The 72,089-nt window shown below is 40.2% G+C and overlaps 2 protein-coding genes across 2 annotated transcripts in view; both read left to right on the top strand.

Moving 5' to 3' along the window:
- Positions 1-22,202: 22,202 nt before the first annotated feature.
- On the top strand, positions 22,203-51,148 carry fetub (fetuin B). The gene is made up of 7 exons (XM_061975567.2): positions 22,203-22,449; positions 36,114-36,224; positions 36,367-36,454; positions 38,202-38,368; positions 44,036-44,146; positions 44,324-44,410; positions 50,249-51,148. Exons 1-7 carry the CDS (start codon positions 22,234-22,236, stop codon positions 50,987-50,989), a joined length of 1,521 nt encoding a protein of 506 aa, XP_061831551.2. The 5' UTR covers positions 22,203-22,233; the 3' UTR covers positions 50,990-51,148.
- Positions 51,149-59,791: 8,643 nt separating this feature from the next.
- Positions 59,792-72,089, top strand: part of LOC133616760 (fetuin-B) — a 20,302-nt gene continuing 8,004 nt past the window's right edge. The window contains exons 1-5 of the mRNA XM_061976348.2: positions 59,792-60,119; positions 60,191-60,304; positions 60,395-60,473; positions 67,856-68,022; positions 68,111-68,224. Coding sequence (XP_061832332.2) covers positions 59,922-60,119; positions 60,191-60,304; positions 60,395-60,473; positions 67,856-68,022; positions 68,111-68,224 — 672 coding nt within the window. The 5' untranslated portion in view covers positions 59,792-59,921. The remainder of the gene's footprint in view (positions 60,120-60,190; positions 60,305-60,394; positions 60,474-67,855; positions 68,023-68,110; positions 68,225-72,089) is intronic.

Below are 72,089 nucleotides of genomic sequence, written 5' to 3'. Positions count from 1 at the left end.
ACTCTTCCGGGACGCCAAAATATACACCCCCTGCCACCCCCTACTCCCCCCACCTCAAACCCCCTTCCCTGCTCATGCTCTCTCAGGGAGAGCATGTCCCAAATTCCAAGCTGCTGTTTTGAGGCATGTTAAAAAAAAATAATGCACTTTGTGACTTCAATAATAAATATGGCAGTGCCATGTTGGCATTTTTTACCATAGCTTGAGTTGATTTATTTTGGAAAACCTTGTTACATTGTTTAATGCATCCAGCGGGGCATCACAACAAAATTAGGCATAATAATGTGTTAATTCCACGACTGTATATATCGGTATCGGTTGATATCGGAATCGGTAATTAAGAGTTTGACAATATCAGATATCGGCAAAAAAGACATTATTGGACATCTCTAATGAAAAGTGAAGATGCAAACATCGACTGAAGATCAGAAGTCTGCGGAAAGTCTGGCATGGAAAGACGGAGACCGTGTGTCACTGTTACCGGACCTCTCATTGTGGACACCCAGGTCAGATTCATTGGTGAAGTTGATGTTCTATGGCTGTGTCATCATTTAAAATGTTTCTTTTCAGGTGAGTGCAAGATGTAACGATATACAAAATGTCCTTATTGTGACCAAAGTCATAATTCTTGTTGAATGTGCTGAAAAAGTCACACACACTTAAATCTTTTGGCTACCGTTGTTTTTCGGACGATAAGGCCCACTTAAAATCCTTTCATTTTCTCAACAGAATCTTGAGACGGAATCTTTTTGGTTGTGCTTACCGACCTCAAAAGCTATTTTATTTGGTACATGGTGTAACGACAAGTGTGACCAGTAGATGGCAGTCACACTATATACACTACAGGTAAAAGCCAGTAAATTAGAATATTTTGAAAAACTAAACATTTGAATGCATCAGTCTGTGTGCAATGAATAAATATAATGTACAAGTTACACCTTTTGAATGCAATTACTGAAATAAATCAAGTTTTTCAAAATATTCTAATTTACTGGCTTTTACCTGTATATTGCCAAAAGTATTTGGCCACCCATCCAAATGATCAGAATCAGGTGTTCTAATCACTTGGCCCGGCCACAGGTGTATAAAATCAAGCACTTAGGCATGGAGACTGTTTCTACAAACATTGTGAAAGAATGGGCCGCTCTCAGGAGCTCAGTGATTTCCAGTGTGCAACAAATCCAGTCGTGAAATGTCCTCGATCCTAAATATTCCAAAGTCAACTGTGTGCTTTATTATAAGAAAATGGAAGAGTTTGGGAACAACAGCAACTCAGCCACCAAGTGGTAGAATACGTTAACTGACAGAGGTCAGCGGCATACTTGCCAACCTTGAGACCTCCGATTTCGGGAGGGGGCGTGGTCGGGGTGGGACGGGGGCGTGGCTAAAAGGGGAGGAGTATATTTACAGCTAGAATTCACCAAGTCAAGTATTTCATATATATATAGATATATATCTATATATTTATAGATATTAATTTAATTTTGATGATTTGAAGTGGCAACAAATGAAAATCCAAAATTCCGTGTGTCACAAAATTAGAATATTACTTAAGGCTAATACAAAAAAGGGATTTTTAGAAATGTTGGCCAACTGAAAAGTATGAAAATGAAAAATATGAGCATGTACAATACTCAATACTTGGTTGGAGCTCCTTTTGCCTCAATTACTGCGTTAATGCGGCGTGGCATGGAGTTGATGAGTTTCTGGCACTGCTCAGGTGTTATGAGAGCCCAGGTTGCTCTGATAGTGGCCTTCAACTCTTCTGCGTTTTTGGGTCTGGCATTCTGCATCTTCCTTTTCACAATACCCCACAGATTTTCTATGGGGCTAAGGTCAGGGGAGTTGGCGGGCCAATTTAGAACAGAAATACCATAGTCCGTAAACCAGGCACGGGTAGATTTTGCGCTGTGTGCAGGCGCCAAGTCCTTTTGGAACTTGAAATCTCCATCTCCATAGAGCAGGTCAGCAGCAGGAAGCATGAAGTGCTCTAAAACTTGCTGGTAGACGGCTGCGTTGACCCTGGATCTCAGGAAACAGAGTGGACCGACACCAGCAGATGACATGGCACCCCAAACCATCACTGATGGTGGAAACTTTACACTAGACTTCAGGCAACGTGGATCCTGTGCCTCTCCTGTCTTCCTCCAGACTCTGGGACCTCGATTTCCAAAGGAAATGCAAAATTTGCATGGTTGGGTGATGCCAGTAAATTAGAATATTTTGAAAAACTTGATTTATTTCAGTAATTGCATTCAAAAGGTGTAACTTGTACATTATATTTATTCATTGCACACAGACTGATGCATTCAAATGTTTATTTCATTTAATTTTGATGATTTGAAGTGGCAACAAATGAAAATCCAAAATTCCGTGTGTCACAAAATTAGTAAAATAAGTGCGCCTTATAATCCGGTGCGCCTTATAGTCCGGAAAATATGGTAAATTATCTTAGAAACACTTAGAAAACCTGCTCTCATGCATGTTTCAATTGCTGCACTGATAGTGATGGCTGAGCTTTTATTGTTTTAAATATTTGTTAGTATGGCAGCACTTGAAGATGTTTTTAAGTGGACAAAATATAACAATATAACAAAATATATTTCTGATGGCAGCCTTTCCATTATTAGTACGCTAGTTTTTAATAGAAATGGCAACAGTGGAGGATGCATGTGAATGTTCAAGCCAGTCTGCCCCACAAGAGGATTGTGGAAAAGGAGCTTATTAACCAAGTCGGACTACAATGGTGGACTCGCGCAAAGTTCTTTGGTTAAAACTTTACCATGTATGGAGATATCCGCTGACCTCACACTTGGGAAAAACCTCACAAATTGGGCAAATTCAAAACAGCTCGTTTAGAGGCAGTATAGAAGAAGGAAATATGGTTTTATAAATATCTCCGCCATGCAGATCCCAAATACACAAAAACAGGGACCAATAGCTAAGAAAAGTGTGTGTTTCATTTAGAAACGATCTTGATTATTTAGTTACTTGACACTGTGGTCCTGTTAACGATGTACACTTTCCGAAACAACTAATGCATCAAAATAATCAATATTTGATTTGAGACTCCATATGAAAGCATGAAAATCTGCTGGGATAGGCTCTAGCTCCTCCACTAGGGACAAGCGGTAGGAAATGGATGGATAGATGGATCTGGTAGACCAGAGGTGTCAAAGTTGTTTTCACTGAGAGCCACATCGCAGTTATGTTTGGCCCCAGAGGGCCGTTTCTAACAGTGAATGCTATTATTACACAGTTTTTCAATGCATTTTTAGTAGGTTTTTTAAAAACTAAAATGTAAAAAAAATATGGTAAGTTGGAATGATTTCACCTCAAAATGTAGTGTATATCACTGTAAATGAAAAAACAATACTGCTGTTTTTATGGCTCAGTTGCCAGATTTTTACTGTAAAATTTACATTTGTTTTTTTACTGTCAATAAATTTTTTTTAATTTTACAGTAAAATTTTGGCACCTGAGCTGCCAGTTTTCTGTTTGTTTTTTTTAACCGCAAATCAACAACTGTAGATTTTTCAGTGTATTACTGTAAATGCCAAAACGGCACTACAGTTTTTTTAATTTAGAGAAAAATTGTCATTTTCCCGAGATGCAAGAGAACTGGAGCGGACATGGCGTGAAGGTAAGGACATGATTTAATTCTAACAAAGTACAAACAAAAGGTGCGCACAAGGCGTAGACACAACTTGTGTAATGAAACAAAAACTAGCACTTGGGCAGACTATGGGCAAGAAACAAAACACTTACTGTGACACGAATAAACAAAAACTCACGTGGCAAGAAAAGAGCAGCATGAAAACTATGGCATGGAATACAAGCATGAACAGAGTGTCATTAACAGTAGCATAAACGGAGTGTCAGGGATAGCAAGGGTAATGTCGCCAGCACGACCAACAGAAAATGGCATGCTTAAATACTAGTGACATGATTAGTGACAGGTGCATGAGTCCAAATGTGCAACAGGTGAAACTAATGGTTTCTATGGTGACAAAACAATGGAGTGAAAACAGGAACCAAAAAAAGAGTCCAAAAACCAAACAGGACATAATTTAAACAGAACATAATCACAGACATGACAAAAATGCTGTAAAAACCACAGTCAATTTCACAGTTTGACCACTATTGCTGCTTTTACATTGCACAATCTGATGGACAACTTGCTTTGAAATCATTATTAGTATTTATTTCTATTTAAAAAATGGTTTGATTGTTTGATAATATATGTTTGCATAATTAGACAATATTTAAGTTGACATAATTTGCGATTACATGGAGGACAAAATAGAAAGAAAGAATACATTCAGTAAGAAAAGTTACAGTACTTTTTTGATACATATTATTTCCAGGCTTTCGAGGGCCAAATAAAATGAAGTGGCAGGCCACATCTGGCCCCCGGGCCTTGAGTTTGACACCTGTGTGGTAGACTGTTTTGATATTTCAGTATAAAATCTGACTTCAAAGTGCAGTTACCAATCACAGTATTTGATAGTTTATTTAAAAACGTTAATAAGAATTGTCAGGAGTTTTACTAGAGTTATCTTAAATACCATTTATCGCAACATCTCTAGTACAATGTAAACAATTATTTTATTATTAGAAAATATGTTCTTTAGTGGCTGAAATGCCGGTTTTATAGTTCCATCTTGTAGCTAAATAATGTGTGTGTGTGTGTGTGTGTGTGTGTGTGTGTGTGTGTGTGTGTGTGTGTGTGTGTGTGTGTGTGTTGTATGTCTACCCTTCATGAGACATCAACAAGGAAAAGTACCTTCCATATGAGGACCGAGTGAACAAGTTAGGACCGTAATCATGGTCCCAATACGGAAACCCATTGCATCCTTTGAAATCCAAATACTAGAGTCTGTGAACATTGCTCCAAAGTCAGGATTTTTTGTTGATTTAATGTGCATACAAAAGTAAACATTGACAGGTGCAAAGGCAGCAATATATGATAAAAAAAGACGACAGCTAAAGAAGGACTTCCCTATTCATCCCCCCAAAAAACCCCGCCAGGCAAACAGCTGATTTTCCGACTTCCGGTGCTCACATAAGACAACCCGCGTCCCATATGTGACCGTAGGATGAACAAATACACAACGGTACTAAGACTATAGTGGCCATGAACAGTTAGCTTCTACAGCTGGGTTGCCCAAAGTGTGGCACAGGGGCCATCTGTGGTCCGTGACTCGTTTGTCATCGGCCTTAAGCACATTACAAAAAACAGAGATCTCATTTGCACCCCTGGTGGTGAAATCCATCAAAATGAGGGTGGTCCCAAAAAGGAGGGTTTTTTTTTTTAAATTGACTGTCGGTTTTAAAAGTGCACCCACTCTGGTCAACATATGAAATAACAAGTGTGTGTAAAAAAATTAAGTGCTCCCCCTCTGGTCAACATATATAATAACAATTGGGTGTAAGAAATTGAAATGCGCCCCCTTTGGCAAAATTAATTAAAACAAATAAAATAAATATGTATTTAGAGACATACTGTAATAACTTGAAGTAAATAATGAAGATTAAAAACCAATTACAAACAAAAAATTCCAAAAAAAACCATAAACACAATGTGTCGATTTTTTCTTATAAAAATGGGAACAATTTCTCATATTCTGTATCTGTAATATCACAATAATTTCTTGTAAAATTATTACTTTTTTATGTAAAATTATTACTTTTTAATGCAAAATGGTGACATTTGTCATATACAATTCAGACTTTTATCACAATATTGCCAATTTTTTTGTTGTTCTTGTAAAATAGTGAAATTTTTTGAGTAAAATTACGACTTTTGTCACAATTTCGCCAAGTAAAAATTCAGATTGTTATAATACTGCCAAAATTATAAAAGTTTTCTCATAAAATTGTGACTTTTGTCGAGTAAAATTACGACTCTTTTCATTGAATTGCCATCTTGTAAAATTCCAACTTTTATCATAACATTGCACAAATGTTCAGTTTTTCTTGTAACATTTTGACTTGCGTTGAGTAAAATTACGACTTTTATTATAATACTGCCAACATTCTAAGTTTTTGGTGAAATTGTGACCTTTTTCTTGTGAAATTCCAACTCATTTCCAAGTTTTTTTATATTTAAATAGTATCCATCCATCCATTTTCTACGGTTTGTCCTTTTCAGGGTCGCGGGGGGTTCTGGAGCCTATCTCAGCTGCATTCGGGCGGAAGGCGGGAATGAATATACAATAATACCTGAATTTACAAGCTCAGTTGCTTCTGGGATGGAGCTCTTATTGTTAAACTTAAACACTCATATCAGTGTCTCCCATTGAAATTAAGTAAAACAATTTTAATTGGTAATGGCAATTCCAAAACAGCACAATTTTATCGTCTTCTAAAAAGAAAAAATAATTTTAAGGTAAGAAATATTGTATAAAAACAATACATTTGAGAGTACCACAAACATTCAGTAGCATTACGAATACTTCGCCATCAAACACACCATCAGCAGCTTTTCCATATTTTCATTAATAAGGATATTGTTTTAACATTCTTGACTGGCAATAGACACGTTGTTCCCCAGTATGATGCAGACCAGCTGTGATACACTCCAATCACTTTGCTAAATTGGTCACACGCCCTGTCAGGTTCAAACACTGATGACATCCATTAAACAAGACAAGAAGCAAGGAATTAAACAGAGACAGAATTAAATTTGGCTCAATGAGGAGAAACGCGTACACCTGTACCCTTGCACAGTGTTCCACGCTCTGACGAAAGATTGTACGCCTCCTCTTTTATTTGGACATTCCCTGATTACATGGCAACAGCTGTTTCTAAGGGAGGGGGGTCGTAAACAGCCACCGCCTTTGGTCACAAAACAGTTAAAAAAAGGTCCCTGGAGCTTGGGCCGGTCCTGCTTCCTCTCCACTTTGTAGATCTCGGGTCAAGAAAAAATCTTTCTGTGGATTACAATACATGAAAGAAACAGAACACCTTCATGTTGCTTCCCATCCTACACAGTGGAGTTATACAAGCCTTCTGCTTGGTAGGATCAAAGACAGCTTTTGTCCTCTCGCAGGGCGAACTGAACTCAATGTAACACAAAGTTTTGTGATGACTTAGATACAATTATTCTGACACGCCCTGTCATGTTTTTGATGATTGCGATTTTTAATTCAATAAATACCATCTGCTTCTTTTTCTCAGCACTGTCCTTCACCCTCACGTTCTACCTTCCCAAGGTTAAAACACAAAACAAAGGTATGCCGTTTTCTAGCTGTAACGAGTAAGACCAGTTCTGGTTCACTGGGACATTTACTACGCCAACTAATGGCGGGGTTGACTTCAACTCGAAGCCCAGAGAGACAGCTCTTACTTCAAAACACTCTTAAATTGAGGTGACATTGTAGAATTCAATGTATTTAGAGCAGCTGGAAATGTCCTGGAAAATCATTTCAGGGAAAGAGTGTTAATAGTAAATAAAAACAGAATACAATGATTTGCAAATCCTTTTCAACTTATATTCAATTGAATAGACTGCAAAGACAAGATATTTAATGTTCCAACTGAGAAACTTCATTTTTTGTTGCAAATAATCATTAACTTTGAATTTAATGGCAGCAACACATTGCAAAAAAGTTGGCACAGGGGCATTTTACCACTGTGTTACATGGCCTTTCATTTTAACAACACTCAGTAAACGTTTGGGAACTGAGGAGACCAATTTTTGAAGCTTTTCAGGTGGAATTATTTCCCATTCTTGCTTGATGTACAGCTTAAGTTGTTCAACAGTCCGGGGGTCTTCGTTGTGGTATTTTAGGCTTCATAATGCGCCACACATTTTCAATGGGAGACAGGTCTGGACTACAGGCAGGCCAGTCTAGTACCTGCACCCTTTTACTACGAAGTCTCGCTGTTGTAACACGTGCAGAATGTGACTTGGCATTGTCTTGCTGAAATAAGCAGGGGCGTCCATGAAAAAGACGTTGCTTGGATGGCAACATATGTTGTTCCAAAACCTGTATGTACCTTTCAGCATTAATGGTGCCTTCACAGATGTATAAGTTACCCATGTCTTGGGCACTAATACACCCCCATACCATCACAGATGCTGGATTTTCAACTTTGCCCCTATAACAATCCGGATGGTTCTTTTCCTCTTTGGTCCGGAGGACACGACGTCCACATTTTCAAAAACAATTTGAAATGTGTAATTGTCAGACCACAGACCACTTTTCCGCTTTGCATCAGTCCATTTTGGATGAGCTCGGGCCCAGCAAAGCCGGCGGCGTTTCTGGGTGTTGTTGATAAATGGCTTTGGGTTTGCATAGTAGAGTTTTAACTTGCACTTACAGATGTCGTGACGAACTGGAGTTACTGATAGTGGTTTTCTGAAGTGTTCCTGAGCCCATGTGGTGATATCCTTTACACACTGATGTCGCTTTTTGATGGAGATTACGTGCAGCAAGTTCTCCAGATTGTGTGAACCTTTTGATGATATTACGAACTGTAGATGGTGAAATCCCTAAATTCCTTGCAACAGCTGGTTGAAAAATGTTGTTCTTAAACTGTTGGACAATTTGCTCACGCATTTGTTAACAAAGTGATGACCCTCGCCCCATCCTTGTTTGTGAATGACTGAGCATTTCATGGAATCGACTTTTATACCCAATCATGGCACCCACCTGTTCCCAATTAGCCTGTTCACCTGTGGGATGTTCCAAATAAGTGTTTGATGAGCAATCCTCAACTTTCTCAGTCTTTTTTGCCACTTTTAAACATGTTGCAGGCATCAAATTCCAAATGAGCTAATATTTGGAAAAAATAACAAAGTTTACCAGTTCGAACATTAAGTATCTTGTCTTTGCAGTCTATTCAATTGAATATAGGGTGAAAAAGATTTGAAAATAATTATATTCTGTTTTTATTTACGATTTACACAACGTGCCAACTTCATGACAAATGGCAATGGCAAATGGTTTTATATAGCGCTTTTCTACCTTCAAGGTACTCGAAGCGCTTTGACACTATTTCCACATTCACCCAATTACACACACATTAACACACTGATGGCGGGAGCTGCCATGCAACCCATCAGGAGCAAGAGTTAAGTGTCTTGCTCAAGGACACAATGAACGTGACTAGGTTGGTAGAAGCTGGGGATCGAACCAGGAACCCTCAGGCACGGCCACTCTCCCCACTTCAGTGGTTTTGGGTTTCCTATGACCAAATAAACAGTCTAGCTGTGATTGATTGAATGCCCTAAGTCAATGTTTTTCAACCTTTTTTGAGCCAAGGCACCTTTTTTGCGTTGAAAAAAAACGGAGGCACACCACCAGCAGAAATCATTAAAAAACTAAACTCAGTTGACAGTAAAAAGTCGTTGTCGCAATTGTTGGATATGACTTTAAACCATAACCAAGCATGCATCACTATAGCTCTTGTCTCAAAGTAGGTGTACTGTCACCACCTGTCACATCACCCCCTGACTTATTTTGACTTTTTTGTTGTTTTCCTGTGTGTAGTGTTTTAGTTCTTGTCTTGCGCTTCTATTTTGGTGGCTTTTTCCCTTTTTTTGGTATTTTCCTGTAGCAGTTTCATGTCTTCCTTTGAGCGATATTTCCCGCATCTACTTTGTTTTAGCAATCAAGAATATTTCAGTTGTTTTTAATCCTTCTTTGTGGGGACATTGTTGATTGTCATGTCATGTTCGGATGAACATTGTGGACGCCGTCTTTGCTCCACAGTAAGTCTTTGCTGTCGTCCAGCATTCTGTTTTTGTTTACTTTGTAGCCAGTTCAGTTTTAGTTTAGTTCCGCATAGCCTTCCCTAAGCTTCAATGCCTTTTCTTAGGGGCACTCACCTTTTGTCTATTTTTGGTTTAAGCATTAGACACCTTTTTACCTGCACGGTGCCTCCCGCTGTTTCCCACATCTACAAAGCAATTAGTTACCGGCTGCCAAATACTGATATGGAAGAGTATTACACGGTTACTCTACCGAGCTCTAGACAGCACCGACACTCAACAACAACACATCATTTGCAGACTATAATTACTGGTTTGCAAAAAATATTTTTAACCCAAATAGGTGAAATTAGATAATCTCCCACGGCACACCAGACTGTATCTCATCAGTGGTTGAAAAACACTGCCCAAAGTGACCTGATTGAATGAGAACATCCAAAGGTATCACTTGTTCATGGGTTTCAGGTGCAGTAGGTCTGTAGGTTCAGAATGAACAAATATACATGCATTTATATTGTTTGGTTCTTTCACTTTTCACAATAAGGGGAAATAAACAACTTTAGTAGAGAGAAACCCTTAGAAAGCATACTCTGAATAGCTATCTGTCAGGACCAGATTAACTCAGAGTAACAGGAGAGGGCAGAGTTCAAGGTAGAGAGTTTCTCTTTGCTTTATTTTTCCACATTGTGAACCCTGTGTGTTGTCGCTCATCAGACCTTTGTTTGTAAATGGTATGAAATCCCGGATAAATGGATTTGGAACAGTATAAAGCAGCTGTGATTGACTAAATGATTGATTCAAGTTAAATGTTGAACTGTTACTTCTTTGTTACCAAAGTTTTAACTTAAGACCCCAACTCTCCATTTGTCATGTTGTTGATTTCACTTATAGAGTAAAGATCAAACAATAGTCTCAAATCTACAGTGAAGGTTTTCTTCAGCTGTTCTCATCCATCTCAATTGAAATTGCTCCACGTGAACTAAAAACCTCCTGTAACATTTTGAAGCAGACACAATATAGTAAGAAAAGTCTCCATAAAAAGGAACTAAATGAAAAGCAAAAAAAATTATAAATACACGTCACAGGAAAACAGATATAAATCAATCAATCAATCAATCAATGTTTATTTATATAGCCCTAAACCACAAGTGTCTCAAAGGGCTGCACAAGCCACAACGACATCCTCGGTTCAGAGCCCACATAAGGGCAAGGAAAAACTCACAACCCAGTGGGACGTCGATGTGAATGACTATGAGAAACCTTGGAGAGGACCGCAGATGTGGGTGACCCCCCTTGCATAGGAGAGTTTTAACTTTCACTTACAGATGTAGCGACCAACTGTAGTTACTGACAGTGGGTTTCTGAAGTGTTCCTGAGCCCATGTGGTGATATCCTTTACACACTGATGTCGTTTGTTGATGCAGTACAGCCTGAGGGATCGAAGGTCACGGGCTTAGCTGCTTACGTGCAGTGATTTCTCCAGATTCTCTGAACCCTTTGATGATATTACGGACCGTAGATGGTGAAATCCCTAAATTCCTTGCAATAGCTGGTTGAGAAAGGTTTTTCTTAAACTGTTCAACAATTTGCTCACGCATTTGTTGACAAAGTGGTGACCCTCGCCCCATCCTTGTTTGTGAATGACTGAGCATTTCATGGAATCTACTTTTATACCCAATCATGGCACCCACCTGTTCCCAATTTGCCTGTTCACCTGTGGGATGTTCCAATTAAGTGTTTGATGAGCATTCCTCAACTTTATCAGTATTTATTGCCACCTTTCCCAACTTCTTTGTCACGTGTTGCTGGCATCAAATTCTAAAGTTAATGATTATTTGCAAAAAAAAAAAATGTTTATCAGTTTGAACATCAAATATGTTGTCTTTGTAGCATATTCAACTGAATATGGGTCGAAAATGATTTGCAAATCATTGTATTCCGTTTATATTTACATGTAACACAATTTCCCAACTCATATGGAAACGGGGTTTGCATATATTGTCCTGGTGGACAACTATCAAAATGCCACCCCTTATTCTTTGATTTGTCAGTCTGTGGCCCTCAAGTGGAAAAAGTTTGGGCTAAATCGTTTGAGCTTAAAACTGCTCTAAATTGTCCAGATGGTTGTTTGGCTATAAAAATGTGACGGCCCAAGCGCAACTCAGTGCGCATTCATGTGTGCGCCGCGCTGCGCTGAGCCCACCTCTGGGAGCGTGCGTCAGTCCGGCTGCAGCAAGCAGCTGCAATTAATCGCCAGCGATCAGCGCACCTGTGGCTGATCAGGAGATCCTGCCTTCATAAGCCTGCACAACCTGCTATCCCGTGCCAGAATCTAGCTACCTGTCCTGTACACAGCCTCCCTCCGTTCCCGCGTTACGAGCTCTGCGTCTCGTCTCCCCGCGTTCTCTCTGCTTCCCTGACCGCCTGTTGGATCGAGACCTCCCGCCTGGACACAGACCTTTGACGCCCCCGCTAATGCCCCGACTTCCTGCCTGCTCACGGACTTCCGACCTCTGCCTGGTCCCTCTTGATCTTCAGCCTCTCGCTCAACACTACAGGTAACATCCATCCATCCATCCATTTTCTACCGCTTGTCCCTTTTGGAGTCACGGGGGGTCGCTGGAGCCTATCTATCTAGGGGCGGCATGGCGTAGTAGGTAGAGAAACCGTGCCAGAAACCTGAGGGTTGCAGGTTCGCTCCCCGCCTCTTACCATCCAAAAATCGCTGCCGTTGTGTCCTTGGGCGGGACACTTCACCCTTTTCCCCCGGTGCCACTCACACCGGTGAATTGAATGGTGGTGGTCGGAGGAGCCGTTGGCGCAAATTGCAGCCACGCTTCCGTCAGTCTACCCCAGGGCAGCTGTGGCTATGAAAGTAGCTTACCACCACAGGGTGTGAATGAATGATGGGTTCTACATGTAAAGCGACTTTGGGTACTTAGAAAAGCGCTATATAAATCCCAGTTATTATTATTATTATTATCTCAGCTGCATTCGGGTGGGAGGCGGTACTCAACAGCTAATCACCACACATTGACTCACACACACTTTGGATTCGTCACACTCCATTTCCCTTGTTTATGTATGTTATTAGTTGTTGGCAACACTAAATTGGCCCTAGTGTGTGAATGTGAGTGTGAATGTTGTCTGTCTATCTGTGTTGGCCCTGTGATGAGGTGGCAACTTGTCCAGGGTGTACCCCGTCCATACTTGCCAACCCTCCTGGATTTTCCGGGAGACTCCCGAAATTCAGCGCCTCTCCCGAAAACCTCCCGGGACAAATTTTTTCCCGAAAATCTTCCGAAATTCAGGCGGACTCAGGTCCGCATGGACCTGAGTCCGCCTGAATTTCCACAATATAAATAGCGTACCTGCCCAATCACGTTATAACTGTAGAAGGATGGAGGGCGAGTTCTTGGTTTCTTATGTGGGTTTATTGTTAGGCAGTTTCATTAAGTCCTCCCAGCGCGGTAACAACACACAACAACAGCAGTCACGTTTTTTTCTACCGTAAAGCAGTTCGTCTGCCGTAAACAGCAATGTTGTGACACTCTTAAACAGGACAATACTGCCATCTAGTGCATTTGATGAAAGCACTTTTGTGCGTGCCACACAGCAATGCATCATCAGAGAGGGTGTTCAGCATGGTTCGAAAAATAGTGACAGAGAATAGAACAAGGATGGACAATTCAACCCTTAACTCAACAATGAGTAGATGAGTGTTATGTGTGTGTATATGTGTAAATAAATGAACACTGAAATTCAAGTATTTATTATATATATATATATATATATATAATAAAATAAATATATATTTATAGCTAGAATTCACTGAAAGTCAAGTATTTCTTATATATATATATATATATATATATATATATATATATATGAAATATTTGACTTAGTATTTCGTCAAGTATTTCTTATATATATATATATATATATATATAATAAAATAAATATATGTTTATAGCTAGAATTCACTGAAAGTCAAGTATTTCTTATATATATATATATGAAATACTTGACTTAGTATTTTGTCAAGTATTTCTTATACATATATATATACAGTATATGAAATACTTGACTTGGTGAATTCTAGCTGTAAATATACTCCTCCACTCTTAACCACGCCCCCAACCACGGCCCCCGCCCCCCACCTCCCGAAATCGGAGGTCTCAAGGTTGGCAAGTATGACCCCGCCTTCCGCCCGATTGTAGCTGAGATAGGCTCCAGCGCCCCCCGCGACCCCGAAGGGAATAAGTGGTACAAAATGGGATGGATGGATGGATGGATATATACATATATAAATAAAACGGAGCTAAATACTGCGCCCCTGTTGTCTGTGCCGTCTCTTCCCCCTGTACACACAACATTATACCTGTTTTTCAACTGGCACCCAAAGTCATCTAAAATTCTCTCCATTTTACCAACAGCGCGAACGTAGAACAGCGTAACTGAAAGTGAACGAAGGAAAACATTTTTAGTAGGAGCGGTCACGTGCTAGCTGTGACTTATGTAAGTGTACTCGGTGTTCATTGCAACACAGCATTTCAAAAAGAAGTATCGATTTTTACTTTGGACTTTGAGGGGGCTCCAATGTTTGCTTAAGATTAAAGACTAAAGCCATCGATATCGTACAGCTTTTGCGCTGATAGAAAACACATGGCCTTCCAAAGATTTTCCATAAATTGAAACGTATCCAAAACTGACCAAGTAAGAGTATTTGTACATGTTTATGTGCTGCTCCTGAAGACCTAAACCGTGTATCCACCTCACAGGTGCAGCATGTTAAGGTTGGCTTCTTTTGGTGTGGCCTTTTACTTGGGGCGGCCTGAGGCACACCTGTGCAATAATCACGCTGTCCTAATTAACATCTTGATGCGCCACACCTGCGAGGTGGAGGGATCATCTCAACATAAAAGGAGCACAGCTAATTTTGTGTCACCATACAGTTTGGTGCTAGTAATCATCACGTCGATTACAGCGAGTAAACTACATATCTTTCATTATCAAACATCATTTTCAAGTATTCGGACGAGGCTAAAGCGATTACACACCGAGGGCAAGTGGGAGCATACATGCTAATGGCTAAGCTAGCATCTAAGCAAGCTAGAAGCAACAGAAAAAAAGGTGCTTAGTAAACTTTTAAGAGGTCTAGATCGGGGGTCAGCAACCCTTTAGCTCTTTAGCGCCGCCCTAGTGGCTCCCTGGACCTCTTTCAGAGATGTGTGAAAATGGAAAATTGTATTAATTAGAGATGTCCGATAATGGCTTTTTTGACGATATCCGATATTTCGATATTGTCCAACTCTTAATTACCGATTCCGATATCAACCGATACCGATATATACAGTTGTGGAATTAACACATTATTATGCCTAATTTTGTTGTGATGCCCCGCTGGATGCATTAAACAATGTAACAAGGTTTTCCAAAATAAATCAACTCAAGTTATGGAAAAAAATGCCAACATGGCACTGCCATATTTATTATTGAAGTCACAAAGTGCATTATTTTTTTTTTAACGGGCCTCAAAACAGCAGCTTGGAATTTGGGACATGTTCTCCCTAAAAAGAGCATGAGGAGGTTGAGGTGGGCGGGGTTGGAGGTGGACGGGGTTAGGGGATAGCGGGGGTGTATATTGTAGCGTCCCGGAAGAGTTACCGCTGCAAGGGGTTCTGGGCAGAGGTGTGGACTCGAGTCACATGACTTGGACTCGAGTCAGACTCGAGTCATGAATTTGATGACTTTAGACTCGACTTGACAAAATGTAAAGAGACTTGCAACTCGACTTAGACTTTAACATCAATGATTTGTGATTTCACTTGGACTTGAGCCTTTTGACTTGACATGACTTGCTACTTTCCCCAAAACCCAACAATTAAAAAGTTATTTGGGAGCGCTCTGTATTTTTCATTTTCTTCGTCTGTGTCTATCAGCGTGTTGTTCCTGTCAGCTGGTGTGCTCTCAGTACAACAGCCAATCAAATTAGATCTACGTTGTTTTCATCACACATCATTCATCCAATCAAATTGCAGGACAACCACCGAACAAGAGTTGTCCAACAACGTGCCAGTGATAAACAATTATGCCAAAGTTGGTTTCGTTCGGGTATAAAAACTACGACTTGGTCAACAAAAACGAATTGCCCTATGCAAATCACGCAGTTCGAATATTACAGACGGAGACGCAACAACTTCCAACTTCGTTCGACATTTGAAGTTGCACAAAGAAGGGTAAGTTTTGAATGTAAGATAACTTTTATTGGCTAAGTAACGTAACTTTTATTTGCTGTGTAGTTAAATCAGTCAGGCTGTAAACTCACTGCTAACGTTATAACCATAGACATCTTATAAGGGTAAGCAGCATCGAGCGCTAGTGCCTACTGGCGTAGACGAGACGTGGGGCCGCCATCTTGGAGAGGTGATCCGCTCCACTCAGTGCAATTCATTTGGCAGGAGCAATGAACTGTCAGCGCATTTAATTCATTTTACCTCACTGAATACCACTGATTTTCATGCGATTTTTTTGTCATACGTGTAGCTATGATAAAGGACACATGTTTTGGTGTGTTTTATTATTCATAGTTTGCTTAACAGTAATAGAATATTCTTATACGCTATAAATGACCAGACGTCCGAGATCAAAACTGGGAATATAATCCCAGAGAAGGGGGAAAAACCGGTCAGCTATTTTTAAAGTGAAGAAACAATATGATTAGGTTATATATACATGCGTATATCCTACATAAACAATGTATGAATACATTAGATATCTATATATCTTAGGGACCTATAGACTGTATCTCTGTTGCTGCAGCAGCAGAGAGTTTATTCTGTCTTGACACTTTGTATTGATATTTTATATTACATTCTTCCCTTAAATGATCATGTTTACAGTGATTGTTTTATATGTATTTTTTATGTATGTCGCTTTGGATAAAAGAGTCTGCCAAATACTTAAACATAAACATATATAAACACCTGAAAGTCTTTATAACAGCTAAAACCACCAATCTGTTTCACTGGATCCAAATTCTGTTTTACCCAACAATGTTAGTATTTGAATATTGTTACTTGAAGACTTATTCCTGGTTACAATTATACTGTTAAGAAAGTATTGTCTTATACTTTGCCTAAAATGAGAACGCATCATAATCAGTGGCGGCTGGTGAATTTTGTTTTAGGTGGGGCTGAAAGTTTGTAAACCAAACCCCTGTAGGGGGGTCATCCTCCCCCAGAAGATTTCTTTGTGATTTTCACATACAAATATTGAAGATCTTTGCTCCTTCTCAACTCTGTGGTAATATTATTTTCATAAAATACAACCAATAGTACGTTAATTTTAAATCTTACTTGTGAAAAGTAATCCCCCGATTCCTATTTTCAACAGTCCGCTCATTTGAGCAGGAAAACGCTGAACACCATCTTTGTTTTCTACCTGTCAACTGTCAGTTTCGGCTGCTTGCCAGCTCCTCATCACCACTTCAAGATGGCGGCCAACTTGCTTGTGTCACAGCAGCCAATTCTGCGTCTACTTATAAGATGTCTATGGTTATAACGTCAATATGTTGCGTCCACTGCAGTTCGCTACCTTATTCATACTTTTTGTCAAGTGATTTTTTTAAGCAGGGTTGCATAAGGTACCAACACATAACGTTACGTTAGTCAATGCATCACACACAGTAACGTAACGTTAGACGGTGGTCAGCAGCACCGCGTATTTTAGCCACCTACAAAAAAGACAGACATAGTCAAATAAAGGTCAGTTAAAATGTATACTATATTAAGAATATGTGTACATATTGCATAGGGCCCTGACATCTAAAAAGTACAACTCTGTTCATTGTTATGTTCATGTATTTGTTATGTTTTACATGTGTACGCACACATCAACACACATACAGTATGAGATGAGATCAATGAGATAAGGTAAGAACAGGATACAAACTGCTGTGGAAGTAGTTACAATGCAATATGCCATGGAAATACAATGTTAACACTTTTGTACAAATAAGTACAGTTGCACTTGTTTTTTCAAATGTGTTTATTCTGTAAAGGAATGAGTTAAATGTTTAAAATGACTGGTTAATAGTGCTATTATGAAGGGCAATGTCAGCACTATTTTTTTTTCTGCAATTTCAAATGCACTTGTTTTAATAAATAAATACAGCGTTTTAAAAGCATACACAATCTGTGTAAATATATTAGTCTGTGGTTAAAAGGACTTGAAAGGACTCGAAACTCAAAATGCAGGACTTGGGACTTGACTTGAGACTTTCCAGTCTTGACTTTGGACTTGACTCGGGACTTGCCTGTCTTGACTCGGGACTTGACTCGAGATTTGAGGGCATAGACTTGAGATTTACTTGTGACTTGCAAAGCAATGACTTGGTCCCACCTCTGGTTCTGGGTATTTGTTCTGTTGTGTTTATGTTGTGTTACGGTGCGGATGTTCTCCCGAAATGTGTTTGTCATTCTTGTTTGGTGTGGGTTCACAGTGTGGCGCATATTTGCAACAGTGTTAAAGTTGTTCTTACGGCCACCCTCAGTGTGACCTGTATGGCTCTTGACTTGTGTGTGTGAAAAGCCGTGGATATTATGTGATTGGGCCGGCACGCAAAGGCGGTGCCTTTAAGGTTTACTGGCGCTCTGTACTTCTCCCTACGTCCGTGTACACAGCGGCGTTTTAAAAAGTCATACATTTTACTTTTTGAAACCGATACTGATAATTTCCAATATTATATTTTAAAGCATTTATCGGCCGATAATATCGACAGCCCGATATTATCGGACATCTCTAAACATGACACAAACCTTCTTAATTGTTAGAAATCCAACTGTTTACGTTATACATGCTTCACTGATGAGAGTATTTGGCGAGAGACCTTGAACGCACCGTTGTTTGTTTACATGCACAACTTTATAGATACAGTCTATAGGTCCCTAAGATATATAAATATCTAATGTATTCATACATTGTTTATGTAGGATATACGCATGTATTTATAACCTAATCATATTGTTTCTTCAACTTAAAAATAGCTGACCGTTTTTTTCCCCTTCTCTGGGATTATATTCCCAGTTTTGATCTCGGACGTCTGGTCACTTATAGCATATAAGAATGTTCTATTACTGTTAAGCAAACTATGAATAATAAAACACGCCAAAACATGTGTCTTTTATAATAATAATAATGATAATAGATTTTATTTGTAGAAAGCACTTTACATTGAGCAAACAACCTCAAAGTGCTACAGTGTATTGAAAAAAAAAAATAATAATAATAATAATAAAAAGATAATAAATAAAAATAAAAATTAGAACAGCCTAATAGCTACAACTAGTATGCATATATCTATAAAAAGGCTTTTTTAAAAAGAAGAGTTTTTAAGCCTTTTTTAAAAGCATCCCCAGTCTGTGGTGCCCTCAGGTGGTCAGGGAGAGCGTTCCACAGACTGGGAGCGGCGGAGCAGAAAGCCCGGTCTCCCATAGTTCGTAGCTTTGTCCTCGGAGGTTGGAGGAGGTTAGTCTGTCCGGAGCGGAGGTGTCGTGTGGAGGATTTGGAGGTGAGTAGTTCTTTGAGATAGAGGGGGCATTACCATGGAGGCACTGGTGGTTTAGTAGGGAGACTTTGTATTCAATCCTGAGTGGAACAGGAAGCCAGTGAAAGGATTTGAGAATTGGTGTGATATGCTCGTATTTCCGCACTCTCATCAGGATCCTAGAAGCACTTATATCATCGTACTTGCCAACCTTGAGACCTCCGAATTCGGAGATGGGGGGGGGGGGTCGGGGTCGGGGTGGGCGGGGACGGGGCGGGGAGGGGTTAAGGAGTATATTTATAGCTATAATTCACTGACATTCAAGTATTTCTTTTTTATATATATATATATATATATATATATATATATATATATATATATATATATATATATATATATATATATATATATATATATATGAATATATATGTATATATATATGTATATATATATATATATGTATATATATATGTATATATATATATATGTATATATATGTATATATATATATATATATATATATATATATATATATATATATATATATATATATATATATATATATATATATATATATATATAAAAGAAATACTTGACTTTCAGTGGATTATATATATATATATATATATATATATATATATATATATATATATATATATATATATATATATATATATATATATATAAAAGAAATACTTTAATGTCAGTGAATTCTGGCTATTATTATTTTATATATACATATAAATAAAATAAATACTTGAATTTCAGTGTTCATTTATTTACACATATACACACACATAACTCTCCTCTACTCATTTTTGTATTTGAAAGTGCAATGCTTTGCAGCCAGTAGCACAGCCTGTGAAATTTAATTTGCAGGAAAGGATTGAGTTTAGGGTTGAATTGTCCATCCTCGTTCTATTCTCTGTCACTATCTTTCTAACCATGCTCAACACCCTCTCTGAAGATGCATTGCTGGTTGAGGTGGGCAGGGTTGGGAAGGGGGAGGGGGGGTATGTATATTGTAGTTCGGAAGAGTTAGGGTTGCAGGGGATTCTGAGTATTTGTTCTGTTGTGTTTATGTTGTGTTACAGTGCAGGTGTTCTCCCGAAATGTGTTTGTCATTCTTGTTTGGTGGGGGTTCACAGTGTGGCGCATATTTGAAACAGTGTTAAAGTTGTTTATACGGCCACCGTCAGTGTGACCGGTATGGCTGTTGAACAAGTATGTCTTGCAGTCACTTACGTGTGTCTGCAAAAGCCGCATACAACATCTGACTCGGCCGGCACGCTGTTTGTTTGTTGATGCAGCGGACGTGACGACAGGTTGTAGAGGACGCTAAAGGCAGTGCCATCACGGCACGCCCTCAATGTTGTTGACCGGGAAAAATCCGGGAGAATGATTTCGGGAGAGGCACTGAAATTCGGGAGTCTCCCGGAAAAATCGGGAGGGTTGGCAAGTATGTTTATCATAGCTACATGTATGACAAAAAAAAAGCGTGAAAATCAGTGGTATTCAGTGAGGTAAGATGAATTAAATGCGCTGACAGTTTATTGCTCCTGCCAAAGGAATTACACTGAGTGGGGACAATCCCCACTCCAAGATGGCGTGCCCGCGTCCCGTCAGTGGCAGTAGACAGTAGCGCTCGATGCCATACTTGCCAACCTTGAGACCTCCGATTCCGGGGGGGGGGGTTGGGGACGTGGCTAAGAGGGGAGGAGTATATTTACAGCTAGCATTCACCAAGTCAAGTATTTCATATATATATATATATATATATATATATATATATATATATATATATATATATGAAATACTTGACTTTCAGTGAATTCTAGCTATATATATATATATATATATATATATATATATATATATATATATATATATATACATATATATGTATATATATATATATATATATATATATATATATATATATATATATATATATATATATATATATATATATATATATAAAAGAAATACTTGAATTTCAGTGTTCATTTATTTACACATATACACACACATAACACTCATCTACTCATTGTTGAGTTAAGGGTTGAATTGTCCATCTTTGTTCTATTCTGTCACTATTTTTCTAACCATGCTGAACACCCTCTCTGATGATGCATTGATGTGTGGCACGCACAAAAGTGCTTTCATCAAATGCACTAGAGTCTGGAATCTTCCATCTCTCCCTAGCATGGCCCAAAACCGGTCAATCTTTGCTTCCTGAGGAAGATCTTCACTGCCAAGCACTTGGTAGTCCACTACTTCTTCCCGGAGGCTATCCAGGTCCAAGAACTCGCCCTCGATCATTCTACAGTTATAACATGATTGGGCAGGCACGCTGTTTATATTGTGGGAAAGCGGACGTGAAAACAGGCTCACTCAGGTCCGCATGGAGCTGGAGGGGGCATGGCCTCCAGCTCCGCCTGAATTTCGGGAGATTTTCGGGAGAAAATTTGTCCCGGGAGGTTTTCGGGAGAGGCGCTGAATTTCGGGAGGGTTGGCAAGTATGCTCGATGCTGCGTACCCTCATAAGATGTCTCTGGTTATAACAGGGACTGACTGTTTCTATTTGATTGATGCTGCCCAGCGGTGACTTGGTGTTCATGATTGAATTACAAAAAAATGTATCATCACATTCGCTGAGCTGTCTTTTTTCTTTTCGACAATCAGTTCCATGAGTGGATCAAGAAGTGACCTGTTTGATCCTACAGACCAGAGACTGATAAGCTCTCTTATGCAAGTCGTTGCTGTAACGGATCACCCGAACAACAGATTGACCAACAGACTGACCCTAATGGAAGTGTGTCAAAGGTCAATGGTTACAGTATACTTACTTGAGAGGCGGCAGTGAATGTGTGTGTGCTGCGTGGTTTCGGTAGGGGTGGCTCTAAGCCTCAGGATATAAAAAGCCCCGCTCTGCCTCCTGGAGAGACATCCGAGGCCTGAAACCATGAAGAACGGTTTGTTGTTTTCCCTGCTGGTGGCACTGGGATGTGTGCACATCCAGACTGCACCAGTGGACCAGGGTGCCGTGGTGGCCGAGTCTTGTGAAGATGCTTTGGCTATGGGCGCCGCCAAGGAAGCTCTCACCAAGATCAACCAAGACCGTAAGGAGGGTTACGTCTTCGAACTTAACCGCCTGTCCAACGCACACTCCGCAAAGCATGTAAGTCCTTAATACCTATAACACATTTTGTGCGGGTTCTCTTTTAGCGTAGTCCAGGGGTCGGCAACCAAAAACGTTGAAAGAGCCATATCGGAACAAAAATACAAAAAACAAGCCGCAAAAAATGAAAAGCCATATATAAGTCTTATAATGAAGGCAACACATGACCTAAGTGTCTATATTAGCTATAATAGCCTACTATCAAAATGACTGTGTGTCGCAAGCTGAAGCAAATCTTCGTTGACAGAAATGTTGAAATGTAATATTTATTCTACACATTTTTACAACATTAGAAACCATTGGTAAATCAGGGACCAGTGACGTGCGGTGAGGTTCATGGCTGGTGAGGCACTGACTTCATCACAGTCAGATTTACAAACTTATGAACCCTAAAGAGTATCTTATTCACCATTTGATTGGCAGCAGTTAACGGGTTATGTTTAAAAGCTCATACCAGCATTCTTCCCTGCTTGGCACTCAGCATCAAGGGTTGGAATTGGGGGTTAAATCACCAAAAATGATTCCCGGGCGCGGCGCCGCTTCTGCCCACTGCTCCCCTCACCTCCCAGGGGGTGAACAAGGGGATGGGTCAAATACAGACGACAAATTTCATTACACCTAGAGTGTGTGTGACAATCATTGGTACTTTAACTTAACAAACTGTAGCACACAAAAAAGCACATTTAATAAAAAAAAACTTTATTATGGTCTTACCTTTACTTACAAATTAAGTCCATGCGCCGCAACTAAAGCCCTCACTTAAACTTTCCATGTGCAAGATTGAATCTATTTAAAAAAGTGTAACCGAGGGTTTATAAATGTCGCCTATACTGTATGAAACTACAAAATAACAAACACGGAGGCTCCAGTTTACACGAGGACCACTTTATTTACCTTCTTTCAAAAACTTCCGCTCCACCCCATGTCATCACTTCCGCTCTTAGCGCCTTCAAAATAAGACCTTGAGTCATATACTGTATAACAGCGCATAACAGGAACTTAACATCACAAAGAGGAAAGCCCATGAAAATAGGTTACAAAAGTTATTTAATAAGAAGCCAAAAAGTGCAAAAACAATAATGTTCGTGTTGGAGGAGTTGTGAATAAGATACACCTGCAGTCTGCAGGTGTACCTAATGTTGTGGCCCTGCAGTCATTCACAACTCCTCCAACACGAACATTATTGTTTTTGCACTTTTTGGCTTCTTATGAAATAACTTTTTTAAATAGATTCAATCTTGCACGTGGAAAGTTTAAGTGTGGGCTTTAGTTGATATAACAATTCTACGGCGGGGGTGCAGGAGGCGGGGCTACTGGAGCCTCAGCCAGTGCGTCTTTTGCAGCCGTTTTATGATCGCTCAGCACAAGAAATACGTTACACACATACAGTTGTTGACAAAATACACTGTACATTATATACCTCAGCTAACTCAACTATGGAAATGTATAATATAATTCATATAGCAATACAGTCTCACTGCACAGCAGGCCAGCAGTTAGCCGAGTCCGTCCATGTTGAGGCACTGAGTGACGTGCCTCAACTGGCTGCTGTTCACCGCACCATCTCTTCTCAATATTTGAACGGCAAATGTGAAAATTCAGCGATTTTAAATAAAAATAATCTAAAACTGGTGAAGTTAAATGGAAAATAACTTTATAGTATAATCACTGGATACATATAACAATTTAGTTAATTTTTTTTCTTTTTACATTTTTTTTCTTTCCATGCTGGCAGGTGAGGCCCCGCCTCACCTGCCTCTAGTGACTGCACGTCACTGTCAGGGACTACCCAGAAAGTGAGATAACTCCTGGAAATGACTGGCTTTTAATGACTAAAGGTATAGATATGTGTGTCCAAGTTAAAGGAAACGGCAGGCTGTCTTCTTCTAATAGATTTATTACAATCTTTGGCAAGCTAGGTAATGTTTGCTGTGGTCTGGAACAACATGGCACACAAACAACTATCTGAAATGTGTCATGAGACATGCACAACTAAATTATATACAAAGAGGATACAAGTAAAGTATATTAAATGAGCTCAAATATATCGTATTTTTTGGAGTATAAGTCGCACCGGCCGAAAATGCATAATAAAGAAGGAAAAAAACATATATAAGTCGCACTGGAGTATAAGTCGCATTTTTTTGGGGACATTTATTTGATAAAATCCAACACCAAGAATAGACATTTGAAAGGCAATTAAAAAAAAAAAAAGAATAGTGAACAACAGGCTGAAAAAGTGTACGTTATATGAGGCATAAATAACCAACTGAGAACGTGCCTGGTATGTTAACGGAACATATTATGGTAAGAGTCATTCAAATAACTATAACAGGGGTCACCAACGCGGTGCCTACGCTCGGCCTGTTCTAAAAATAGCTCAAATAGCAGCACTTACCAGTGAGTTGCCTCTATTTTTTAAATTGTATTTATTTACTAGCAAGCTGGTCTTGCTTTGCTCGACATTTTTAATTCTAAGAGAGACAAAACTCAAATAGAATTTGAAAATCCAAGAAAATATTTTAAAGACTTTGTCTTCACTTGTTTAAATAAATTCATTTGTTTTTTTACTTTGCTTCTTATAGCTTTCAGAAAGACAATTTTAGAGAAAAAAATACAAACTTAAAAATGATTTTAGGATTTTTAAACACATATACCTTTTACCTTTTAAATTCCTTCCTCTTCTTTCCTGACAATTTAAATCAATGTTCAAGTAAATTAATTTTTTTTATTATAAAGAATAATAAATAAATTGTAATTTAATTCTTCATTTTAGCTTCTGTTTTTTCGACGAAGAATATTTGTGAAATATTTCTTCAAACTTATTATGATTAAAATTCAAAAAAAAATATTCTGGCAAATCTAGAAAATCTGTAGAATCAAATTTAAATCTTATTTCAAAGTCTTTTGAATTTATTTTCAAATTTTTGTTCTGGAAAATCTAGAAGAAATAATGATTTGTCTTTATTAGAAATATAGCTTGGTCCAATTTGTTATATATTTTAACAAAGTGCAGATTGGATTTTAACCTATTCAAAACATGTCATCAAAATTCAAAAATTAATCTTAATCAGGAAAAATTACTAATGATGTTCCATAAATTATTTTTTAAATTTTTTCCAAAAGATTCGAATTAGCTAGTTTTTCTCTTTGTTTTTTCGGTTGAATTTTGAATTTTAAAGAGTTGAAGATAAACTATGTTTCAAAATTTAATTTTAATTTTTTTCGTGTTTTCTCCTCTTTTATAAAATGTTAGTGGCTAGCTAGTTAAAATGGGATATTGTTATTTCACAAAACTGTCTTAGAAGTGATCATTTGAAAATGTTCAATTTGAAAAATGTGCACTTAGAGAAAATATAAAAATAAAGTGTTGCATATTGATATCTGTTTCTATATATATTTATTGTGAGAAATCATTAAGATGATCAGTGTTTCCACAAAGATAAATATCATTAATTATTTATAATAACATAGAGTTAAAGGTAAATTGACAAAATTGGCTATTTCTGGCAATTTATTAGTACCCAAGAAGTAGCTCTTGGTTTCAAAAAGGTTGGTGACCCCTGATATAGAACATGCTATACGTTTACCAAACAATCTGTCACTCCTAATCGCTAAATCTGATTAAATCTTATACGTCTAGTCTCTTACGTGAATGAGCTAAATAATATTATTTGATATTTTACGGTAATGTGTTAATAATTTCACACATAAGTCGCGCCTGAGTATAAGTCGCACCCCCAGACCGGCCAAACTATGAAAAAAAACTGTGACTTATAGTCCGAAAAATACGGTACCTACAAATGTGGCATAATGATGCAATATGTACATAGAGCTAGCCTAAATAGCATTTTAGCATTGATTAGCTTGCAGCCATGCACCTACCAAATATGCCTGATTAGCACTGCAACAAGTCAATAACATCAACAAAGCGCACCTTTGTGCATTGAGGCACAGCATAAATTATTTGGTGGACAAAATGAGACAAAGAAGGAGTGGAAGGTTTTACATGTAAACAAACTGTTGCACAACAGTCCACACTATGGTGAGTTCAAGAACCGCCGAAATTAGTAGGACAAAAACAAAATACTGTCGTCAGTGAAGCATACACACAAACATATTAAACAGTGGGCTTTCTAACAATTGGGAAGGTTTGTGTCATGTTTGTCCTCAAACAAAAAACATACTAAAACAAAAACAAAATATTTCCCTCCCATCTTTTTCCATTTTCAATCCTTTTTTAAAAGTACTCCAGGGAGCCAGAGGCACTGCATAAATTATTTGGTGGACAAAATGAGACAAAGAAGGAGTGGAAGGTTTTACATGTAAACAAAGTGTTGCACAACAGTCCAAATTATGGTGAGTTCAAGAACCGCCGAAATTAGTAGGACAAAAACAAAATACTGTCGTCAGTGAAGCATACACACAAATATATTACACAGTGGGCTTTCTAACAATTGGGAAGGTTTGTGTCATAATTGTCCTCAAACAAAAAACATACTAAAACAAAAAAAAATATTTCCATCCATCCATCCATCCATTTTTGTACCGCTTATTCCCTTTTTGGGGTCGCGGGGGGCGCTGGAGCCTATCTCAGCTACAATCGGGCGGAAGGCGGGGTACACTCTGGACAAGTCGCCACCTCATCGCAGAAAAAAAATATTTCCCTCCCATCTTTTTCCATTTTCAATCCTTTTTTAAAAGTACTCCAGGGAGCCTGAGGCACAGCATAAATTATTTGGTGGACAAAATGAGACAAAGAAGGAGTGGAAGGTTTTACATGTAAACAAACTGTTGCACAACAGTCCACACTATAGTGAGTTTAAAAACCGCCGTAATTAGTAGGACAAAAACAAAATACTGTCGTCAGTGAAGCATACACACAAACATATTACACAGTGGGCTTTCTAACAATTAGGAAGGTTTGTGTCATGTTTGTCCTCAAACAAAAAACATACTAAAACAAACAAAAAAAGATTTCCCTCCCATCTTTTTCCATTTTCAATCCTTTTTTAAAAGTACTCCAGGGAGCCTGAGGCACAGCATAAATTGTTTGGTGGACAAAATGAGACAAAGAAGGAGTGGAAGGTTTTACATGTAAACAAACTGTTGCACAACAGTCCACACTATGGTGAGTTCAAGAACCGCCGAAATGAGTAGGACAAAAACAAAATACTGTCGTCAGTGAAGCATACACACAAACATATTACACAGTGGGCTTTCTAACAATTAGGAAGGTTTGTGTCATGTTTGTCCTCAAACAAAAAACATACTAAAACAAACAAAAAAATATTTCCCTCCCATCTAATTCCATTTTCATTCCTTTTTTAAAAGTACTCCAGGGAGCCTGAGGCACAGCATAAATTATTTGGTGGACAAAATGAGACAAAGAAGGAGTGGAAGGTTTTACATGTAAACAAACCGTTGCACAACAGTCCACACTATGGTGAGTTCAAGAACCGCCAAAATTAGTAGGACAAAAACAAAATACTGTCGTCAGTGAAGCATACACACAAACATATTACACAGTGGGCTTTTTAACAATTGGGAAGGTTTGTGTCATGTTTTTCCTCAAACAAAAAACATACTAAAACAAAAAAATATATTTCCCTCCATCTTTTTCCATTTTCAATCCTTTTTTAAAAGTACTCCAGGGAGCCTGAGGCACAGCATAAGTTATTTGGTGGACAAAATGAGACAAAGAAGGAGTGGAAGGTTTTACATGTAAACAAACTGTTGCACAACAGTCCACACTATGGTGAGTTCAAAAACCGCCGTAATTAGTAGGACAAAAACAAAATACTGTCGTCAGTGAAGCATACACACAAACATATTACACAGTGGGCTTTCTAACAATTAGGAAGGTTTGTGTCATGTTTGTCCTCAAACAAAAAACATACTAAAACAAACAAAAAAAAATTTCCCTCCCATCTTTTTCCATTTTCAATCCTTTTTCAAAAGTACTCCAGGGAGCCTGAGGCACAGCATAAATTATTTGGTGGACAAAATGAGACAAAGAAGGAGTGGAAGGTTTTACATGTAAACAAACTGTTGCACAACAGTCCACACTATGGTGAGTTCAAGAACCGCCGACATTAGTAGGACAAAAACAAAATACTGTCGTCAGTGAAGCATACACACAAACATATTACACAGTGGGCTTTCTAACAATTGGAAAGGTTTGTGTCATGTTTGTCCTCAAACAAAAAACATACTAAAACAAAAAAAAATATTTCCCTCCCATCTTTTTCCATTTTCAATCCTTTTTTCCCTCCCATCTTTTTCCATTTTCAATCCTTTTTTAAAAGTACTCCAGGGAGCCACTAGGGCAGCCCTAAAGATCAATCAATCAATCATCCATCCATCCATTTTCTACCGCTTATTCCCTTAGGGGTCGCGGGGGGCGCTGGAGCCTATCTCAGCTACAATTGGGCGGAAGGCGGTGTACACCCTGGACAAGTCGCCACCTCATCGCAGGGCCAACACAGATAGACAGTCAATCAATGCTTATTTATATAGCCCTAAATCACAAGTGTCTCAAAGGGCTGCACAAGCCACAACGACATCCTCGGTACAGAGCCCACATAAGGGCAAGGAAAAACTCACCCCAGTGGGACGTCAATGTGAATGACTATGAGAAACCTTGGAGAGGACAGCATATGTGGGTACCCCCCCCCCCCTCTCTAGGGGAGACCGAATGCAATGGATGTCGAGTGGGTCTGACATAATATTGTGAGAGTCCAGTCCATAGTGGATCCAACATAATAGTAAGAGATCATTAGTCATTTTTGCGAGGGCTGTCTCCGTAGAGTGATTTGCCCTGAAACCGGATTGAAAAGGTTCACAGAGATTGTTAGACACTAAGTGTTCATTTAGCTGCTGTGCGACAATTTTTTCGAGGATTTTCGAAATAAAGGGAAGGTGGGACACCGGTCGGTAGTTTACCATGAGGTCAGGATCGAGGTTAGGTCTTTTGAGCAGAGGATGAATAACCGCTTTCTTGAATGCTAGGGGAACAGTGCCAGACAAAAGTGATACGTTTATAATATTTAGCACTGATGGACCTAATAATACAAAAAGCTCCTTGATAAGTTTCCCAGGAAGTGGGTGAAGTAAACATGTTGTTTGTTTTATCCCACTTACACGCCGTAATAGTTCCTCTAATGTTATTTCATCAAAAAGAGAGAGACTATTTTGTATTGCAGTATCCGTCGTATATACAGTTGTATCTGTGTTAATAGAACCCAGTTGTAGCTGGGATGCGTTGTCTTTAATCTCCTTTCTAATGAGTTCAATTTTCATATTAAAGAAATTCATAAAGTCATCTGCCGAGTGGGTGGAGCTATTGGGAGGAGTCCCTTGTTGGGTTAGCGATGCTACCCAACTAAACAAAAATTTAGGGTCGTTTTTGTTGAGGCGGATGAGATTTGACTAATATTTAGCTTTAGCTAAGGCAGTGGTTCTCAAACTTTTTTTGTCATCCCCCACTTTGGACAAGGGGGAGTTTTCAAGCCCCACCTGCCCCCATCGCCCCAACAGAGCGCTAATGCCAAGCTTTAACATTTTAAAATGTATTGAACATCAAGTTGTATACATTTGAACTCAATAACATAAAATAACATTAAGTTCAATAATAAATAAAATAACTGTGCAGCTGTGGTATAACTTGCATCAAGTTCAATAATAAATAAAATAACTGTGCAGCTGTGGTATAACTTGCATCAAGTTCAATAATAAATAAAATAACTTCCATCAAGTTCAATAATAAATAAAACAAAAGTATTATTACTTGCATCAAGTTCAATAATAAATCAAAAAAAGTGTTATAGCTTGCATCACGTTCAATAATAAATCAAAAAAACTGTTATAACTTGCATCAAGTTCAATAATAAATCAAAAAAAGTGTTATAACTTGCATCACGTTCAATAATAAATCAAAAAAAGTGTTATAACTTGCATCAAGTTCAATAATAAATCAAATAAAAGTGTTATAACTTGCATCAAGTTCAATAATAAATAAAAAAAAGTGTTATAACTTGCATCAAGTTCAATAATAAATCAAAAAAGTGTTATAACTTGCATCAAGTTCAATAATAAATCAAAAAGTGTTATAACTTGCATCAAGTTCAATAATAAATCAAATAACTTGCATCAAGTTCAATAATAAATCAAAAAAAGTGTTATAACTTGCATCAAGTTCAATAACAAATAAAACAAAAGTGTTATAACTTGCATGAAGTTCAATAATAAAAAAAAGTGTTATAACTTGCATCAAGTTCAATAATAAATCAAATAAAAGTGTTATAACTTGCATCAAGTTCAATAATACATCAAATAACTTGCATCAAGTTCAATAATAAGTCAAAAAAAGTGTTATAACTTGCATCAAGTTCAATAATAAATAAAACAAAAGTGTTATAACTTGCATCAAGTTCAATAATAAATCAAAAAAAGTGTTATAACTTGCATCAAGTTCAATAATAAATCAAAAAAAGTGTTATAACTTGCATCAAGTTCAATAATAAATAAAACAAAAGTGTTATAACTTGCATCAAGTTCAATAATAAATTAAAAAAAGTGTTATAACTTGCATCAAGTTCAATAATAAATCAAATAACTTGCATCAAGTTCAATAATAAATACAATAAAAGTGCCACTTTGCAATCTTTGCAAAAAAAAGAGGAGGAGCTATGCATTTGGCAAGACAGGGCAAGTGACAGCACTTTCCCCCAGGAGAGCCACCTTGCTTCACTGTGAAACAGCACGGCTGTATGATCAGCTCCCATTTCCTCACACAGTGCAGAGAACAGTCGCGCTTTCAGTGGTCGTGTTTTGATCAAATTTACCGCGCTCACAACATCTGTTAAAACCTCATTGAGTTCGGGGCTGAGCTGCCTTGACGCGAGTGCTTCCCGGTGAATGACACAGTGTGTGCCCGTCAGATTTTTGTTTCTCTGCAGGCGCTGGCTCTGGCTCGACGACATTTGAGGTGCGAGTCACAAATGTATATATTTGTGTAATTGTGATCCACACATTAGCCTGCTACCCATCCGCGCGAAAGTTTGTTCCGCTTAGCCCCGCCCCCATTAGTTACTGTTGCTATGTCTGTCAAACTTTCGCTCGTACCGAGAAATATAAAGCCTACAGTAAAAATAAGTACCGGTAATTTCCATTTATTTATATAGCGGATTTCACAGACAGAATCACAAAGTGATTTACAGTGTGTATAGAAAATGAAAGCATAGTAAAAAAATAATCTAAGAATATAATAATTAAAAAAAAGAAAGTAAAGTGAATTTTCCTCCCGTTCCTCGCGCCCCACCTGTCATGTCTCTATTCCCCACCAGTGGGGCGCGCCCCACACTTTGAGAAACGCTGAGCTAAGGTAAGCATGCGTTTATACGATATTAAACTATCACTCCATGCTTGATGGAAAACCTCAAGCTTGGTCGCGCGCCATTTGCGTTCCAACTTTCTACATGATAATTTATGAGCTCTAGTTTATTCTGTAAACCATTGGGTGCGCCTTTTAGGGGCCCTTTTTTGTTTTAGCGGTGCTATACTATCAATGGTTTCGCGCAGGGCATTGTCAAAGTTGTTAGTGAGGTTATCAATAGAGCCGATATAATTAGGGAATGGTGCCATTACCGGAAGCAGTAGGTCAGCAAGAGTCATCGTTGTGGCAGCATTAATGTTGCGGCTGCTATAGCAGTTATTATTATTATTAGCTTGTTGACAATGAGTCAGAACTTCGAATTTTATAAGGTAATGATCGGACATTACTTTAGTATACGGGAGTACCATAACTTTGAAGGTGGTGACACCCCTGACCAGCACTAGATCTATCGTATTACCGTTGCGATGCGTAGGTTCATTTATTATTTGTGTAAAGAGCCGTATACGGCTCGAGAGCCGCGGGTTGCTGACCCCCGGCGTAGTCAAAGAGTGCTTATTTTCAGCTTCAGCATTAATGCAATATATCTCAAAAGCAATTATAGGGTTAATTGACTTCTTGAAGCTGAATTAATTAGCACCATACAATATTGATGCATGACTATTATCTTACTATACATTTAAACCATAAGAGCACATACACAGAGCACATTTTTGTGATATATCTTAAAAAATTAAGGTCAAAGATCTGTGATGTTACATGTGTTATGTTTTATATACGAACAAACATGGTGTGCATGCATTTGCTTTTTGAAAACGGCATTAAATGGCTTATTATACATTTTTGTTATTGTGACTAAGACATCCCGCCACGCTTTCCATAGCAATTTCAAGGCTAAAATAATATTCTGTTGAAATAGCAGCTAAATTGTAGTATATACAGAGTACCAGTGACGTGCGGTGAGGTTCATGGCTGGTGAGGCACTGACTTCATCACAGTCAGATTTACAAACATATGAACCCTAAAGAGTATCTTATTCACCATTTGATTGGCAGCAGTTAACGAGTTATGTTTAAAAGCTCATACCAGCATTCTTCCCTGCTTGGCACTCAGCATCAAGGGTTGGAATTGGGGGTTAAATCACCAAAAATGATTCCCGGGCGCAGCGCCGCTGCTGCCCACTGCTCCCCTCACCTCCCAGGGGGTGAACAAGGGGATGGGTCAAATGCAGAGGACAAATTTCACCACACCTAGTGTGTGTGACAATCATTGGTACTTTAACTTAACTTTAACTTTACACATACAAACTGTAGCACACAAAAAAGCACATTTAATAAAAAAACTTTATTATGGTCTTACCTTTACGTATAAATGAAGTCCATGCGCCACTGTTGTGCTGGATTAATGAACCCCCTGACGGGAGTGTTATATCAACTAAAGCCCTCACTTCAACTTTCCACGTGCAAGATTGAATCTATTTAAAAAAGTGTAACCGAGGGTTTATAAATGTCGCCTATACTGTATGAAACTACAAAATAACAAACACGGAGGATCCAGTTTACACGAGGACCACTTTATTTACCTTCTTTCAAAAACCTACGTTCCACTCCAACGTGTCATCACTTCCGCTCTTAGCGCCTTCAAAATAAGAGCTCAAGGCATATACTGTATAACAGCGCATAACAGGAACTTAACATCACAAAGAGGAAAGCCCATAAAAATAGGTTACAAAAGTTATTTAATAAGAAGCCAAAAAGTGCAAAAACAAAAATGTTCGTGTTGGAGGAGTTGTGAATTAGGTACACCTGCAGTCTGCAGGTGTACCTAAATGTAGCGTTCTCCTGGCAACTTCCAAACCCAGACTGGTCCATCAGATTGCCAGATGGAAAAGCGTGACTCATCAGTCCAGAGAAGGCGTCTCCACTGCTCTAGAGTCCAGTGGCGACGTGCTTTACACCACTGCATCCCACGCTTTGCATTGGACTTGGTGATGTATGGCTTAGATGCTGCTGCTCGGCCATGGAAACCCATTCCATGAAGCTCTCTGCGTACTGCACGTGGGCTAATTGGAAGGTCATATGAAGTTTGGCTGTGCAGAAAGTCTTTGCACTATGCGCTTCAGCATCCGCTGACCCCTCTCTGTCAGTTTACGCGGCCTACCACTTCCTGGCTGAGTTGCTGTTGTTCCCAAACTCTTCACTTTTCTTATAATAAAGTTGACTTTGGAATATTTAGGAGCGAGTAAATTTCACGACCGGATTTGTTGCACAGGTGGCTTCCTAGTCAAGTCAAGTCATGTCAACTTTATTTATATAGCACGTTTACGACAACTTTTAAATTGAACCAAAGTGCTTTACAGGTTAAAAAGGCATAGAGAAAAAAAAACAAAGAACGTAAACAATGAATGAGCTGAACAAGATAGTGCAAAAGCAATATGGTAAAAGGGGTCGAATAAAAAGTAAAAATTTGCTAAATAAAAAAAAAATATCCTCAGCCTTCCCGGTAAGGTCTATCCAGGTGTACTGGAGAGGAGACTACGTCGGATAGTCGAACCTCGGATTCAGGAGGAACAGTGTGGTTTTCGTCCTGGTCGTGGAACTGTGGACCAGCTCTATACTCTTGGCAGGATCCTTGAGGGTGCATAGGAGTTTGCCCAACCAGTCTACATGTGCTTTGTGGACTTGGAGAAGGCATTCGACCGTGTACCCCGGGAAGTCCTGTGGGGAGTGCTCAGAGAGTATGGGGTATCGGACTGTCTGATTGTGGCGGTACACTCCCTGTATAATCAGTCTCAGAGCCTGGTCCGCATTGCCGGCAGTAAGTCGAACATGTTTCCAGTGAGGGTTGGACTCCGCCAAGGCTGCCCTTTGTCACCGATTCTGTTCATAACTTTTATGGACAGAATTTCTAGGCGCAGTCAAGGCGTTGAGGGTATCTGGTTTGGTGGCTGCAGGATTAGGTCTCTGCTTTTTGCAGATGATGTGGTCCTGATGGCTTCATCTGGCCAGGATCTTCAGCTCTCACTGGATCGGTTCGCAGCCGAGTGTGAAGCGACTGGGATGGGAATCAGCACCTCCAAATCCGAGTCCATGGTTCTCGCCCGGAAAAGGGTGGAGTGCCATCTCCAAGTTGGGGTGGAGATCTTGCCCCAAGTGGAGGAGTTCAAGTACCTCGGAGTGTTGTTCACAAGTGAGGGAAGAGTGGATCGTGAGATCGACACACGGATCGGTGCGGCGTCTTCAGTAATGCGGACGCTGTATCGATCAGTTGTGGTGAAGAAGGAGCTGAGCCGGAAGGCAAAGCTCTCGATTTACCGGTCGATCTACATTCCCATCCTAACCTATGGTCATGAGCTTTGAGTCATGACTGAAAGGACAAGACCGCGGGTACAAGCGGTCGAAATGAGTTTCCTCCGCCGGGTGGCGGGGCTCTCCCTTAGAGATAGGGTGAGAAGCTCTGTCATCCGGGGGGAGCTCAAAGTAAAGCCGCTGCTCCTCCACATCGAGAGGAGTGGCATCTGGTCAGGATGCCACCCGAACGCCTCCCTAGGGAGGTGTTTAGGGCACGTCCGACCGGTAAGAGGCCACGGGGAAGACCCAGGACACGTTGGGAAGACTATGTCTCCCGGCAGGGCCTGGGAACGCCTCGGGATCCCCCGGGAGGAGCTGGACGAAGTGGCTGGGGAGAGGGAAGTCTGGGCTACCCTGCTTAGGCTGCTGCCCCCGCGACCCGACCTCGGATAAGCGGAAGAAGATGGATGGATGGATGGATGGAAAAATAAAAATAATAATAATAAAAAGTGCGTCAAATTGAAAAATAAAACTAAAGCGAAGGGGTGGGGGGGGGGACAAGAAATGGTGGCCTAATGGGCGGACTCAGCTCAGGTCAAAGGCCAGCGAGAAGAGGTAGGTCTTAGAAGACCCCCAGGCTCTGGGCTGACCTAATGTGGAGGGGAAGGCTGTTCCAGAGCCTAGGGGCGACAACAGAAAAGGCTCTGTCCCCTCTGGTCTTTAGCCTGGCTCTGGGGACCGCCAACGGCATTTGGTCATCTGACCTTAGGGCTCTAGACAAGGTATGCATCCGATGACAGTTTCACGCTGGAAATCACTGAGAGCGGCCCATTCTTTCACAAATGTTTGTAGAAACAGTCTCCATGCCTAAGTGCTTGATTTGATACACCGGGCTAAGTGATTAGGACACCTGATTCTCATCATTTGGATGGGTGGCTGAATACTTTGTGTGTATATTGATTTTTTTTGTGTGATTACAGGGCGAAACTGGCTTTGTGTTCTATCTAACCATGGATGTTGTGGAGACCAACTGTAGCGTCCTCAGAAAGGACTGGAAGGACTGCAAGGCTCGTGAAACGCACAACACTCCCGTGAGTAGCGACACGTACACGCTTCTACTTCCTCTTAGTTCAACTGCTTTTCATCTTTCTGCATCCATGAACCGGTGCATTTCTAAAGCCAAACAATTGAACTAAATAATATCATTTCTTTGCTTATGAATTTTCTTTCCAGATATATGGACAGTGCAAAGCAGCTATCTACATGAACAGAGTGCACAGGGTGGTGCGTCTCTACAAGTACAACTGCGTTATCAGACCAGGTAAAGTGCAGGAATTCATCTCAATTCTGGATCCCGTTCTCTTTTTGTGCATTTTCTATATACAAACCCCGTTTCCATATGAGTTGGGAAATTGTGTTAGATGTAAATATAAACGTAATACAATGATTTTCAAATCATTTTCAACCCATATTCAGTTGAATATGCTACAAAGACAACATATTTGATGTTCAAACTGATTAACTTTTTTTTTTTTTTGCAAATAATCATTAACTTTAGAATTTGATGCCAGCGACACGTGACAAAGAAGTTGGGAAAGGTGGAAATAAATACTGATAAAGTTGAGGAATGCTCATCAAACACTTATTTGGAACATCCCACAGGTAAACAGGCAAATTGGGAACAGGTGGGTGCCATGATTGGGTATAAAAGTAGATTCCATGAAATGCTCAGTCGTTCACAAACAAGGATGGGGCGAGGGTCACCACTTTGTCAACAAATGCGTGAGCAAATTGTTGAACAGTTTAAGAAAAACATTTCTCAACCAGCAATTGCAAGGAATTTAGGGATTTCACCATCTACGGTCCGTAATATCATCAAAGGGTTCAGAGAATCTGGAGAAATCACTGCACTTAAGCAGCTAAGCCCGTGACCTTCGATCCCTCAGGCTGTACTGCATCAACAAGCGACATCAGTGTGTAAAGGATATCACCACATGGGCTCAGGAACACTTCAGAAACCGACTGTCAGTAACTACAGTTGGTCGCTACATCTGTAAGTGCAAATTAAAACTCTCCTATGCAAGGCGGAAAACGTTTATCAACAACACCCAGAAACGCCGTCGGCTTCGCTGGGCCTGAGCTCATCTAAGATGGACTGATACAAAGTGGAAAAGTGTTCTGTGGTCTGACGAGTTCAGATTTCAAATTGTTTTTGGAAACTGTGGATGTCGTGTCCTCCGGACCAAAGAGGAAAAGAACCATCCGGATTGTTATAGGCGCAAAGTTGAAAAGCCAGCATGTGTGATGGTATGGGGGTGTATTAGTGGCCAAGACATGGGTAACTTACACATCTGTGAAGGCGCCATTAATGCTGAAAGGTACATACAGGTTTTGGAGCAACATATGTTGTCATCCAAGCAACGTTACCATGGACACCCCTGCTTATTTCAGCAAGACAATGCCAAGCCACGTGTTACATCAACGTGGCTTCATAGTAAAAGAGTGCGGGTACTAGACTGGCCTGCCTGTAGTCCAGACCTGTCTCCCATTGAAAATGTGTGGCGCATTATGAAGCCTAAAATACCACAACGGAGACCCCCGGACTGTTGAACAACTTAAGCTGTACATCAAGCAAGAATGGGAAAGACTTCCATCTGAGAAGCTTAAAAAATGTGTCTCCTCAGTTCCCAAACGTTTACTGAGTGTAGTTAAAAGGAAAGGCCATGTAACACAGTGGTAAAAATACCCCTGTGCCAACTTTTTTGCAATGTGTTGCTGCCATTAAATTCTAAGTTAATGATTATTTGCAAAAAAAAAAATAAGTTTATGAGTTTGAACATCAAATATCTTGTCTTTGTAGTGCATTCAATTGAATATGGGTTGAAAAGGATTTGCAAATCATTGTATTCCGTTTATATTTACAGTACATCTAACACAATTTCCCAACTCATATGGAAACGGGGTTTGTACTATATATATATATATATATATATATATATATATATATATATATATATATATATATATATATATATATATATATATATATATCATTTGTCTTTATTTAGTTCCTGCTGCAAGGGTGATTGCAATCTGCCCTGACTGCTCATCACACCTGAAGTTTGATAATGCTGCGGTTCAAGAGACCGTGAATAAATCTTTGGAGAAGTTCAACAAGGAGAGTGGACTGACCAATACCTTCTCTCTGTTGAAAATTGCCAGAGCCACTGCAGGGGTAAGACCCACACTTGCCAATAACACCTGCACTTTTTGCTCATATTTTGCAAACTTCACATTGTGCACACATACTGTATTTTCCGGACTATAAGGGGCACTTAAAATCCTCTTTTTTTTTCTTAAAACTCGACAGTGTGCCGAATATAAGGAATAATTCCGGTTTTGCTTACCGACCTCGAAGCAATTTTATTTGGTACATGGTGTAATGATAAGTGTGACCAGTAGATGGCAGTCAAACATAAGAGATAAGTGTAGACTGCACTTTGATGGCAATATGACTCAAGTAAACAACACCAACATTTTATATGTTCCTTTGAACATATAGAACATTACACACGGCGCTCCAAAATCTATCAAAAAAGTTTTAGGACGACTTTTGTAAGCTATGAAGCCGCACCACTTGATGATTTGTACTGTGCTTCAACATACAAGTATTATTACGGTGTGTGTATAAGGTAAGACATCTGGCGTTTTGTTTCGCAATATTACGCAAAAGCAACTTTTCTTACCCTCTGGTACCTGCTGATCTGTATTTGGGATCTGCATAAAACCTGAAAAATTGCGCACGTCCGCCTTTGTAGTCCGCTTCTTCTTTTTCTCGATCTTCTTGTTATGTGATCCCCCGCTGTTGCCATTTCTAATATAAAGTAGTGTAAAGTTCTTACTTATATCCGTGTTAGCATGCCCTTAAAAAGTAAGCTGTAATTTTTAAAGTTCAGTTCAGTTCAGTTCAGTTTCAGTTTCAGTTTATTTGGAACATGCATACGATACAATGTAATGCATCACACAATTCCAGCATTTCCGAAAAGGAGTAGGAAGAAGCAAAGCTTATTTAATCCTACCCCTTTTCATACCATAGCAATTTTATCCAATTTCCTTGTTGTCTGCAACAGTCAGGTTCAAACACTGATGACATTTATTAAACAGACAAGAAGCAAGGAATCATGCAGAGACAGAGTTCAATTTAGCTCATGGACGCATGGTCACAGTCTCGCCCTACGCTCTAAAGTACAGCTCCCGCGTCCCTCTATTTATTCAGGAGTTCCCTAGTTAACATCACCGAGGCCTCCTCTAAAAGGAGTCGTCACATATATCATGCAAAGCAGCTCCAGTACGCACAATACGTGACGGAATGTGCTGGGGGCCTTGTGATTTCGCCTTGTCTCTGCTTCGTCTGCGTGCTGTCGTCTTATCTTCGTTGAGGTCCTTGAAGTCCTTGGCTGTTAGCGGGCTAAAACAAAGATAACATCTGCGGCTGAGGCCACCCCTCAGACAAGAAGTTTTGCCCTTGCACAGATAGAAAAAGTACAGCTTGAGCACAATAGCTAATAACTATAGCAGCGGACTTTAAGCATACTAAAGTTGTGTGATAACTTACACATAATTATTCTAACAGTACCAGAACAGTGAACAAATAAATAATAAATAAATAATATACCATAGTAAGCATTAAACGATAAATACATAAATAATCTTTGTCTCGATATAACAATTTTTTTTATGAAAATGGGGAAAAATGGAGTACAAATAAGGCACAAATTCTAGTAAAAGGCTGAAATGTTGATTATGATAACTATTAATAACACAAAGATGTGTCTCTAAAAACTATGTATAAAAATATCAGTTCTGGTATCCTTTTGATTTTTCAGTATGCAACACTAGTTGGAAAATTTTTGGAGACATGCCATTTGTGCCATTGGTTTAACAACTGAATGGAATGTTTATGCGGGGGATACCGACTATTTTGGACTCGTAGTAGTCGATCCACCTCAATGCTAACGAGGGGAAATTACACTACAAACGACTGCTCGTTTGCATCTAAGGAGTTGTTTTTCTCACTACGATAGGGCGAAACCATCCTTGCCCAGGCACACCCTCTTGGTTTTGTTGAGTATAAATATTTGGGGTTTTGGCCCCAGCCGCTAGACTCGATCTGACCAATCTAAATCTAAGACTCGATCTGACCAATCTAAATATAAGACTCGATCTGACCAATCTAAATCTAAGACTAGATCTGACCAATTAAATCTAAAACTAGATCTGACCAATCTAAATCTAAGACTAGATCTGACCAATCTAAATCTAAGACTCAATCTGACCAATCTAAATCTAAGACTCGACCTGACCAATCTAAATCTAAGACTAGATCTGACCAATCCAAATCTAAGACTCGAGCTGACCAATCTAAATCTAAGACTAGATCTGACCAATCTAAATCTAAGACTAGATCTGACCAATCTAAATCTAAGACTCGATCTGACCAATCTAAATCTCAGACTCAATCTGACCAATCTAATTCTCAGACTCGATCTGACCAATCCAAATCTAAGACTCGATCTGACCAATCTAAATCTAAGACTCGATCTGACCAATCTAAATCTAAGACTAGATCTGACTAATCTAAATCTAAGACTAGATCTGACTAATCTAAATCTAAGACTCGATCTGACCAATCTCAATCCAAGACTCGATCTGACCGATCTAAATCTAAGACTCGATCTGACCGATCTAAATCTAATACTCGATCTGACCGATCTAAATCTAAGACTAGATCTGACCGATCTAAATCTAAGACTCGATCTCACCAATCTAAATCTAAGACTAGATCTGACCGATCTAAATCTAAGACTCGATCTCACCAATCTAAATCTAAGACTCGATCTGACCAATCTAAATCTAAGACTCGATCTGAACAATCTAAATTTAAGACTCGATCTGACCAATCTAAATCTAAGACTCGATCTGATCAATCTAAATCTAAGACTCGATCTGACCAATCTAAATCTAAGACTCGATCTGACCAATCTAAATCTAAGACTCGATCTGACCAATCTCAATCTAATACTCGATCTGAACATTCTAAATATAAGATTCGATCTGACCAATGTAAATCCAAGACTCGATCTGACCAATCTAAATCTAAGACTCGATCTGACCAATCTAAATCTAAGACTCGATCTGACCAATCTAAATATAAGACTAGATCTGACCAAGCTAAATATAAGACTAGATATGACCAATCTAAATCTAAGACTCGATCTGACCAATCTAAATCTAAGACTCGATCCGACCAATCGAAATCTAAGACTCGATCTGACCAATCTAAATCTAAGACTCGATCTGACCAATCTAAATCTAAGACTCGATCCGACCAATCTAAATCTAAGACTCGATCTGACCAATCTAAATCTAAGACTCGATCTGACCAATCTAAATGTATGACTAGATCTGATCAATCTAAATCTAAGACTCGATCTGACCAATCTAAATCTAAGACTAGATCTAACCAATCTAGTTCTAAGACTCGATCTGACCAATCTAAATCTAAGACTAGATCTGACCAATCTAAATCTAAGACTCGATCTGACCAATCTAAATATAAGACTAGATCTGACCAAGCTAAATATAAGACTAGATATGACCAATCTAAATCTAAGACTCGATCTGACCAATCGAAATCTAAGACTCGATCTGACCAATCGAAATCTAAGACTCGATCTGACCAATCTAAATCTAAGACTCGATCTGACCAATCTAAATCTAAGACTCGATCTGACCAATCTAAATCTATGACTCGATCTGACCAATCTAAATCTAAGACTCGATCTGACCAATCTAAATGTATGACTAGATCTGATCAATCTAAATCTAAGACTCGATCTGACCAATCTAAATCTAAGACTAGATCTGACCAATCTAGTTCTAAGACTCGATCTGATCAATCTAAATATAAGACTTGATTTGACCAATCTAAATCTAAGACTTGATGTGACCAATCTAAATCTAAGACTAGATCTGATCAATCTAAATCTAAGACTCAATCTGACCAATCTAAATCTAAGACTAGATCTGACCAAGCTAAATATAAGACTCGATCTGACCAATCTAAATCTAAGACTCGATCTGACCAATTGAAATCTAAGACTCGATCTGACCAATCTAAATCTAAGACTCGGTCTGACCAATCTAAATCTAAGACTCGATCTGACCAATCAAAATCTAAGACTCGATCTGACCAATCTAAATCTAAGACTCGGTCTGACCAATCTAAATCTAAGACTCGATCTGACCAATCTAAATCTAAGACTTGATCTGACCAATCTAAATGTAAGACTAGATCTGATCAATCTAAATCTAAGATTCGATCTGACCAATCTAAATCTAAGACTCGATCTGACCAATCTAAATCTAAGACTCGATCTGACCAATCTAAATTTAAGACTAGATCTGACCAATCTAATTCTAAGACTCGATCTGACCAATTTAAATCTAAGACTCGATCTGACCAATCTAATTCTAAGACTAGATCTGATTGATCTAAATCTAAGACTTGATCTGACCAATCTAAATCTAAGACTTGATGTGACCAATCTAAATCTAAGACTCGATCTGACCAATCTAAATCCAAGACTCGATCTGACCAATCCAAATCTAAGACTCGATCTGACCAATCCAAATCTAAGACTCGATCTGACCAATCTAAATCTAAGACTCGATCTGACCAATCTAAATCTAAGACTCGATCTGACCAATCTTAATCTGAGACTTGATCCGACCAATCTAAATCTAAGACTTGATCTGACCAATCTAAATCTAAGACTTGATGTGACCAATCTAAATCTAAGACTAGATCTGACCAATCTAAATCTAAGACTCGATCTGACCAATCTAAATCTAAGACTCGATCTGACCAATCTAAATGTAAGACTAGATCTGATCAATCTAAATCTAAGACTCGATCTGACCAATCTAAATCTAAGACTAGATCTGACCAATCTAGTTCTAAGACTCGATCTGACCAATCTAAATCTAAGACTCGATCTGACCAATCTAAATCTAAGACTCGATCTGACCAATCCAAATCTAAGACTCGATCTGACCAAATCTAAATCTAAGACTCGATCCGACCAATCTAAATCTAAGACTTGATCTGACCAATCTAAATCTAAGACTTGATTTGACCAATCTAAATCTAAGACTTGATGTGACCAATCTAAATCTAAGACTAGATCTGATCAATCTAAATCTAAGACTCGATCTGACCAATCTAAATCTAAGACTCGATCTGACCAATCTAAATCTAAGACTAGATCTGACCAAGCTAAATATAAGACTTGATCTGACCAATCGAAATCTAAGACTCGATCTGACCAATCGAAATCTAAGACTCGATCTGACCAATCGAAATCTAAGACTCGATCTGACCAATCTAAATCTAAGACTCGGTCTGACCAATCTAAATATAAGACTCAATCTGACCAATCTAAATCTAAGACTAGATCTGACCATTCTAAATCTAAGACTAGATCTGACCAATCTAAATATAAGACTCAATCTGACCAATCTAAATCCAAGACTAGATCTGACCAATCTAACGGAAAGCGCCATTCCACATAGCAACTGATGTTGTGGTCAAAGTTGGAATTGCCCCAAAAACACAATGTAAGATATTCAACACTGGCGGCTAAAGTGGACAGTGCATGCCCCAAATTCGTCACGTTTCATGTGTCAGGTAGATGGCGACAAATGGGGCCATACGAAATCCCTTCCCTACTGTATAGATCCCAAATATGACCGGTTGGATCCCATTTACATAATTGAATGTTTGATTACTTGAATGCATACTTCTTTTTCAGTTTGGTCATGCCTATGTATTTGTGTGCAGATGGCCATGGGGATGTATTATCATGTGGAGTACACCATCCAGGAGACCACCTGCACCAAAAACACAGAAGGGACAAACGACAAATGTCCACCCATGCAGTGCGAGTTTGCTGTAAGTCAAACACAAACTCCTTTCCCATTCAATACCAATTAATTCCCAAGTTATTTATTTCCCACGTGAGGAGATCAAATTAAGAATAATATTTATCTCCAGTATTAGGTTGTGGAATACTTTGTCTTTGAACTGAAACCAATGGTGTTCATCTTATGTGTTCTTCTTTGCCTTCAGCACAAAGGGTTCTGTAAAGCCTCCCACTTCCACACACCCACTGGTGACAGTGAATTCAGTGTAGAGTGTGAGATCTACGAACCTGAGGTAAGAACACAACTTTGTCTTTTTACATTGTCACGAATAATAATGTCTGAACTAGTGTTGTCCCGATACCAATATTTTGGTACTGGTACTAAAATTATTTCGAAACTCTTCGATACTTTTCTAAATAAAGAGGACCACAAAAAAATGGCATTATTGGCTTTATTTTAACCAAAAATCTTAAGGGTACATTAAACATATGTTTCTTATTGCAAGTTTGTCCTTAAATAAAATAGTGAACATACAAGACAACTTGTCTTTTTGGTAGTAAGTAAACAAACAAAGGCTCCTAATTTAATCTGCTGACATATGCAGTAACATATTGTGTCATTTTCCATTCTATTGTTTTGTCAAAATTATAAATGACAAGTGGTATAAAATGAATTATTAATCTACTTGTTCATTTACTGTTAATATCTGTGTCACGACTGGGACTGTGGGCGTGGTTTGTTCTCCCGAGGTGCAAAAGATTTGGACCAGATGTGGCGTGAAGGGGAGTACATGATTTATTTTAACACTATAACTACAAAAAAAGAAGCAAACAAAAGGCGCGCACAAGGACGGAAGTACAAAACTTGACTATAAACACAAAACTTGCACAACGGCAGAAACTATGAACAATGAAACAAAACTTGCAAACTATGGCATGAATAAAGGAAACTTACTTGGACGAGAAAACGGCATGAAAAAGCGCAGCAAGGGTCATAAGGGTGTGTGGAGAGTGTGTCATGGGTATGAATGCGGATGTCGCCAGAAAGACAAACTGAAAACAATGAACTTAAATACTACAGACATGATTTGTGAAAACAGGTGCGTGACTCAAAACGTGAAAAAAGGTGCGCGACGTGACAGGTGAAAACTAATGGTTGCTATGGTGACAAAACAAACAAAAGTGCACAAAAAGTCCAAAAACAAAACCGAGCATGACTAAAACAAAACATGATCACATAGACATGACAATCTGCTTACTTTCTGTTTCAACATGTTCTATCTACACTTCTGTTAAAATGTAATAATCACTTATTCTTCTGTTGTTTGATACTTTACATTAGTTTTGGATGATACCACAAATTTAGGTATCGATCCGTTACCAAGTCGTTACAGGATCATACATTGGTCATATTCAAAGTCCTCATGTGTCCAGGGACATATTTCCTGAGTTTATAAACAATGTAAATTTAAAAAAAAAAAAACGAAAGAAGATCTTGTGATGCCAAAAAATATCAATGTAATCATAGTAGTATCGCTCCTGTACTTGGTATCATTACAGTGGATGTTAGGTGTAGATCCACCCATGGTGTTTGTTTACATTTTGACGCCGGTGAGCTACGGTGTGTAGTGAAAGCATGTTTAGCTATTCCTCGTCCTGCAGGGATGATACATGTCATGTTATTTGTCGCCATGGAGACGAGGATTAGTGATTTAGAAGTAGCTAATGGATTTTAGCCGCTAGCTAGCTAGCCATGTCTTAAAGCACCTCTTCCTGAGGGCGTTTCAGTGTTATAACTTCACCTTTATCGTTAGTTTTTATGCCAAAATGCGTCCGTTCTCCCTTTTCTGTCTACACACTGTGTCTGCTTGGAAGTACTCTGTGATTGTGCGCTGCCGAACATGCTCTTCTGCTCCTAAACCAACAATAACACGACGTGACGACGACGGGGGGAGTCAGGGGGGTGGAGGACCGGTTCTTTTTCGAAGTGGTATAGTACCGAATATGATTCATTAGTATCGCGGTACTATACCGGTATACTGTACAACCCCAGTCTGACTTGAAACACGTTATAAAAGCTGACACAAAAATGCTCACTTTTTTATACTTGTGGAATGATTTTTATACGAGTCCTTTTTTGAATTTGATACTTGTTTTGTCCTGGAGATGTAATAGTTGCTGTTATAATGCAATACAATTCCCCATGGTTAGTATTGCCATTTTATTTAGTTACCGTAAAACCGTAATTGATTTCCTCACTTTGAAGAACTGATACTGATCATTTCCTGGAGAAGCAGCTAGTGCGCTGATCGCTGGCTAGCTAGCTTAAATGCTAACATGAATGCAAGATTCATTAGCTTCATTCCAACAACACCCGTTTCTCCTTTAAAGTAAACACTCTAAAAAATGTATAAATTAAAACTGAAAAAAAAAAACATTCAGACCCTCAAATGTTTCTCCTGCCATGAAAAGTATATTGTATGTTTCTCATTTATTGAATTACCTATTTTCGATAAAACTTTTTGAACACATTCAACAATACCGTGATAACAAGGATAGCCGTGATAATTGTGGATGGATGGATATACAATTTTGTTTACTTGAGTCATATTGCAGTCTGCACGTATCTCTTATGTGTGACTGCCATCTACTGGTCATACCCTTTTCACTATGTACCAAATAAAATAGCTTTGAGGTCGGTAAGCACAACCAACATTTTTCCGTACATTAGGTCAGTGTTTTTCAACCACTGTGCCGCGGCACACTAGTTTGCCGTGAGATACAGTCTGGTGTGTCATGGGGGATTGTCTAATTTCACCTATTTGGGTTAAAAATATTTTTTGCAAACCAGTAATTATCCATCCATCCATCCATCCATCTTCTTCCGCTTATCCGAGGTCAAGTCGCGGGGGCAGCAGCCTAAGCAGGGAAGCCCAGACTTCCCTCTCCCCAGCTCTTCCCAGGGGATCCAGAGGCGTTCCCAGGCCAGCCGGGAGACATAGTCTTCCCAACGTGTCCTGGGTCTTCCCCGTGGCCTCCTACCGGTCGGACGTGCCCTAAACACCTCCCTAGGGAGGCGTTCGGGTGGCATCCTGACCAGATGCCCGAACCACCTCATCTGGCTCCTCTCGAAGTGGAGAAGCAGCGGCTTTACTTTGAGCTCCCCCCGGATGGCAGAGCTTCTCACCCTATCTCTAAGGGAGAGCCCCGCCAGCCGGCGGAGGAAACTCATTTCGACCGCTTGTACCCGTGATCTTGTCCTTTCGGTCATAACCCAAAGCTCATGACCATAGGTGAGGATGGGAACGTAGATCGACCGGTAAATTGAGAGCTTTGCCTTCCGGCTCAGCTTCTTCTTCACCACAACGGATCGATACAGCGTCCGCATTACTGAAGACGCCGCACCGATCCGCCTGTCACAATCCACTCTTCCCTCACTTGTGAACAAGACTCCGAGGTACTTGAACTCCTCCACTTGGGGCAAGATATCCTCCCCAACCCGGATATGGCACTCCACCCTTTTCCGGGCGAGAACCATGGACTCGGACTTGGAGGTGCTGATTCTCATCCCAGTCGCTTCATACTCTGCTGCGAACCCATCCAGTGAGAGCTGAAGATCCAGTAATTATAGTCTGCAAATGATGTGTTGTTGTTGAGTGTCGGTGCTGTCTAGAGCTCGACAGAGTAACCGTGTAATACTCTTCCATATCAGAAGGTGGCAGCCGGTAGCTAATTACTTTGTAGATGTGGGGAAACAGCGGGAAGCAGGGTGTAGGTAAAAATGTGTCTAATGCTCGAACCAAAAATAAACAAAAGGTGAGTGCCCCTAAGAAAAGGCATTGAAGCTTAGGGAAGGCTATGCAGAACAAAATTAAAACTGAACTGGCTACAAAGTAAACAAAAACAGAATGCTGGACGACAGCAAAGACTTACTGTGGAGCAAAGACGGCGTCCACAATGTACATCCGAACATGACATGACAATCAACAATGTCCCCACAAAGAAGGATAAAAACAACTGAAATATTCTTGATCGCTAAAACAAAGTAGATGCGGGAAATATCGCTCAACGGAAGACATGAAACTGCTACACAGAAAATACCAAAAAAAGACAAAAAGCCACCAAAATAGGAGCGCAAGACAAGAACTAAAAAACTACACACAGGAAAACAGCAAAACAGTCAAAACAAGTCAGGGCGCGATGTGACAGGTGGTGACAGTTCACCTACTTTGAGACAAGAGCTATAGTGATGCATGCTTGGTTATGGTTTAAAGTCATATCCAACGATTGTGACAACGACTTTTTACTGTCAACTGAGTTTCATTTTTTAATGATTTCTGCTGGTGGTGTGCCTCAGGATTTTTTCAACGCAAAAAATGTGCCTTGGCTCAAAAAAGGGTTGAAAAACACCGGTTAGGTTATAAATAGGGATGTCCGATAATATCGGACTGCCGATATTATCGGCCGATAAATGCTTTAAAATGTAATATCAGAAATTATCGGTATCGGTTACAAAATTATCGGTATCAGTTTCAAAAGTAAGATGTATGATTTTTTTAAACGTCGCTGTGTACACAGACGTAGGAAGAAGTACAGAGCGCCAATAAACCTTGAAGGCACTGCCTTTGCGTGCCGGCCCAATTACATAATATCTACGGCTTTTCACACACACAAGTGAATGCAAGGCATACTTGGTCAACAGCCATACGGGTCACACTGAGGGTGGCCGTATAAACAACTTTAACACTGTTACAAATATGCGCCACACTGTGAACCCACACCAACCACCACATTTCGGGAGAACTTCCGCACCGTAACACAACATAAACACAACAGAACAAATACCCAGAAGCCCTTGCAGCACTAACTCTTCCGGGACGCTACACCTCAACCTCCTCATGCTCTCTCAGGGAGAGCATGTCCCAAATTCCAAGCTGCTGTTTTGAGGCATGTTAAAAAAAAGAATGCACTTTATGACTTCAATAATAAATATGGCAGTGCCATGTTGGCATTATTTTCCATAACTTGAGTTGATTTATTTTGGAAAACCTTGTTACATTGTTTAATGCATCCAGCGGGGCATCACAACAAAATTAGGCATAATAATGTGTTAATTCCATGACTGTATATATCGGTATCGGTAATTAAGAGTTGGACAATATCGGAATATCGGATATCGGCAAAAAAGCCATTATCGGACATCCCTAGTTATAAGGTGCACTCAGAGCCCACACCAAGGCATAAGCGTACTAAGCGCTTGCTTAGGGCCCCGCGGCCACCAGGAGGCCCCCAAAAGCAATTAACAAAAAAAAAAATATTTTTATTTTTTGCATGTACGAGTCTGACTGATGATTTCTAAATGATCAAAGATATATTATTGTACAAAAACACAATTTAAGGTCAACATTTTTGCACATTGCTGTTTCAGGTTTTTGTTACCAAAAATAATAAAGTGAATCAGAATCAGCTTTATTGTCCATGTTTAACACACATGGAATTTAACTTCAGTAGACTGCGCTCTCTTTGTACAAAGTAAACATTAAATATGAACAATTAACTAAAAATATAAACTAGTAATTAAAGACTAATATGTACAAGACTGATGAGACAAGATGACACTTTCACTGTAAATACAAAGCTTTATCACTTGGACTGTTCAACCCCAGGCCACTCTTGTAGCTGAATGTTTTCTACATTTTAAGATTAGGAACCATATGTGGCACTCTGGACATCATTCGTTCATTCATTGGTATTATTTATGTTCTTAACTGGGCCACCCCCATATCTTTATAAATGACATGTCATTTGTATAGACATGCCAGGCTGACAATAGGATAATGTAAACAACACTGCCAGAGCCGCAATGAGTTTATATATTATTTATATATTATTGGCAGAAATAGAGGGCCCCAAAATAAAATTTTGCTTAGGGCCCCATGGAGGCTTGGGCCGGCACTGGGTGCACTGTTGAGTTTTGATAAAATGAAAGGATTTTAAGTGCGCTTTATAGTCCGAAAAATACGGTACGTTGATGATCATCGACTGATGTGACCGGTCGCCATCGCCACCTAGTGTTCATGCCAAACACAACATGGTTCCACACGCTCTAAACTCTCGATTGTGTTTTCCAGGCTGCTGAAAGAGAGAAGAGCTTGCACCTGTTGGGCGGAGAGAGCGACCACAGTCACAACGACACACACCCGCACAGCCACAATCACGATCAGGCGCACGGCGCGGACGACGCGCACACGCACGACCACGTCCACGACCACACCAAGCCGCACGCTCACCACGACAAAACCGAGAAGCACGCCGACGACAGCGACCACCACCACACCCACGACCACAGCGGGGACAGTGCTCACAGGCACGCCCACGACCACTCTCACGACCACGGCCACGGCCACGACCACGTGCACACTCACCACGCCAAGGCACACAATCACACCGGCGACTCGGTCAACCACCACCATGGCTACAAGCACGAAGACGGCGTGCACACCCATGAACATGACCATGAGCTTTCCCTGGACCATGACCACAAGCACGCTCACTTGCATGGACACGAGCACCACCATCATCACCACGAGCATGACCACGAGACCACAGTCCACGACCATCCCGAGGGACTGGTTCGTCTCCTGGTTGCCATGGACCAGCCCATGACGCTGCCTTCCTTCCCGGACGTACCCGCAGGCGAGGCAGGAGTCGTCCTGCCTCTTATCCCAGATCCCCAGATCCCGGGTGAGATGCAACCAACCATTCAGGCCTTCCCTGCTTCGGTTTCATCTCAGTGTGCCGTACCAAGAGTACCAAAAAACCTTGTGGAAGAACTCCTTGCTGAAGACCCCTTGTTCAAGGCAGTTGCCTAAGATGGCGCACACACCACCAATACACTCAAATGCAGTGGATTCACATCTGTAGTTTTTCTTACGGCAAGTTGAGAGCAAAAAGCGAATCGTTGACTCTCCCACAACGATACTTGACATTCACTCGCAGAAAACCCCCAGCAAAGTGAGCAGCCATGATATTTTCTGTGAGTTTGTATGTCACCTATTTCCTCTCGCTTGCAAAACATGAATAAATAATGACATACTCATCCATTGTGTGTGTGACTAATGCTTATTTTAGTACAAACCCCGTTTCCATATGAGTTGGGAAAATTGTGTTAGATGTAAATATAAACGGAATACCATGATTTGTAAATCATATTCAACCCATATTTGATGTTCAAACTTTTTGCAAATAATAATTAACTTAGTATTTCATGGCTGCAACATGTGCCAAAGTAGTTGGGAAAGGGCATGTTCACCACTGTGTTACATGGCCTTTCCTTTTAACAACACTCAGTATACGTTTGGGAACTGAGGAGATTTTTTTAAGCTTCTCAGGTGGAATTATTTCCCATTCTTGCTTGATGTACAGCTTAAGTTGTTCAACAGTCCGGGGGTCTCCGTTGTGGTATTTTAGGCTTCATAATGCGCCACACATTTTCAATGGGAGACAGGTCTGGACTACAGACAGGCCAGTCTACTCTTTTACTATGAAGCCACGTTGATGTAACACGTGGCTTGGCATTGTCTTGCTGAAATAAGCAGGGGCGTCCATGGTAACGTTGCTTGGATGGCAACATATGTTTTTCCAAAACCTGTATGTACCTTTCAGCATTAATGGCGCCTTCACAGATGTGTAAGTTACCCATGTCTTGGGCACTAATACACCCCCGTACCATCACACATGCTGCCTTTTACACTTTGCGCCTATAACAATCCGGATGGTTCTTTTCCTCTTTGGTCCTGAGGACACGACGTCCACAGTTTCCAAAAACAATTTGAAATGTGGACTCGTCAGACCATAGAACACTTTTCCATTTTGTATCAGTCCATCTTAGATGAGCTCAGGCCCAGCGAAGCCGACGGAGTTTCTGGGTGTTGTTGATAAACGGTAGAAGAGTTTTAACTTGCACTTACAGATGTAGCGACCAACTGTAGTTACTGACAGTGGGTTTCTGAAGTGTTCCTGAGCCCATGTGGTGATATCCTTTACACACTGATGTCGCTTGTTGATGCAGTACAGCCTGAGGGATCTAAGGTCATGGGCTTAGCTGCTTACGTGCAGTGATTTCTCCAGAATCTCTGAACCCTTTGATGATATTATGGACCGTAGATGGTGAAACCCCTAAATTCCTTGCAATAGCTGGTTGAAAAATGTTTTTCTTAAACTGTTCAACAATTTGCTCACACATTTGTTGACTAATTGGTGACCCTTGCCCCATCTTTGTTTGTGAATGACTGAGCATTTCATGGAACAGATTCCAGATGTTTCCTGGAAACAAGAGCGGTCAAAAATCCAAACGTTTTGAGAGGGTGGAGGGAGGACTTGGCGGAGGGTCGCCAGGCCAAGTGTCCCCGCAGCCAGCGAGCGAAGGTCAGGTGGCGGCAACGCGTTGAACGCCGCTGGAACGGGCGAGGCGGGCGACCACGGAACAGCCACATCAGTGGCTGACGAGGAGGAAGTCCACAACACGGCCACATCTTTTGCCGACAAGGAGGAGGTTGCGCAGCCGGCAGCGACAGCGTCGTGGGAGGAGCCGTCGACGATGACACTGACAGCGTCATGGGCGGATTCGTCGACCATGTTGACGACCATGAAGATGGCGGTGCTCTGCAAAAGCCCGCCAGAGATGATGTCGTGAGTGGATCCACTGCCGACCAGGAAGATGGCGGTCTTGTGCGGAGTCCCACCGATGATGAGGTGGATGGAGGCGCCGTGTGAAAGTCGGAGACGATGGCAGAGATGACAGCGGCTTGTGCTTGGCTGCACCGCTGCCGGTAGTAGCCCCCCCTACACTAGGCGGCTGCCAGACACCGTCCACCACTGGGCGGAGGAGTTCCGGGTTGTCGGTGTCCCCCGGTGCGATAGCCAGGGACGGGCAGTAGGGGGCCAAGAGGAGGGAAAAGGACACGTCCCTCTGCGAGTCTCAGCAGGAGGCCAGGAGGGACATCATGGAGGGCTCCACTGGAGCCTTCGCCGGACTGGCAGGACAAGCGGGTGCTGGCAGGAAGAGCAGCCGTGGTGCAGCTGCTGGATGCTGCCTAGGAGCAGGAACAGGTGCTGGGGGTTCAGCCGGTGTTGGCCGTCGTGGCGCCGCGACCGGTGTAAGATGCGGGGCTGTGACTGGCGTGCGACGCGGTGTGGGAACCAGTGGTCGACGCGCTGGCACAGGCGATTGCCGTGGAGCCGGGACAGGATGCACAGCAGGCGACAAGGAAGATGGCGGCGGTGGCCGCGCCGGTCGGAGATCCGGAACCGGCGGCCGAGCCGGGAGGAGGGAAGGCGGCGGTGGCCGCGCCCGTCGGAGAGCCGGAACCGGCGGCCGAGCCGGGAGGAGGGAAGGCGGCGGTGGCTGCGCCGATCGTAGAGCCGGAACCGGCGGCCGAGCCGGGAGGAGGGAAGGCGGCGGTGGCCGCGCCGGTCAGAGAGCCGGAACCGGCGGTCGAGGCGGAGGCAGAAGGTCAGAGCCTGCTGTGGGCTGGGACCGCACAAACCTGGCTTTCAAGTCCTCAATAAATTGTGCGGTCCAGAACATCGGCTGTGGATCGCCGACAGGGGTTCTCGCGAGGTAACAATATTCTGGCTCGATGATACTGTGAGGAACTCGCATGGCTGCCGTTTGTGTGACCCCAAGATGCAAGAAACAGGAGAGCGATGAGAAGGTAAGATGAGTTTTAATCTCATGTAACAAAAAATAAAGCAGTCTTGCATAAATGTTCCAAACATAGAGTGTTATCATCGAGCACTGAGGAGTGCTCGAAACAAAGTATAAATAGGATACATGTTGATTGGCAGCAGGTGTGTACCAGCTGCCAATCAACGGCAGGTGAGGAAAAAACAGTGCTCAGCGGAACAAACAGGATATATAACAAAATAAGAGCACTGACAGGAAATAAATACAAAAACAAGGAAACAAACAGAAATGAAGTGACAGATCGTCACATTTAAAAGGTCTCAAACAGCTTTCTTAAGCCCTAGCTATGAAAATATTTCATTTATAGTTAATGATTTCTACTCAACAAAAATTAATTTATTGCGGTCATGTCCGGAACTAATTATGAACAATAATTGCAGTATAAGGAAGAAAAATCCTAGAAAACATCTTGAACCTTATTGAGAAATGAATATTATTCATCTCATTACGTGAATCACAACTTATCAATAACTATGTATTCATGAGAACTCCAATATTTATTTGTAAATTTTTTGTGTTACAAACTGAACAAATGTGTTGTTGTGATACAAAAAGGGGTAGGATTCAATGAGATCTGCTTCTTCCTCCTCCTTTTCGAACATGTTGTAAAGAAGAACTGTAAATATGTGATGCACCATATTGTCACTGTGTGCATATTTGAAATACCATTACTGTATTGTTGTATTTATACATTGTTGGATTCTTCTCAAATACATTTATATAAATAAATATTTTAATTAAATAATTTCATTTAAAATGATTAATTTAAAAATGCATTTGCCTAAATTGTCTTCTGGTTATAATTACGGTCAATGAATTGAAGAGAAAATCACTAAATCTTATTTTGGTTTTATTTTGAAGCAAATCCTTGCACAGTGACTGATTGTGAACAATAATATACGATGAATGCTAGCATGGATCACTTTCACATTTGTTTCTGTTTGTCGTGGCATTCTATTTGTTTTAAGTCAGTTGAAGTCTGCCACTAAGTTAATGGCTTCGTGCAGTGTTTTTCAACCACTGTGTTTCACAAGTTTGCCATGAAATACAGTCTTGTGTGCCGTGGGAGATTATTTAATTTCACCTATTTGGGTCAAAAATATTTTTTGCAAACCAGTAATTATAGTCTGCAAATTATGTGTTGTTGTTGAGTGTCGGTGCTGTCTAGAGCTCGACAGAGTAACCGTGTAATACTCTTCCATATCAGTAGGTGGCAGCCGGTAGCTAATTGCTTTGTAGATGTTGGAAACAGCGGGAGGCAGTGTGCAGGTAAAAAGGTGTCTAATGCTTAAACCAAAAGTAAACAAAAGGTGAGTGCCCCTAAGAAAAGGCATTGAAGCTTAGGGAAGGCTATGCAGAACAAAACTAAAACTGAACTGGCTACCAAGTAAACAAAAACAGAATGCTGGACGACAGCAAAGACTTACTGTGGAGTAAAGACGGCTTTCACCATGTACATCCGAACATGACATGACAATCAACAATGTCCCCACAGAGAAGGATAAAAACAACTAAAATATTATTGATTGCTAAAACAAAGTAGATGCGGGAAATATCGCTCAAAGGAAGACATGAAACTGCTTAAGGAAAATACCAAAAAAAGAGAAAAAGCCACCAAAATAGGAGCGCAGGACAAGAACTAAAACACTACACACAGGAAAACAGCAAAAAACTCCAAATAAGTCAGGGCGTGATGTGACAGGTCGTGACACTTTGAGACAAGAGCTATATTGATGCATGCTTGGTAATGGTTTAAAGTCATATCCAACAATTGCAACGACTTTTTACTGTCAACTGAGATTCGTTTTTTAATGATTTTTGCTGGTGGTGTGCCTCCGTATTTTTTCAATGCAAAAAATGTGCCTTGGCTCAAAAAAGGTTGAAAAACACTGGCTTAGTGGCTGAGGTTATATTGTCTAGGTCAGTGTTTTTCAACCTTTTTTGAGCCAAGGCACATTTTTTTCATTAAAAAATACAGAGGCACACGACCAGCAGAAAACGTAAAAAAATGATACTCCACCAGGTCCTCATGCCTTATTTTGAGTTAATTTGCATTTTCCTGTGTGTAGTGCTTTAGTTCTTGTCTTGCGCTGTTATTTTGGTGGCCCTTCCTGTTTTGTTGATGTTTTCCTGTAGCAGATTCATGTCTTCTTTTGAACGATATTCCCCTCACCAGCTTTGTGTTAGCAAGCAAGACTATTTAAGTTGTGGCTATCCTTCATTGTGTGGACATTGTTGATTGTCATGTCATGTGGACACCGTAAGTTTTTGCTGTCGTCCAGCATTTTGTTTCTGTTTACTTTGTAGCCAGTTCAGTTTTACATTCGTTTTGCATAGCCATTGTCTTTTCCTTTGCCTTTTGTTCATTTTTGTTTTAAGCATGACATACCTTTTTTACCTGCACGCTGCCTCCCGCCGTGGTCTGCATATTGGGATCACAACAAACAATCCTCATCTCACCCGACACATTCCGACTTTTACAAAGCAGATAACTACCCGCTGCCACCTACTGACATGGAGTAGTACGTGGTTACCCTGCCGAGTACTACACAGCACAGACACTAAGGAACGGCACATTATTTGAAGATTATAATTATTGATTTGCAAAAAATATTTTTGGGACCAACTAGGTGATGTTGCATAATTTCCCACGGCACACCAGACATAGTCTGCCGGGGCACAGTGGTTGAAAAACCCTGGTCTAGGGGCTGTACAAATGTCGAGGTTTCTGTGGTTTATACAGTGCTCAATACCGGGGTAGACCAGAATATACGTTAGATCAGGGGAAACCTGTGAAACAGGCTTGTCGGGATGATATAGCTTCTGTGTTTTTTTGTAATTTGGTCCTATATGTCACGACTGGGACTGTGGCGTGGTTTGTTCTCCCGAGGTGCAAAAGATTTGGACCATACGTGGCGTGAAGGGGAGTACATGATTTATTTAAACACTATAACTACAAAAAAAAAGGATCAAATAAAAGGCGCGCACAGGGGCGGAAGTACAAAACTTGACTATAAACACAAAACTTGCACAAAGGCAGAAACTATGAACAATTAAACAAAACTTGCAAACTATGGCATGAATAAAGAAAACTTACTTGGACGAGAAACCGGCATGAAAAAAGAGCAGCAAGGGTCTTAAGGGTGTGTGGAGAGTGTGCAGAAGCATAAATGCGGGATGTCGCCAGAAAGACAAACTGAAAACAATGAACTTAAATACTACAGACATGATTAACTAAAACAGGTGCGTGACTCAAAATGTGAAACAGGTGCGTGATGTGACAGGTGAAAACTAATGGGTTGCTATGGTGACAAACAAGAGTTCACAATGAGTCCAAACGTGGAACAGGTAAAACTAATGGGTAACCATGGAAACAAGACAAGGGAGTGAAAAGCCAGAAACTAAAGAGTCCAATAACTAAACAAAACAAAACATGACTAAAACAAAACATGATTACACAGACATGACACTATATTAAACATTTTAAGCATAAGAATGGCTAAACAAACTAAAAATAGTAATACTACGGTAGTATTGGACAATAGAGGAAAGCAAACCAAAGCGCTGCTAAATAAATGTTGAAAAAAATATTTTTGGGACCAATTAGGTGAAGTTGCATAATTTCCCACGGCACACCAGACATAGTGAGCCGGGCACAGTGGTTGAAAAACACTGGTCTAGGGGTTGTACAAATGTCGAGGTTTCTGTGGTTTATACAGTGCTCAATACCGGGGTAGAGCGGAATTTACGTTAGATCAGGGGAAACCTGTGAAACAGGCTTGTCTGGATGATATAGCTTCTGTGTTTTTTTGTAATTCGGTCCTATATTAAACATTTTAAGCATAAGAATGGCTAAACAAACTAAAAATAGCAATACTGCGGTAGTATTGGACAATAGAGGAAAGCAAACCAAAGCGCTGTTAAGTAAATGTTGAAAAAAATATTTTTGGGACCAATTAGGTGAAGTTGCATAATTTCCCACGGCACACCAGACATAGTGGTTGAAAAACCCTGGTCTAGGGGTTGTACAAATGTCGAGGTTTCTGTGGTTTATACAGTGCTCAATACCGGGGTAGAGCAGAATATACGTTAGATCAGAGGAAACCTGTGAAACAGGCCTGTCGGGATGATATAGCTTCTGTGTTTTTTTGTAATTTGGTCCTATATTAAACATTTTAAGCATAAGAATGGCTAAATAAACTACAAATACCAATACTACAGTATTATTTGTCAATAGAATAAACTGAAAATATCAATACTACGGTAGTATTGGACAATAGAGGAAAGGAAACCAAAGCCCTGCTAAGTAAATGTTGAAAATAATATATTTGGGACCAATTAGGTGAAGTTGCATAATTTCCCACGGCACACCAGACATAGTGAGCCGGGTTGAAAAACACTGGTCTAGGGGTTGTACAAATGTCGAGGTTTCTGTGGTTTATACAGTGCTCAATACCGGGGTAGAGCGGAATATACGTTAGATCAGGGGAAACCTGTGAAACAGACCTGTCGGGATGATATAGCCTGTGTGTTTTTTTGTAATTTGGTCCTATATTAAACATTTTAAGCATAAGAATGGCTAAATAAACTACAAATACCAATACTACAGTATTATTGGTCAATAGAATAAACTAAAAATATCAATACTACGGTAGTATTGAACAATAGAGGAAAGCAAACCAAAGCGCTGCTAAGTAAATGATGAAAAAAATATTTTTGGGACCGATTAGGTGAAGTTGCATAATTTCCCACGGCACACCAGACATAGTGTGCCGGGACACAGTGGTTGAAAAACACTGTTCTAGGGGTTGTACAAATGTCGAGGTTTCTGTGGTTTATTGTCACGACTGGGACTGTGGCGTGGTTTGTTCTCCCGAGGTGCAAAAGATTTGGACCATACGTGGCGTGAAGGGGAGTACATGATTTATTTAAACACTATAACTACAAAAAAAGGATGCAAACAAAAAGTACAAAACTTGACTATAAACACAAAACTTGCACAAAGGCAGAAACTATGAACAACAAAAAACACTAACTGTAGCATTAATAAACAAAAACTTACTTGGCATAGACTAAAGGAGCAGCATGAACAATGGACATGAAATCAAGTGTCAGGAATGTGCAGAGCATAATTGTGGGATGTCGCCAGAAAGACAAACTGAAAACAATGAACTTAAATACTACAGACATGATTAACGAAAACAGGTGCGTGACTCAAAATGTGAAACAGGTGCGTGACGTGACAGGTGAAAACTAATGGGTTGCTATGGTGACAAACAAGAGTGCACAATGAGTCCAAACGTGGAACAGGTGAAACTAATGGGTAACCATGGAAACAAGACAAGGGAGTGAAAAGCCAGAAACTAAAGAGTCCAATAACTAAACAAAACAAAACATGACTAATACAAAACATGGTCACACAGACATGACAGTTTATACAGTGCTCAATACCGGGGTAGAGCAGAATATACGTTAGATCAGGGGAAACCTGTGAAACAGGCTTGTCGGGATGATATAGCTTCAGTGTTTTTTTGTAATTTGGTCCTATATTAAACATTTTAAGCATAAGAATGGCTAAATAAACTAAAAATATCAATACCACAGTATTATTGGTCAATAGAATAAACTAAAAATATCAATACTACGGTAGTATTGAACAATAGAGGAAAGCAAACCAAAGCGCTGCTAAGTAAATGTTGAAAAAAATATTTTTGGGACCAATTAGATGAAGTTGCATAATTTCCCACGGCACGCCAGACATAGTGAGCCGGGGCACAGTGGTTGAAAATCACTGGTCTAGGGGTTGCACAAAGGCATTAAAACACCAGACTCCAGTAGTGTGAACTCTGACCCTGACATTTTGGTCCATCGAGCATCAGATAGTTCCTGTTTACTCACCCTCTTACTCACCCTACAGAGAGGGAAAAGTCCAGAGTCTACCTTGCACCTAAGTGCCTAAAAAACAGGTTTATGGGTCTTAAAAAGGGTGTAGAGCCAAGCCAACAATAAATGCTGATATATTTAGCAGTATAGTGATTTTCCTGTGTGTTTTGAAGATGAGCATGTACTTGTTGTTGCTGTACCTGGTTGTGCTGCCACACGGGGGCAGAGCCGGAGATAATCAGTCCGGCTGCGACAGTCCAGAAGTCGTGAGGGTTACAGAGGAGGCCGTGGATCAGATGAATCAGGATCGGACCCAAGGATACATCCTAGGCTTCAACAGACTGTATGATTTCTCACACACCCCTGAAAAGGTGAGCAGATACTTGCATATTCACGATATCATGTCAACGGACGATGACTGGTGTGTTGTGTGTGAGACCAGAACAAAGGGGAGCGTCTCTATAAACTCAACATTGATGTCATTGAGACCGAATGTCACGTCGTCAGCAGGAAACCATGGAAACAATGTGACATTCGAAGACTTGGTTCTGTTCCTGTGAGTTCATGAAAAATAACTGATATTTGATTTTTCCGTTTCACCTTCAGACTGATTTAATATTTACATGCGTTGCCTTTTTTTCCGTAGGTATACGGAGAGTGTCAAGTGTCGGTTTATGTTGACACACAAGTCAGACTTCAAAGTTACTCCTGTGCACTTCGTGAAGGTACTGTGTAGCATTAGGCTCTTTGCATGTACAAACCCCGTTTCCATATGAGTTGGGAAATTGTGTTAGATGTAAATATAAACGGAATACAATGATTTGCAAATCATTTTCAACCCATATTCAGTAGAATATGTTACAAAGACAACATATTTGATGTTCAAACTGATAAACATATATATTTTTTTGCATATATTCATTAATTTTAGAATTTGATGCCAGCAACACGTGACAAAGAAGTTGGGAAAGGTGGCAATAAATACTGATAAAGTTGAGGAATGCTCATCAAACACTTATTTGGAACATCCCACAGGTGAACAGGCAAATTGGGAACAGGTGGGTGCCATGATTGGGTATAAAAGAAGATTCCATGAAATGCTCAGTCATTCACAAACAAGGATGAGGCGAGGGTCACCACTTTGTCAACAAATGCGTGAGCAAATTGTTGAACAGTTTAAGAAAAACCTTTCTCAACCAGCTATTGCAAGGAATTTAGGGATTTCACCATCTACGGTCCGTAATATCACCAAAGGGTTCAGAGAATCTGGAGAAATCACTGCACGTAAGCAGCTAAGCCCGTGACCTTCGATCCCTCAGGCTGTACTGCATCAACAAGCGACATCAGTGTGTAAAGGATATCACCACATGGGCTCAGGAACACTTCAGAAACCCACTGTCAGTAACTACAGTTGGTCGCTACATCTGCAAGTGCAAGTTAAAACTCTACTATGCAAGGCGAAAACCGTTTATCAACAACACCCGGAAACTCCGTCGGCTTCTCTGGTCCTGAGCTCATCTAAGATGGACTGATACAAAGTGGAAGAGTGTTCTGTGGTCTGACGAGTCCACATTTCAAATTGTTTTTGGAAACTGTGGACGTCGTGTCCTCCGGACCAAAGAGGAAAAGAACCACCCGGATTGTTCTAAGCGCAAAGTTGAAAAGCCAGCATCTGTGATGGTATGGGGGTGTATTAGTGGCCAAGACATGGGTAACTTACACATCTGTGAAGGCGCCATTAATGCTGAAAAGTACATACAGGTTTTGGAGCAACATATGTTGCCATCCAAGCAAGGTCTTTTTCATGGACGCCCCTCCTTATTTCAGCAAGACAATGCCAAGCCACGTGTTACAACAGCGTGGCTTCGTAGTAAAAGAGTGCAAGTACTAGACTGGCCTGCCTGTAGTCCAGACCTGTCTCCCATTGAAAATATGTGCCGCATTATGAAGCCTAAAATACCACAACAGAGACCACGGACTGTTGAACAACTTAAGCTGTACATCAAGCAAGAATGGGAAATAATTCCACCTGAAAAGCTCCAAAAATGTGTCTCCTTAGTTCCCAAACGTTTACTGAGTGTTGTTAAAAGGAAAGGCCATGTAACACAGTGGTAAAATGCCCCTGTGCCAACCTTTTTGCAATGTGTTGCTGCCATTAAATTCTAAGTTAATGATTATTTGCAAAAAAAAATTTAGTTTTTCAGTTCAAACATTAAATATCTTGTCTTTGCAGTCTATTCAATAGAATATAGGTTGAAAAGGATTTGCAAATCATTGTATTCTGTTTTTATTTACCATTTAAACAACGTGCCAACTTCACTGGTTTTGGGTTTTGTATATGAAAAACGTTTTTGAAGTATGCATTTTTTCGTGGGACTATTAGGTGCAGCCTCTATTCCATGAGCGCACCTTCAGGGGTGAAAAAAAAAAAATGTGGATGCACTTTGGACTGTTTGGAATGCCCATAAAAAGTGGTAGATGTCTCCTGCAAGTTTAACAACATAGCTCGCGCCACAGAGGAGTATGATTAAATGAATGTGCAGTAAATAATCCAGTGTCTCCGTGTAGTACACGCAAAACCCTCATTTAAACGAGGCGGTCTGCACCACTTGTACATGCAGTGTTAGTAGATCACACGCTTTTATAGAATTGCACTGTTTACACCTGAGTACATCAGGCCCTTAGTTGTGTATCTAAATTGTTAAACATAAACATGGTGTGACCACCTTAATGATAGTGACACTACACTTTATGATCATACTTGCCAACCTTGAGACCTCCGAATTCGGGAGATGGGGAGGGGGTTGGTGGTAGCGGGGGTGTATATTGTAGCGTCCCGGAAGAGTTCTGGGTATTTGTTCTGTTGTGTTACAGTGCGGATGTTCTCCCGAAATGTGTTTGTCATTCTTGTTTGGTGTGGGTTCACAGTGTGGTGCATATTTGTAACAGTGTTGAAGTTGTTTATACGGTCACCCTCAGTGTGACCTGTATGGCTGTTGATCAAGTATGCCTTGCATTCACTTATGTGTGTGTAAAAGCCGCATATGTTATGTGACTGTATGGAGGAAAAGCGGACGTGACGACAGGTTGTAGAGGACGCTAAAGGCAGTGCCTTTAAGGCACGCCCCCAATATTGTTGTCAGGGTGGAAATCGGGAGAAATTCGGGAGAATGGTTTCCCCGGGAGATTTTCGGGAGGGGCACTGAAATTCGGGAGTCTCCCGGGAAAATCGGGAGGGTTGGCAAATATGTTTATGATAGTGACATTAGAGGGGTGTCATGTCTGTGTGATCATGTTTTGTTTTAGTCATGTTCGGTTTTGTTTTTGGACTTTTTGTGCACTTTTGTTTGTTTTGTCACCATAGCCACCATTAGTTTTCACCTGTCACGTCACGCACCTGTTTCACGTTTTGAGTCACGCACCTGTTTTCACTAATCATGTCTGTAGTATTTAAGTTCATTGTTTTCAGTTTGTCTTTCTGGCGACATCCCGCATTCATACGCTCCACACACCCTTTATGACCCTTGCTGCGCTTTTCCATGCCGTTTTCTCGTCCAAGTAAGTTTTCTTTATTCATGCCATAGTTTGCAAGTTTTGTTTCATTGTTCATAGTTTCTGCCGTTGTGCAAGTTTTGTGTTTAAAGTCAAGTTTTGTACTTCCGCCCTTGTGCGCGCCTTTTGTTTGTTTCTTTTTTTTGTAGTTATGGTGACAAAACAAACAAAAGTGCACAAAAAGTCCAAAAACAAAACCGAACATGACTAAAACAAAACATGATCACACAGACATGACAAGGGGTTCTAGCTCGTAATAGAGTAACTCACAAAAGGATTAAAAAATATATGATTTAACTCTCAGGTTTTTGTATAAGTATTAAATGTTGACATAATGCTTCTACTTATTGACAAAGCATCGCAATATTCCATAGAGACCATATGCTTTGATTGAAACTTCACCAGTCATATTAATAAAAAACAAATAGTTCACCTCTCCTTTTTGTTTTTCTCAAAGTAATAGTGATAAAAGTTGGAGACCTGCTCTATCATGAAGCTGCACACAGAATGTATACTGCTAAGTAGGATAGTGTCATGATCCATGGCCCGGATCATGTTTTGTTTAGTCATGTTCTGTTTAGTTTTGGACTCCCTTAGTTCCTGTTTTTTTCACCCCTGGGTTTGTTTTAGTTACCATGGGTGCTGATTGGTTTCAGCTGCCTCTGATTAGTGTCCTGGATGCTCACCTGCTGCCGGGCACTAATCAGAGATCTATTTATCCACGTTGTGCGCCACACTCGGTTTGGCTTGGTCGTTTGCTGTATGCAACTGTTACGTTTAGTTATTCCTGTTTCCTAGTTAATGATTCCTGTGCTAAGTTGTTGTCGTATAGACACGCTTTCCTTCTGTTTGTTTCCTGTCTTTTTGTAGTGTGTATGATTTATTGTTATAAATCATATTCCTACCTGCACGCTTCGTCCGGAGAAGTCCGTCTGCATCCTGGGAGAACGACCCCGGCATAAACATGCGACCCCCACGTGACAGATAGATGTCTGTTAAAGATGTTTATTTTTATTCAGTTAGGTTGAGCAGGAATGATTTCTATATAAGAAAATATTTTCATTTTATTCTGTTCATTTTTATATTTTTTCCCCAAAAAATCAATTGTTGAAAATGTACAATACCCAAAACCAGTGAAGTTGGCACGTTGTCTAAATGGTAAATAAAAACAGAATACAATGATTTGCAAATCCTTTTCAACTTATATTCAATTGAATAGACTGCAAAGACAAAATATTTAATGTTCAAACGGAGAAACTTATTTTTTTTTTGTTGCAAAAAATCATTAACTTAGAATTTAAATGGCAGCAACACATTGCAAAAAAGTTGGCACAGGGGCATTTTTACCACTGTGTTACATGGCCTTTCCTTTTAACAACACTCAGTAAACGTTTGGGAACTGAGGAGACCAATTTTTGAAGCTTTTCATGTGGAATTATTTCCTATTCTTGCTTGATGTACAGCTTAAGTTGTTCAACAGTCCGGGGTCTCTGTTGTGGTATTTAAAACTCACACATTACTAATGAGAGACAGGTCTTGGCTACAGGCAGGCCAGTCTAGTACCCGAAGTATTTTACTATGAAGCCACGCTGTTGTAACACGTGGCTTGACATTGTCTTGCTGAAATAAGCAGGGGCGTCCTTGATAACGTAGCTTGGATGGCAACATATGTTGCTCCAAAACCTGTATGTACCTTTCAGCATTAATGGTGTCTTCACAGATGTGTAAGTTACCCATGCCTTGGGCACTAATACACCCCCATACCATCACAGATGCTGGCTTTTGAACTTTGCGCCTATAACAATCCGGATGGTTCTTTTCCTCTTTGGTCCGGAGGACACGACGTCCACAGTTTCCAAAAATTATTTGAAATGTGGACTCGTCAGACCACAGAACACTTTTACACTTTGCATCAGTCCATCTTAGATGAGCTCCTCGGGCTCAGCAAAGCCGACGGCGTTTCTGGGTGTTGTTGATAAATGGCTTTGACTTTGCATAACAGAGTTTTAAGTTAAAGTCCCAAAGATAGTCACACACACACTAGATGTGGTGAAAATTTCCTCTGCATTTGACCCATCCCCATGTTCACCCCCTGGGAAGTGAGGGGAGCAGTGAGCAGCAGCGGTGGGCGTGCTCGGGAATCATTTTGGTGATTTAACCGTCAATTCCAACCCTTGATGCTGAGTGCCAAGCAGGGAGATAATGAAGTGAAGTGAAGTGAAGTAAATTACATTTATATAGCACTTTTTCTCAAGTGACTCAAAGCGCTTTACATTGTGAAACCCAATATCTAAGTTACATTTAAACCAGTGTGGGTGGCACTGGGAGCAGGTGGGTAAAGTGTCTTGCCCAAGGACACAACGGCAGTGACTAGGATGGCGGAAGCGGGGTTCGAACCTGCAACCCTCAAGTTGCTGGCACGGTCGCTCTACTAACCGAGCTATACCGTCCCAAAAATGGTTCCCATTTTTATAATCTTTGGACTCGGCCGAGGTTTGAATTCACGGCATTCCAGTCGCATGGTGGACACTCTAACCACAAGGCCACTGAGCAGGTTAACTTGCACTTACACATGTAACAGTTCGAACATTAAATATCTTGTCTTGGCAGTCTATTCAATTGAATATAAGTTGAAAAGAATTTGCAAATCATTGTATTCTGTTTTTATTTCCCATTTACACAACGCTTTTATATTTGGTACATGGTGTAATGATAAGTGTGACCAGTAGATGGCAGTCACACATAAGAGATACGCCAGTAAACAACACCAAAACTTTACATGTTCCATTGAGAATATAGAACAATACTCAACTCAAAAATCTGTCAAAATGTTTTTTAGTACGACCATTTGATGGATTGTAGGCGCATTAAACACACGAGTATTATTATGGTGCGTGTATAAGGACCAGTGACGTGCAGTCTCACCTGCCATCATGGAAAGAAAAAAAATGTAAAAAGTAAAAAAATTAATTAAATTGTTATATGTATCCAGTGATTATACTATAAAGTTATTTTCCATTTAACTTCACCAGTTTTAGATTATTTTTATTCAAAATCGCTGAATTTGCACATTTGCCATTCAAATACCTAGAAGAGACGGACGGTGCGGTGAACAGCAGCCAGTTGAGGCACGTCACTCAGTGCCTCAACATGGATTGCGGACTCGGCTAACTGCTGGCCTGCTGTTGCAGTGAGACTGTATTGCTATATGAACTATATTATACATTTCCATAGTTTAGTTAGCTGAGGTATTTAATGTACAGTGTATTTTGTCAACAACTGTATGTGTGTAACGTAATTCTTGTGCTGAGCAATCATAAAACTGCTGCAAAAGACGCACTGGCTGAGGCTCCAGTAATCCCGCCTCCTGCACCCCCGCCGTAGAATTGTTATATCAACTAAAGCCCACAATTAAGCTTTCTACGTGCAAGATTGAATCTATTCAAAAAAGTTATTTCATAAGAAGCCAAAAAGTGCAAAAACAATAATGTTCGTGTTGGAGGAGTTGTGAATGACTGCAGGGCCACAACATTATGTACACCTGCAGACTGCAGGTGTATCTAATTCACAACTCCTCCAACACGAACATTATTGTTTTTGCACTTTTTGGCTTCTTATTAAATAACTTTTGTAACCTATTTTCATGGGCTTTCCTCTTTGTGATGTTAAGTTCCTGTTATGCGCTGTTATACAGTATATGCCTTGAGCTCTTATTTTGAAGGCGCTAAGAGCGGAAGTGATGACACTGAGTGGAGCGGAGGTTTTTGAAAGAAGGTAAATAAAGTGGTCCTCGTGTAAACTGGAGCCTCCGTGTTTGTTATTTTGTAGTTTCATACAGTATAGGCGACATTTATAAACTCTCGGTTACACTTTTTTAAATAGATTCCATCTTGCACGTGGAAAGTTTAAGTGAGGGCTTTAGTTGCGGCATGGACTTCATTTATAAGTAAAGGTAAGACCATAATAACGTTTTTTTTATTAAATGTGCTTTTTTGTGTGCTACAGTTTGTATGTGTAAAGTTAAAGTTAAGTTAAAGTACCAATGATTGTCACACACACACTAGGTGTAATGAAATTTGTCCTCTGCATTTGACCCATCCCCTTGATCACCCCCTGGGAGGTGAGGGGAGCAGTGGGCAGCAGCGGCGCCACGCCCGGGAATAATTTTTGGTGATTTAACCCCCAATTCCAACCGTTGATGCTGAGTGCCAAGCAGGGAAGAATGCTGGTATGAGCTTTTAAACATAACCCGTTAACTGCTGCCAATCAAATGGTGAATAAGATACTCTTTAGGGTTCATATGTTTGTAAATCTGACTGTGATGAAGTCAGTGCCTCACCAGCCATGAACCTGATAAGGACTGCAAAATGGAAACTATTTGCAGACATTATCTGGCCTTTTTTTACTTTCTGGTACCTGCTGAACTGTATTTTGGAGTACTAGCTTCTTCTTTTTCTCTATTTTGATGGCCAACTGAAGATGGTTGTTCTGTCTGGGCTTAAACAAAACTGATATGTCTGCAGATGACTTCTGACCTCTTGATATTTGTGTTTAGTTCCAGCCACTGAAGTGTTGGATGCGTGTCCAGACTGCCCGATGGCCGAGAATGTGAGCGAGCCAGTCATCAAGGACATAGCACGTCTCTCTCTGCTGAGGTTCAATGAAGAGAACCACTCTGATCACCACTTTAAGCTGGAGAATATCACAAGAGCCAGTTTGCAGGTTGAACAACTGAAGTCATTTCGGTGAAAATGTGTGCAGAATTTGGGGAGGTCTGAACTGTTTCATCAGGTGTATGTCTTTTTGTTAGTGGGTTGTGGGTCCATCCTACTTTGTCGAGTTCACCATCATAAAGACGTGTTGCTCCAAAAAAACTGAAGTCGGTGAAGTAGACAATTGCCCACCAATGGACCGTCAGTTTGCCGTAAGTACAACACATAAGTGTGTTTTATAAAGTGTTTTCACATTAATGCATTGATATTTTATGATTATAGATCAAACTATTAGCGGTGGTTACAACTCAATACAGTCAGTAATGACGCTACTTTAACATTGGACATCTGGACTGATGACAAGTTGTCTTTTAAACACATTTAGCAGAACCTTTCGAGCCCAAGAGTTATAGTCTCAGCCATGAACCAAGGCAAGATATATATACAAACCCCGTTTCCATATGAATTGGGAAATTGTGTTAGATGTAAATATAAACGGAATACAATGATTTGCAAATCCTTTTCAACCCATATTCAGTTGAATATGCTACAAAGACAACATATTTGATGTTCAAACTGATAAACATTTTTTTTTTTTTGCAAATAATCATTAACTTTAGAATCTGACGCCAGCAACACGTGACAAAGAAGTTGGGAAAGGTGGCAATAAATACTGATAAAGTTGAGGAATGCTCATCAAACACTTATTTGGAACATCCCACGGGTGTGCAGGCTAATTGGGAACAGGTGGGTGCCATGATTGGGTATAAAAACAGCTTCCCAAAAAATGCTCAGTCTTTCACAAGAAAGGATGGGGCGAGGTACACCCCTTTGTCCACAACTGCGTGAGCAAATAGTCAAACAGTTTAAGAACAACGTTTCTCAAAGTGCAATTGCAAGAAATTTAGGGATTTCAACATCTACGGTCCATAATATCATCAAAAGGTTCAGAGAATCTGGAGAAATCACTCCACGTAAGCGGCATTGAATGACCGTGACCTTCGATCCCTCAGTGTATCAAAAACTGACATCAATCTCTAAAGGATATCACCACATGGGCTCAGGAACACTTCAGAAAACCACTGTCACTAAATACAGTTGGTCGCTACATCTGTAAGTGCAAGTTAAAGCTCTACTATGCAAAGCGAAAGCCATTTATCAACAACATCCAGAAACGCCGCCGGCTTCTCTGGGCCCGAGATCATCTAAGATGGACTGATGCAAAGTGGAAAAGTGTTCTATGGTCAAGACGAGTCCACATTTCAAATTGTTTTTGGAAATATTCAACATCGTGTCATCCGGACCAAAGGGGAAGCGAACCATCCAGACTGTTATCGACGCAAAGTTCCAAAGCCAGCATCTGTGATGGTATGGGGGTGCATTAGTGCCCAAGGCAAGAGTAACTTACACATCTGTGAAGGCACCATTAATGCTGAAAGGTACATACAGGTTTAGGAACATAACATCTAAGCGCCGTCTTTTTCATGGACAATGCCAAGCCACATTCAGCACAAATTACAACAGCGTGGCTTTGTAAAAAAAGAGTGCGGGTACTTTCCTGGCCCGCCTGCAGTCCAGACCTGTCTCCCATCGAAAATGTGTGGCGCATTATGTAGCGTAAAATACGACAGCGGAGACCCCGGACTGTTGAACGACTGAAGCTCTACATAAAACAAGAAGGGGAAAGAATTCCACTTTCAAAGCTTCAACAATTAGTTTCCAAGGTTCCAATCGTTTATTGAGTGTTGTTAAAAGAAAAGGGGATGTAACACAGTGGTGAACATGCTCCTTCCCAACTACTTTGGCACGTGTTGCAGCCATGAAATTCTAAGTTAATTATTATTTGCAAAAAAATAAATAAAGTTTATGAGTTTGAACATCAAATATCTTGTCTTTGTAGTGCATTCAATTGAATATGGGTTGAAAAGGATTTGCAAATCATTGTAATCTGTTTTGCATGTTCTCCCTGCGTGGGTTCCCTCCGGGTACTCCGGCTTCCTCCCACCTCCAAAGACATGCACCTGGGGATAAGTTGATTGGCAACACTAAATTGGCCCTAGTGTGTGAATGTGAGTGTGAATGTTGTCTGTCTATCTGTCTGCCCTGTGATGAGGTGGCGACTTGTCCAGGGTGTACCCCGCCTTCCGCCCGAATGCAGCTGAGATAGGCTCCAGCACCCCCCCCGCGACCCCAAAAGGGACAAGCGGTAGAAAATGGATGGATGGATGATTTTACTCAAAGGTTTGCACAATGCATCCGTTTTCAAATCCTTTTACTATCCCCAATATTTATTCTTGCCTTCCTTTGCTTTGTCGAATTGCTTTTTTTTCTATTTAATTTTTTTTCTCGGTCTCTCAGTGTGTACTGGCAGAATGGTTGTCAGCCATGACGGCAAATTGTTTGCCGCTTCTCTTGAGACTGCTTTCGTGTACGTGCACACACCCTATGGGCACGTGCGTGTGCATGACAACGCCGTGAGTGACGGCTATGAATGCCAGCCGTTTTATTCGGGCTGACAAGCTATTTTTTTTCCAATATAATTAGTAATTGTGACATTTTAATTTTAAATATGATCGTTTAAGCCACTAATGATAACATAAGCTAGTCGGTGACGTTTTCTATATATTTTTTTGTTTTAAAAGATGGAACTTTGAGCAAATTGCAAATAGATCCTTTGAATTACAAAATAAAAATTGGGGATTCCAATTGGATGCTTTAATTCCTTTATAATACCGTATTTTTCGGACTCTAAGGCGCACTTAAAATTCTTTAATTTTCTCAAAAATGGACAGTGCGCCTTATAAACCGGTGCGCCTAATGTACGGCGTGATTCTGGTTGTGCTTACCGACATCGAAGCTATTTTGTTTGGTACATAATGTAATGATAAGTGTGACAAGTAGATGGCAGTCAGACATAAGAGATACGCCAGTAAACAACACCAAAACTTTAAATGTTCCTTTGAGAATATAGAACATTACACACAGCACTCAAAAATCTCTCAAAATGTTTTTAGTACGACCGCTTGATGGATTGTCGGCGCATTAAACATACGAGTATTACAAACCCCGTTTCCATATGAGTTGGGAAATTGTGTTAGATGTAAATATAAACGGAATACAATGATTTGCGAATCATTTTCAACCCATATTCAGTTGAATATGCTACAAAGACAACATATTTGATGTTCAAACTGATAAAGATTTTTTTTTTTGCAAATAATCATTAACTTTAGAATTTGATGCCAGCAACACGTGACAAAGAAGTTGGGAAAGGTGGCAATAAATACTGATAAAGTTGAGGAATGCTCATCAAACACTTATTTGGAACATCCCACAGGTGAACAGGCAAATTGGGAACAGGTGGGTGCCATGATTGGGTATAAAAGTAGATTCCATGAAATGCTCAGTCATTCACAAACAAGGATGGGGCGAGGGTCACCACTTTGTCAACAAATGCGTGAGCAAATTGTTGAACAGTTTAAGAAAAACCTTTCTCAACCAGCTATTGCAAGGAATTTAGGGATTTAACCATCTATGGTCCTTAATATCATCAAACGGTTCAGAGAATTGGGAGAAATCACTGCACGTAAACAGCTAAGCCCGTGACCTTTGATCCCTCAGGCTGTACCGCATCAACAAGCGACATCTGTGTGTAAAGGATATCACCACATGGGCTCAGGAACACTTCAGAACCCACTGTCAGTAACTACAGTTGGTCGCTACATCTGTAAGTGCAAGTTAAAACTCTCCTATGGAAAGCGAAAACCGTTTATCAACAACACCCAGAAACGCCGTCGGCTTCGCTGGGCCTGAGCTCATCTAAGATGGACTGATACAAAGTGGAAAAGTGTTCTGTGGTCTGACGAGTCCACATTTCAAATTGTTTTTGGAAACTGTGTGTCAGGCTTGGACGAAGGAAGGGACTCAGATGCAGAGAGGTGATTCCAAATAAAGCTTTTATTTTGAAAAAACTCTTTAAGCCTCCAGAGCCGAGTAAATTCAAATACTATGAAATACAAAAATAGCTATCGACAAAATGTTCCAAAAGGGAAAAACCGAAAATCACTCCAAAAAGGA

Source organism: Nerophis lumbriciformis, linkage group LG14, assembly GCF_033978685.3.
Source record: "Nerophis lumbriciformis linkage group LG14, RoL_Nlum_v2.1, whole genome shotgun sequence".
Taxonomy (NCBI): domain Eukaryota; kingdom Metazoa; phylum Chordata; class Actinopteri; order Syngnathiformes; family Syngnathidae; genus Nerophis; species Nerophis lumbriciformis.
This window is presented reverse-complemented; position numbering and strand designations above follow the sequence as displayed.

What these genes read in the sequence shown, in the direction of transcription:
- fetub (XM_061975567.2), top strand. Translation starts at nt 22,234, where the DNA reads ATGAAGAACGGTTTGTTGTTTTCCCTGCTGGTGGCACTGGGATGTGTG. An exon ending in GTGAAACGCACAACACTCCC is followed by an intron (nt 36,225 to 36,366) that starts GTGAGTAGCGAC and finishes TTTTCTTTCCAG; the next exon opens with ATATATGGACAGTGCAAAGC. An exon ending in CAACTGCGTTATCAGACCAG is followed by an intron (nt 36,455 to 38,201) that starts GTAAAGTGCAGG and finishes GTCTTTATTTAG; the next exon opens with TTCCTGCTGCAAGGGTGATT.